We start from the raw sequence: 72,089 nt of genomic DNA on the forward strand, positions 1-72,089 counted from the left end.
ATTTGGTGTATGTTAAGAAAGTTTTGTTTCAACAGTCTCTGACTAACAATGTGTCAAGGGAGGTAATCCTCCTTCATCTATTGAATGTATTGTTAACTTGTTATAAAAGTCCTGTATACGCATGAAATATTTCCTACTTGACGCTGGACACTCAACAAATCCATAATCGCTTTGGAAATCTGAGAACGATTTAACTCTGAAATGAATTTCGATAGGCTCTCAGATCTGTTCATTGTGTCTTTTTGTGTCGGGATGTATAAGTACCCGGCCACGTCCACTTGTATTTTTGTCCATCTGATGAGTTAAGCCTTTTTCAACTGATTTTTATAGTTCGTTCTTATGTTGTACTGTTATACCACGTGCTGTCCCAGGTTAAGGGAGGGTTGGGATACCGCTAACATGTTTAACCCCGCCACATTATTTATGTATGTGCCTGTCCAAAGTCAGGAGCCTGTAATTCAGTGGTTGTCGTTTGTTTATGTGTTACATATTTGTTTTTCGTTCATTTTTTTATATAAATAAGGCCGTTAGTTTTCTCGTTTGAATTGTTTTACATTGTCTTATCGGGGCCTTTTATAGCTGACTATGCGGTATGGGCTTTGCTCATTGTTGAAGGCCGTATGGTGACCTATAGTTGTTAATGTCTGTGTTATTTTTGGTCTTTTGTGGATAGTTGTCTCATTGGCAATCATACCACATCTTCTTTTTTATATTTTTCCGTAATATTCTCATCAAGTTTTAGAATTGTCCTTAAATTCTTAATAAGCTTATTGATGAAATTTCTACTGTAAGTGTACTGTTATTGCGAAAGTTCTGCCTATATAAAAAGAAGATGTGGTATGATTGCCAATTATACAACTCTCCACAAGAGACCAAATGACACAGAAATTAACAACTATGATCACCGTATGGCCTTCAACAATGAGTAAAGCCCATACCGCATAGTCAGCTATAAAATGTCCCGTAATGACAATGTAAAACAATTCAATACAAAAAATGAACGAAAAACAAATATGTAACACCATTTTGTTTTCTTGTGGAGAGTTGTCTCATTGGCAATCATACCACATCTTCTTTTTCATATTAGAAGGTGGAATGCATGGATTCTATATCAGCATGGTCTAATATTGTTGTACAACTAGTATATGTGTTTGTCGTAATTATATTTTTAATTAAATTACTTTGATAGCTTTTTGATACCTCTGTTGATAATACTGTTGCATTCAGTTTCATCAAAAGTACAGTGGCTGATATTAGAATTTTAGAATGTCTGCTTATTACATCAGCATCCTCTAATATTGTTTTACTGCTACATGAAGTATAGGTGTCAGTCAGTTATATGTTTGTTACTTCTTTTTTATAGCCGTTTCTTTTTATAATGATGCTAAATGAATATAAAGAAAGATGTAGTATGATTGCCAATGAGACAACTCTCCATAAGAGACCAAAATAACACAGAAATTAATTATAGGTCACCGCACGGCCTTCGACAATAAGCAAAGACCATACCACATAGTCAGCTATAAAAGGCCCCGAAATGACAATGTAAAACAATTCAAACGAGAAAACTAACGGCCTAATGTATGTACAAAAATTAAACGAAAAACAAATATGTAACACATTTAAACGACAACCACTGAATTTCAGGCTCCAGACTTCGGACAAACACAAACATAAAGAATGTGGCGGGGTTAAACATGAAGTTTCCACTGAAGTAAATTGGCTAATATTAGAACGCACGAATTCTCTAGCATCACTGTCTACAATTGTTTTAATACATACTCTATTATAGTGTTTGTGTATGTCATATGTATATATGAAGAAGTAGTTAATGAGATAGTTATTTTTTAATCCTGAATTGTCTTAATTCCTGATACACACACACACATACACACCCACTGAAAACCCTGTCATGCCAATCATGTGTCTACATTGTATCTCGAATCGACGTTTACAATTGCAATAATTTTGCCTTATGAATATGAATATGGTGTTTTGGCAGATCTTTTGTAAAGTCTCTGGGATTTTTTCTTGTGTTTCTACACTGGGGATTTAAAGCTTTAACATTATAAAGGTCACAGACACCTCAATTGTTCAATGGATATAGGAAGATGTGGCATGAGTGCCAATGAGACAACTCTCCATCTAAGCCACAATTTATAAAGGTAAACCGTTGTAGGTCAAGGTACGGTCTTCAATACAGAGCCAAGCTATAAAGGGCCCCAAAAAAGACCATTTAATAAGCTCTTGTAAAAGTATTAACAGAAATACCTCACTCAAGAAAATTCATAAAAGTATGTCCATAAATACTGACAATAATCAACCATCTGAACGAAGAGAAAACAACTGTCTTATTCCGGTTTGGTACATGTACATGTTTTTTCCGAAGAAAAGGTGTGTTAAACCTGGTTTTAAAGCTAGCCTAAACTACCTAGGTACATGTATAGTGATTTTTAGTCTGTGTCGTGTTTGGTACTTTAAAAACAGATTTATTCTTTAGATAAAAAGAACCATCATTTATCAAATGATCAACAGGTTTCAATGATAAGACTGTTTAATTAGACAGATCTAGCATGTTTCATGTAAAAATTATTTACTTAATATGTATAAAAGTCATAATAGCAAACAGTCCATTTTATAGTCTATAAAAACATGAACAACACATTACATTTCAAAACACATACTACATATTTTGATATGTTTAACGTCAAACTTGTTGTTATTCTAATTAATCTCTGTCCATATCACATTTTACAGTAACTGTCCACTTGTTTAAGCAGATTTATATCAGAGTTCACAACTTTCAGGAACATGATATCAAAACGAATCCGACTACTTGCACTATTTTTAAAAACAGTAACGTGTTTCATGTTTTAAATTCTAAAATCAAACAACGTATAAAAAAATACTTCCGACAACTTTTTTTAATACAGTAAGTAAACGTGTTTCATGTTTAAATCCTAAAAGCAAACAACTAAAATAAATGTATTAAATGAAACACTAAAAACACAAAGTATTAAATCCATATCTAACAATACCATATTTTGACTAAATAAGATTATATGCTAATATTTTTTCAATCTATTGGCGTCATAATTGAAAGACAGCGTTCGTTAATATCATCATGACAACACCGCTTTCGTATGAGATTCAAAATGTTTGGCCTTCTGAGAATATACAGTAAACATTGAATATGTTTGAACCGCTTGCACTATATACTTGAACGTTTGATTATTATCCTATGTCTGAAAAACCTCGTCGTAATCTGGAGGAAGGTCATCGTTACCATAGAAACAGTCGTCGTAATCTGGCGGCATTAAATCATCCACATGGAGGCTACTTTTGTCATCGAAATCGACTTTTGATTGGATCCGAGGTATCCCGAACATACTGAATGATGTAACACCAAGCACTGACATTGAACCTTCAGATGACCGTGTTGTCTTGTACACGTTGAAAACAATGTCATTTTCAATAGGATGGGTTGTTAAATCGCTTACTCGGGAAAGTCCGGGACACTCTTCGTCAATAATCGTGTTCGCCATATGCAAATTAGCTTTCCGTCTCCAATCTTTCCATTCCTGTATTTTAGCAATGTCATAGGTATCATCACCCGGCCATTTGTGAATATTTGTAATAGATTTGTAAAAATTATAACTGTCTTCTCGTTTTACGTCAGAAGTATTACGAGACGAAGTCGAGTGAGAAGAAAAACATGTTTTGATTCCGACATCAGAAGGTCTCGGGTTACATCCACTACTTTTGTTTATTCTTAGTAACACATGTTCCGGATATCTTGTATTGTCGTCTAACTGTATAACGAATTGTCTTGTACTAGGAATATTGTCAAAACTCTGTGAAGATACTACTGCAGCTGCCATTTTGAAAACAAATAAATCTAGTTATTCCACTTCCTGCCTGATTCTGAATCAACACATTGTCTGCTTTAACTTGAGAACCTGTAAAAATAAGGAAAATAACAGATTAATATAGACGAACGTCAATAAGTTTAAAAAGAATTAATGGAAAATACATTCCGAAAATCGAGTGGTTTTGGTATTCTTTTTTCTATATTCATCTTAAATGTGGTTCGGTAGGGAACCGAACTCTCGAGCTCTCGCAATAGAGCCACGCACACTACTTATTTCAATGACAGAACTAATTTTTTTCTTCGAATGACAGCTATTTAGATGGATTGCTATATTTTTAAGTTCTACATGTATTTAATCATAATAATTATGCAATGTAGCTCATACATCATTGGCATTCAAATATTCAGTTTTGAGCGTTCCTGATTAATGTTAATTTAGAAAAGCGCTTTGAACGCATGAAATTTATAACGTGATCCTTTTTTAAACATTTTTATGACTTCTTAGTCGAAAAAAGAATATACAAATACATGTATACAAAATCATCATAGGTATCAACAGTCCCTTGTTGACCTACATCCGTCCACCATTTTTACTCCTTACGTTATGTTACAGTGTTTAAGAACTCTAATTTGGTCAAGATTAAAGTTCATTAAATTTCAATCTTGTTCTGTACTGAGTTTATTGTGATAACAAATGAGTATATTACAATGGATCATAAGACAGAACTCTTGATTGTCCTTTGGAATGAATTTCAAGCTAAGAGTATTTTTTTTAAATTTCAAAAGTTTATAGCTAATAGTAAATTAATTCTTAAATTTTAGTGTTAACTACAACACACCCGTGATATCGCGGGTCCGTGACTGAATTAAAGTATATAACTATATGTGTATGCCTTATTTTAGTATTGGTATTGTCATCTGATAAAGTCATGTCGATTATAAGATGCACAGTTTTCTCTGCTTTTTAAGTCTTTCTGTTTGAACCCGTCGAACTGGAACCTATCAATTATTGATAATATTAATTACTTGGAAAACAAAGAATGGAGTATTTTTTGAATGTAGGACAGAAAGTCACAGGACAAAAAGTCACAGACAAAAAGTCACGGACAAAAAGTCACAGGACAAAAAGTCACAGGACAAAAAGTCACAATTCATTTTTTCTGAATTTTTTCTTTGAATAAAAAAACACTTATTTCTACAAAAACATTTATGTATTTTTCTTGAACTATTGTATATAAACCAACATTGTAAACAAAATTTATCCAAAAAATATCAAAGATGATCAAATAATTGTTAAAAAAAACAAAATGTCAACGTGGCTTTGCACTTAAATGGCTTCATGGGGCCAAAAAATATACCCTTTGCATGATTAAAATTAAATAAATCTTCATTTTTCAAGTATAATGACACATTTCCTACACTTAAATATGAATAAATGTATTAAAAAGTAAATATTTCAAGATATTTCTCTTATATATTCAAATAATTGTCAACAAACTACTTGTGACTTTTTGTCCTGTGACTTTTTGTCCTATCAAATTTGTGACTTTATGTCCTGTGACTTTTTGTCCTGTGACTTTCTGTCCGTTTACCGACTTATTAACGGTCAATGTTGTCTTTTTTTGTAGGCGATCCTAGTTGTCAGCCCCAGTTGTCCTGCACCCGATTATTTGTATTGAAAGACTTCACGTGTTATCAGAGACTCTATAGAAGGTTTACAGCCTTTTAGAAAAATAATATAAATACCATAAGAAGTCTTTATTAACTAGTTTTGGACTTTAGGTATCATAGATTCAAATGTGTATTTTAAACGGTCAACAAATTTATTATTGGCTAGAGGCGTCTTTCGATTAAAATCTAATTGGAATAATTTATGTGATTTTTTAGGTCTTTTTTTTTTTGCACACCATTATTCTCTTCTTATTATTTTAATTTTTTGATCGGTTTTACCCTTTTCTTTATTTTGTTTTGTCTGTATTTCTGTAGTTTTTGTCTACAAGTCTTAAAATATCATGTTTACCCTCATGTAAGGGAAACAATTACATGTAAAATTGGACCTACATGTACATTATCAATAAAGATGACGTTGCAAAAGAAAATGTTTTCATTAGAGAATTCAAACAGCGAAATATTGATTTAGGCCTGAGACTACTATAACACAGTGTGTTATAGTAGTCTCAATTTAGGCCAAACAAAAATATAATATAGTTCTGTTCCTGTCTCCCTAAATTGTTCCAGTATGATCACTGATGATAAGATCATCGCATTTTAGTAAAGTATTGTTTAAGTCAAGAACAATTCCCTTCGTAATTTGTGTGAAGTTTTTAAAATTAAATAAAGTAGGCTATTACTCCTATTTATCATATTTTCTGTCCGGGGGCAGGAAACAGGTATACATATTTTATTTTACCTTACTAGTCATCCTAAATGGTAAAACTGTAGGTTTTGTCTTAAAGCTTCCATTTAAAAAAATAATTAAGAGATGAAACTGAGTGGTAAAAAAAGTAGAAATATACAATGTAGTGCATGCATTAATGCCTCACAATCTCTGCACTGTTTTAGATGACAAAGCAAGAAGCCAAAAGCATATGCACCATCTTTTTATTGTTGCTCTTCGTCTCAAATTTACCTACAATGATTACGTATTTTTGCAAGAAAAAAAACTTACCTTTATGCAATTTTATCCAAATTTACCAAACAATGTTTATTGATGTCTTTGTGTGGCCAGTAGTTAATTGAGGGGTCGATATTGGTATTTAGTATTTACCGAACCATATGGCTTCCTCTCATCCAATCAAAATCGATAGATTTGTGTATATTCGATCATAAATTAGCTTCGTCAAAAGTTGACAAGTTTGACAAAATAGAAATTATTAGAGCATTACAATTACGTAATATTTTTGAAAGGGACTTAAAAATACGATTACGCAATCGCGAAAATCTTGGTTAATAGGTATTAGTAGGTAATCGGGTCATAAATCAACAGACGACAGTGACGTGATTATTGACAAACAATACAAATCTGTTATCTTGTATTATCAATGATATATCAGTGTCAATGATCCGGATCTGACGGATAAGGAAGATAAATTGTAGAAAAAAATATTGTGATGAAAATTTGTTTTGATAAGATGGTAATAATTACTTTGACAACATACTAAACCGGGAAATAGATAGCGTGTTCAATTTATGGTTTCATTAGTCCATAGATAAATTAAGCCATGCATTTTTGATTTATATAAGCTTCGGAGATCAAAAGAATTAAATTTCGATGAATTTTAATTTTCAATGAAATACAATCTACATATTTCTGCAGATCTATTAAGCATAATTTATAGCTTCTCATATCAGCAGTAAAAGAATTTGATTTGAATATAAATGCGAAAAAAGAGGGGAAGGGGAATTTATTTTTATTTTTATCTTTTATTTTTTATTATTTTTTTTTAATCTATTTACTTATTAATTTATTTTTTTAATTTTTTTTTTTTTTTAAATTTTGATATTTTTTTTTTTTTTTTATAATTTGTTTTTTAAACTTGTCAGTCACACACACTGATACAAGGTTAAGGCCAAGGTCTTGCCAAGGTAAAGGCCAAACCACAAAATTCACTAGGGCGTATGATTTAAAAAGAAAATACATTATACTAGTATTTATTTTAATTAACTGATTTCATTCGGTTTGGAAAATGAGATTTTTAAAGCAGAGCTCTATAAGTTAATACAATACACAGGTTGAAATATGTCTACGATAATATTACTTCAGACAAAATCGATCAATCGGTCTCTTGATTAAGAAAATCGGAAAAATAAGTAGAATTAGCAATAAACATGTCATGGTTTGCATATGTGATCATATTTGTCAGTAAATGAATTGTTAAACATAAAAGTGGCATGGTCAGTGTCACTCTGTATTTCGGACGAATTGACATGGTCACATACAAACATTTCTGAAATTGAATACCTAGACATAAGAAGTTGTGTATTAGTGCCAATGAGACAACTCTCCATCCAAGTCACAATTTGTAAAAAGTAGATCATTATAGGTCAAAATATTCTGTTCAACACGGAGCCTATGTTTACACTGTAACATATAAAGGGCCCCAAAAATGACTAGTGAAAAACCATGATTTAACGGTAAAACCAACAGTATATTAAAAACGAGAAACGAGAAACACTATCATGAACAACATCAACAAAAGACAACCACTGAAAATCAGGACAGGTGCAAACAAATATAACGGGTTTAAACGTTTTAATAATGCATTATTAAAGAAATCCTTAAATATATACTCAGAAAAATTCGTTAATAATCATAACTTCAAGAGCGGATTTTTTAGAAAGGGGCATTACACCAAAAAAAATATTATTCAAAAATACGATTCTAAACAAGGATTTGTATAGTAAACTATACTATACACATCCTTGTTTTAACCAACACGTAATTTTTTTAGGAAATGAGTAACAATTTTATATTAAACTTTATACAGCACTATACGGGTGTGTCTCATCAATATTAATATTAAATAAATTAAATGAAGAAAAAAATGTATGTGGCAAAATAATATTTGCTGCTACTTTAAACGGGAAATTCCATTTAATTTCAATACAGTTTTTCAAAGATTTCTCACAGTACTGAACTTCTGAACCTATTCATTCGGAACAAAGGAACTTAACTGTATAAAATGATATAATTGTAGATCAATTTCCATTGAATTTTCGGTGCCTTTTAAATAGTTCCTTTCTTGCATAATTAATGTTAGGAAATTACAGGAGAAAGTCATTACACCTTCAATAAACCGAAAGTCTTAGTCATCATTCTCCGATAATTGATGTTTATAACGTTTTCCTGTAAGTTTTAAATGACCTTTAATTTTATTTTAACCTTGTCTTCCATCTTTTATGGACTATTAAAGCAATAATAAAGTGAAGTCAAATAGAGAAATAATAAATTGGTTTAAGGATAAAGTGTATCCGATAAATTATTTAAGGATGTTGGCTACTCTGTTAAAAAATAACAAGCTTTTTAAAAGACTGTTATGAATTGATAGTATATAAATAAAGAAACTAAAAAAGAAGAAGAAAAAAATGAAGGGTCCGTGTGCTCGTTTTCGAGATATAAGCCATTGAAAATTTGGCGGGAAATAAATTTCTCTAGATTTTTCATATATTTAACATTGGCACCTTATCTGTTTCAAAAGCTATGAAAAAATAACAAGAATTTTATAAAATTTTGAAATATGGCTTTTCAAGCTTTATGTTATAAAATTATGAAAAGAAAAGTAGGTATTAGTGGGCAAATTTTTTAATGACAATACATGGATAAAACCAGAGGATTCCGAAAATCTGGCAAAAAATCAAAAAATGGAGGAGCAAACATCCTTAACTCAATAGAGACGGCACAGAACACACGAGGGAGTTAACTCTTTTAAAATCAGCTGAACGTTTTAATCACATACTATTAGTAAAGAAAAATCAAGCTTCTCAATTATCACAATACGTGTTTTTCAAACTACGGTATATTTACGAATTCATTCCTGTAAATTATGTGCTTTCACTTTTTATTAACTTTTCAACAGGTCAGAGGTCATATTTTGTCAAAATTTTAAAATTAAACTTTACTTGGTAGCTGAATTCACGCTACAATCTAGACATAAGGTAACGACCATTCTAATTTTTATTGGGGGCATGGGCCTTTCTCGTGACGGTATTTTTTCTCTCACGCAATAGTCGGGTCAAAATAAGATAGCATATTCATAAAAATTAAGACACAACAATGAAATACGGCATATTACCTACAAGACATCAAATGTCTAAATATTCATATAACTAATAACTATAATTACTATGAAAAAGTCAATAAATCACTTCGAACATTGAATTATTACATATGTATACAGTGAAACCTGACTAAACCGAACCCTTTCGGGACTTGATATTTTGCTCGGTTTCATCAGGTTCACAATGCATAAAATGTGATATGATTGGTCTTCAGAACAAGTTTGGATTAGACAGGTTTCTGGTTTATTCAGGGTTCGGTTTTATCAGGTTTCACTGTATAATTGAAAAATAGTTTGATCTATAAACAGTTATCTTTTGCATGTTCAATATCTGTTTTCCCCTCTAAGCGAATGTTAGAGGAAATATGGGATTTGACTGATTAGTTGTTATTTTTGTGCAAACATTATATAAAATAAACAGTCGACCGTAGGCCTTAAAACATGACTACTAGTATATATGTCTGTCAAAGATAAAAACTTTAAAAAGTTCAGAAAATTCACTATTCCTGTGAATAGTATAGTGTTCTGTAAACGTATGTACAAGAGAGACACAATATGAGGGGGAGAATAGGGGTAAGGGAGACAGGGAGAAAGGGGGTGGGAGAAAGGAGAAAGGAGAGGAAGGCTGGGAGAAAGGAGAAAAAGTTGGAGAAAGGAGAAAAAATAAAATATCTCTCCTTTTAAAAAAATTTCTAATATTTCAAGAAAAAATATCTCAAAAGGAGATGTTTTATTCTAATGGGAGAAAGGAGAACGGGGGTAGGAGAAAGGAGAAGAGGGGTGGGAGAAGGGAGAAGGGTACCCCCTGTCCCCCCTCAAATATACCAAAGGGATATTCAAACTCTGTAGCCAATGACAAACTGACAATGCAATGTCTTAAAGAATGACAAAGAAAATTCACTCAACAGTCAACTAAACACAACTAAAAAAACTTTAACTTAAAAAAAAACCTTGAGACATGCACCTAGCTGTCCTAAGTCAGGAACCTGATGTTAAGTGGTTGTCGTTTGTTGATGTGGTTCATAAATATTTCTCGCTTCTCGTTTTTTTTTATATATAATTTAGATCGTTGGTTTTTCCTGTACATATTTGGATGGTTTTCACTAGTCATTTTTTGGGCCCTTTATAGCTTGCTGTTCGATGTGAGCCAAGGCTCCGTGTTGAAGACCGTAATTTGACCTATACATTTTTGTAATGGTTTACTTTTACAAATTATGACCCGGATGGAGAGTTGTCTCATTGGCACTTAAACCACATCTTCTTATATCTATGAACAAATCCAACATTCATGGTTGAGCTAAGGTGCTTCGGATTGATGTTTTATCCAATCTAAATGCCTAGTATACAAGTTACAACTTCTATTTTCGGTCGTTGCTGTATAAAAAGTTTTCTTAGATGAAACAATTTGATAATTAGACGAACGCTCTTTGGAAAAGTTGAAAACCACTTGTTGTTTATTTACCTACTTTTTTTTTTTTATTATTTTTGTTGCTTATAGGTTATAAAATTGAATTGTTTCTATTTCTATTTCTATTTACATTGAATATCATTTTATGTTGATTTGCTCTGCTTTTACGATATTCAAATGCAACTTTCGGCAATCCTCGGTAGAATCCGCTACTCTCGTACGGAATCGGCCGAGTTGAGACGAATGGCATGGCCATATGCACGAAACCTACATTTGTTTTATACACGCTTGATAAAAAAGCTTATGTAAAGAAAAATAATGGTCACCGCACAGCCTTCAGCCATGAATAAACCCATCCCGCATAGTCAGATATAAAGCCCTGAAATTACAAATGAAACAATATGGAAAATTAAAAAATTTATGTACCGTATAATTTACGAAAAACAAATTTAAAATACAACAACAAAAGACAACAACTACCTATAGTATATTATAGACAAAAATGGCATGAGAAATTCAGAATGAGGACCACGAGGTCGAGTTTTATTACGGCATACTGGTAAACTGCAGCTTGTTTCTAATTTTAATCCTCTGTATTTTATTATTTATATGTAAACTATGTTTATTTTGCTGCAATAATGCTGCTGCTTATATATATTATTCATCCATTCAATGTAATACTTCTTTGATTTTTGTTTTAAAATACTCCAGAATACTCTAAACCTTTTTAAAACCAAAATGACTGGTCAATACATGTACTTGTGCATCTATATCCCCCATCAGTATTTTTCAAGGCTTTTCAACATTCCCATGTACATGTACATGTGCATAGTTTACAAATTGAAATCATAAACATGTACAGTGAAACCTGACTAAACCGAACCCTTTCGGGACTTGAGATTTCGTTCGGTTTTGGCAGGTATTCGGTTTCATCAGGTTCACAATGCATAACATGTGATATGATTGGTCTTCAGAACAAGTTTGGATTAGACAGGTTTCCGGTTTATTCAGGGTTCGGTTTAATTAGGTTTCACTGTATCTTCAAAACAGGGACTTTCTATAGTCTATAGTATAGAAAGTCCCTGTTCAAAATCAAAGCCATGACTTAGCAGGTTTAAATATAGATAAATAATTCAAACCTCAAAATTTCAAAAGTTAAAGAGCTAGGGGTCAACACGTTTATTAAAGGTTTCATTAGATTATGTATAGATAACATCAAACTTGGTATTGTTCCCTTCTTCGATAACTGTTGATAACGGATTATCTAATCTTGAATTTATTCAAATGACCCCTGGTCATGTTTATACTATAAGTAATATTTATCATTTAAAATAAACAAACTGCTAGCACTGTCAACATAATATAAGAAGAGATAAATATGATTGCCTGCATGAAAGTCGGTGAAATGGCGGTCAAGTGTTTTTAGAATAATCTCCACAGCAAAACTTTAATATATGCAAATTTATGAATAAAGCTATTGCGAGAATAACACGAAAGGACATAATGATAAACAAGTCAGTGAAAAAAAACAGTCAATTTGTTCCAGGGTTTTGTAATTTTGGCTCAACTTGTCAAAATAGACAAACTTCTAGCTAGCACTATCAACATACTACAAAAGAAAACAAAACACGTATCATTTGCTGCTTGAAAAATCGGTCAAGTGTTTTAGAATCAAGTCAATTTGGTCCGGGATTTTGCAGTTTTAGCTATAAAATCTTTCAACATAGACAAACTCCTAGCACTATCAACATAATACAAAAGGAAAAAAATATATATAACGTATGATTTGCTACTTGAAGAAAAAAAATTCGGTCGAGTGATTTTAGAATAATATTCATCAGAATACTTTAAACCAAAATAAATGTTTGAAGCAAAATTATCAATAAAGCGACTGCGAGAATAAATACCGAAAAGGACCTACATTAAATGATAAACAGAACAATATCGTCAATTTGTCCCCAGGGAGTTGCAATCTTGGTTTAAAAAAAGAGGGACGAAAGATACCAAAGGGACAGTCAAACTCATAAATCTAAAACAAACTGACAACGCCATGGCTAAAAATGAAAGAGACAAACAGAAAAACAATAGAACACATGACATAACATAGAAAACTAAAGAATAAACAGTGCTGACAAAAAAAAATATGAGCAGGAAATTTGGAAACAATTATTATATCGTTTTCATTTGTTGAAAATTTTCGGATATTCAGTGCATGTAAATGTAGTTTTTTTCACAGAAACCCCATAGTAACAAACACGCTTCAGCAGTCCAATTGGGAAAACAAAGGGGAGAAATGGTGCATTATACATTAAAAAAAGATATTAAACTACCCATTAAAACTGTAAAAGACATCAAGATGTAAAAAAGGTCTTTAATGACCAACAAGTGTCCGTATCTCATATCAAACACTCTTCTAAATGTTCGACAACTAAATGACGTAGATGTATAAGCAACTATAGATCATCGCACAGCTTTCAATAATCTGCAACACATATAAGGCACATGTACACTGATTTATTAAAACGAGAAAGCCAACGGCTGATCACGTGATTATTTGTTTGTTCCCGAAAGCATAATATCATGTGCACCCTCGGAATAAAGAGGTATTTTTTTTCAATTAAGATGCAACTTGGCTGTGCTAGCTTTTTACTATGTTTTAAGGAACGACTATTTAACGTAAAAAAGGGGGGGGGGGGGGGTTATTGATTTTCTTCTAAAAAAAATCTGAATCTAGTTTTTCCCCATACCTTATACTGTTTAATTTGAAAAAAAAAATAATTGATACAATGATAGCGTTGAAAAAACTACACAAAACTGATCGCGTAAAGTTTTGATTTCATACACCAACGTCGTATACAGTTGTCGGCATTGTCAAATAAGCACTACATGCAGCTATCCTTGTGTATAATACGGACTCATTCTTTTATATATTGTAAGATCGGTACCATTCCCGAACACGGCAAATGACTCTGCCATAGATATTTGCACTCTTGTTTACACGAACAATTAAGTTAAAAGGCTTTGTCGAATTTGTACTGTAGTTTACACGAGCAGGAAAGTAGTTTTGTCAAATATGTACTGTAGTTTCCACGAACAAATAAGAAGGCTTTGTCGAATCTGTACCATAGTTTTCCACGAACACGACACATTACTCTTCCATAGATTTTTGTACTGTAGTTTTCCACGGACAAATAAGTAGGCTTTGTCAAACCTGTACTGTAGTTCTATCTAAATTTATCTTGTTCCTTTATAAATGTCACGAAACCATGTCATTCCAAATCACATGTAAGTCTCTTGTTTTTGTTTTTATTTGAAAATGTGCCATTTATAGAAGGAATTGTGTATGTATAAAAATATATGTGGCTGTGGTCGGAATCGTGGACGTGTACATATGTACGTCTGCAATCGTTGCGTCATAAGGTAATACAGATAAATGAAGAAAGTTCAAAAAGTACAGTTCAAGATCATTCAAGATCATCACATGTATTAGTAGTTATTAAAGGTACCAGGATTATAATTTAATACACCAGACGCGCGTTTCGTCTACATAAGACTCATCAGTGACGCTCAGATCAAAATAGATGTAAAACCAAACAAGTACAAATTTGAAAAGCATCGAGGATCCAAAATTCCCCAAAAAATATGCCAAAACGGCTAAGGTTATCTATTCCTGTGATAAGAAAATCCTTAGTTTTTCGAAAAATTCAAAGTTTTGTTTACAGGAAATTTATAGAATAAACGATATTTATGCCAACACCGAAGTGTGGCCTACTGGGCTGGTGATACCCTTTGGGACCGAACAGTAGTGTAAATAGTTATCAAAGGTACCAGGATTATAATTTAATACGCCAGAGGCGCGTTTCGTCTACATAAGACTCATCAGTGCAGATTTGACTTGAACATAAAGACTCTATTTAAATTTCAGCAATATGAAAATGTGGTTTGACTTAATCGAGGACGAGGATCTAATTCCCTTTTTTGCACTTCATGTACATATACAGTGAAACCTGACTAAACCGAACCCTTTCGGGACTTGAGATTTTGTTCGGTTTTGGCAGGTATTCGGTTTGATCAGGTTCACAATGCATAAAATGTGATATCGATTGGTCTTCAGAACAAGTTTGGATTAGACAGGTTTCCGGTTTATTCAGGGTTCGGTTTTATCAGGTTTCACTGTAGTTACTTATAAAAACATTCCAAGAGCACACAGATTATGTAAAAAATGTGAAGTCCTAGATGATGAATTTCATTTCTTTTTGTATTGTGACATTAACATATCTTTGCGTTCTAATCTTTTTGCTTATCTAAAAGACTATGTACCATTTTTCAACATCTTGATGCATTCAATAAACTTAAACACATTCTAAACCCCATTCCTGAACTTGTTTGTCATATTTGAGTCTTCATTAAACAGTCTTTAGAACTGAGGGGGTCAGACCCGTGTCAGGCAAGGTTATGATGGTGTTTTTGATATATAAACATTTATAATTGAACTCTTAATGTTCTATTATTCTATATATTGTATTATATTGAATTTCATTGTATTGCATTGTATTACATTGTATTACATTGTAGTGTATAAAATTATTGTTTGATTGTATTGCTTGACCCTTATGATCCCTTATGGGTGTAATTTTGCAATAAAGATTATTATAAAACGTTATTGATCATACATTATCTAAATCTACTGAAAACCTAGGGGTTCCTTTATTTTTGTATTCTTCAATTTTTCAGACAATGTTCCTCTATTCATTGTGTATTTACCCATTATAGTCTTCTGACTATTTTTTTGCATCCAATTATTCTCTATTCTTTATTGTTTCTGCCAACTTTTCTGTACCCCCCCACCACCTTTATTCTGCACTTTTACTGAGCCAATTGGCCGTTTCAGAATCTAAAGCATCATGGGTAATTCCATCCAATTATTCTCTATTCTTTATTGTTTCTGCCAACTTTTCCGTACCTCCCCCCTTTATTCTGCACTTTTACTGAGCCAATTTACCGTTTCAGAATCTAAAGCATCATGGGTAATTTCATAGTTCGTACCCAAAATGAAAATAACGTCACGTCATTGGTTAAATTTCCATTGTTTATGACATTTTTAACCAATCAGGACGTTTTGGTGTACATTTTTGAAAATATTACCCAGGATGCATTAGATTCTGAAAAGGCGAATTGTTTATTATGTAAACCTCACCCAGACTCACAGTTATGTTGAAATTGTATGGTGCCATGAAGAAAAACATGAATTGCATTTCCTATACAGAGTTTGATTATTGTATAGTTTTACTTTCATATATTTTATTCATTTAGAATAAATAGAACACTATCCTAAAAAGGTGTACCTGTTCTATTGTCAACATTCTATAACAAGATATGGATTCTATAATATAAAAGAACTATGAAAGAATTTACTTTCGTGTACTTTCATTTTTAAAATGTTTACGTACAGTATAAAGACAAAGTATTGCCATTTAAGAATTGAATGCTTCTTTTTGTAAATTTATTGGGGTGTAAAAGCGTTGACCGAAGTACATTTTGTATGAAGCGCGGCAGCAATGCAACTGCTTACGGAATAACACGTGATGTGCAGTTAGCCAATCAGAATAAAATATTATAATGAAACATACATCTAATGTAATCATGAACAAATATTACATCTTGTATTAAGAATTAGATATTTAATGAATAATATATGTTCTTTATTTAATTTAAGTTATTTTGAATAATTGCTTATTTTTGTACAACCTTCTGTGGTAACTAATTCGCGTATTCGTAGAACGAGAACACATTAAAATGGTAGCCTCTTGAAGGTGAGCGACTCGGATGAGAGGTGGAAATTTGGACTGCCACTGACAAATAAGGGTACTTTTGATAAGGACCGATTTTTTTTCTTGTAATTGGCTACCTGTGGTTCCCGTAAAATATATTTCAATGATCTTTACGCACAAGAGAGTATGCTAATCATCTTATATGAGGTATCGAATTGCACGATCTCATTTCAAACGAAATGGTTGCATATTTTCACATCCCGCATAGCAAAACGCTGGCCAATTTAGTTGTATCCTTTATACGGCGAAACCGGTAACAATTTTGCCATCCCAATTTGCTTTCAGGGAAGTTTTATTATTCATTCATAGAGCATTTCCATTGTAGATTGTGTTGTTTTCCTTTTTTTGAACAACTTATCCGCAGCTGGTAAGTTTTAATGAATTTAATTATATTTGGCAACATTCTTGTTTACTGTATATTTAATTGAATTTGGCAACTTTCTTATTTATTGTATATATAGTTAGTCGTATTTTGCAACATCCTTGTTAACTGTATAGTAAGTTGTATCTGGCAAATTCTTGTCTACTATATACTAGTAGTTAGTTGTATTTGGTAATTATTGTTCACTGTATAGTTACTTGTATTTAGCAATTTTCTTGTTTACTGTATAGCTAGTTGTATTGTATTCCGTGTATTGATAGTTGCTGTCTTGAATACTGTCCAGTTCGTCACTGTCTTTATACAGTACAAAGGTAGTCGCAGGCCCGTAGCCAGGAATTTCTTTCAAAGAGGGGGGGGGGGTGTATTTGGACTCATGAACTCGACTTTAACAGTCACAATTTGAACAGAACGTTGACTTTAACAGTGCTTATTTGGTTGCAAAGGGGGGGGGTCGTCCGAACTCCTCGACCCCCCTGGTTACGGGTATGCAGTCTTAGATAGTTAGTTGCTTTGTGATATTGTTAGTTGATATATTTCCTACAGTATAGTAAGTTACTGTATACTGTTGAATTTCTGAATCTCAAACACATTTAAATACTTTTATTTATTTTCGCAATGATTCGCAATATCTCGTTTTGTTTTCAAGCTGAGATTTTTTAACAAACTGTCATTTCAACAGCAGAACACGTACAATTTTCTAGTGATATTCCGGAGCCTGTATTTTAGTGGTTGTCGTTTGTTTATGTGTTACTTATTTGTTTTTCGTTCATTTTTTATTAAGATAAGGCCGTTAGTGTTCTCGTTTGAATTGTTTTACATTGTCATATCGTGGCCTTTTATAGCTGACTATGCGGTATGGGTTTTGCTCATTCTTGAAGGCCGTACGGGTGACCTAAAGTTGTAAATGTCTGTGTCATTTTGATCTTTTGTGGACAGTTGTCTCATTGGCAATCATACCACATCTTCTTTTTTATATATATATTTTACTCTAGGGAAACAAAATATTAAGATAAAAGTATGTTCATCTGTAAGCAGAAAATAAAATATTTGTTCATGGTATTATAAACGCTTCAAACTTGATTAAATCTCTATTTCAGACGGTGGGTTAACATGTTTGAGTTGTAAGCACATGGTACAGCCCGGCGATTGTTTCAAACTGACGACATGTGGCGACCACGAGGTAAACATTCAGATAAACTGTGACTTTTAGACTAAGAACAGCAAACAAACGCTCTTATTTTGCTATTTGTGTTTATGCTGTCATGAATGGATAGCGCATATCCGTTTTTTTCTTCTATGTTAAACGGTGTTTTGGTTTAGAATGAGAAATAAAATATCGGTGATAATGAAGAAAACTGTTTCATATACTGTAAACCAACTTATTTTCGCGGATACTTTATTTCGCGTTTTACCCTTTCTTGACCACTTCGCGGCTATTTAATTTCGCGATTTTCTGATTACTTGATGAAGTTTAATAAGGAAAGATCCATTTTTTAACAAATTCGCGAAAATAAATCGCTCGCGAAAATAAGTTGGTTTACAGTAAATGGATTGCTGAGCAGTTACTAAAAATCAGAGTAATTACAAAGCATTTAGAAAAGGTTAAAAATGCGCTTTGTGAACATTCATAAGTATCTATCTGAAAATAAGAAGTGATTACCAATGAAACAACTGTCAATCAAACAACGTGGTACCTAACACCTTCACTAAAATTAATTTGGCTCGTTTAATTTTCTTAAAATTTTGACAAAGTATTTACTTTGACCCTTTGACAAAAATGTAAACAAAAATCCAAAAAATTGAACCAACCGTTTAATCAGAAAAATTACACTGGTTATATAGCAGTTTGACAATTACTTATTTTGATCATTGGAAAGCTGAATATTCCCTTAAGAACACAGACGACGTGCACAAAGTTGACGGCAACTGTAAAATGCGCTTTTTAAATAGTTTTATACAACCGTCATTTTAATATTATTGAAAAACGTCATTAAAACGTTCTGCTGATTTATCTCCCTGTAGTGTTAGGTACCACCTTAAGGTCTTAATTTGTTCAATACAATTTTATTTTATCTTACTTTATGAAAAACAAAAAATAACTGACATGCACCTACGACAAACGGCATTACAGGCTCCTGTCTCAAGCCAGATACATGCAAAATGTTAGCGAGCGTTGTTGATGACAATTGTAATTGAATTTTATGACAATGTGAAGGAAAAATGTGTGCTGTACTTATTGCTTTTGGGGAAGGTTAACTTTCTGGTAGTAAGACCCGTCACGGCCAGGCTGGGAAACTGAATAGGCAAATGCTCACATTAAATCTGTACCGATACAGTGTGTTAAATGTCTTCCTATTTACACCATAACCAATTGTGATGCTTCTACTAAAGGGGTGATAAATAGAACATGCATACATACCCCCCCCCCCCCCCCCAAAAAAAAAAAGAAAAAGAAAAAAAAGAGCAGTAGATACGAGCATCGCATGTTTAAAGATAGTCGGACGTATTTATCGAAGGAAAATTCTTTCAATATAATATACGTATCACAAAAACAAGAAAGCGCGTATACGTAACGTTTAATCACATAACAAATGCAGCCTCGGGATTCGATTTAAGGATTTCACCATACTTATATTATTTCAAAAATGATTCATTTCAGCAATGTTACTTGAGACGTTATGTGACGTCCTCCGGTACAACATGGTATGATGTTGGATGTTTAGATAATACGGTACGTATAGACTGGTACTAACCTTCTTTTTTTTTGGTTTTCTGGTACAATATTATAAGTTACAGGAACACACCCGTGATATCTCGGGTCCCTGACTGAATTAAAGTATATAACTATGCGTAAGCCTTATTTTGGTATTGGTATTGTCATCTGATAAAGTCATGCCGATTATAAGATACACAGTTTTTCTGCTTTCAAATCTTTCTGTTTGAACCCGTCGACCTGGAACTTATCAATTATTGGTAATATTAATTATTTGGAAAACAAAAGGTCCTGGAATGGAGTATTTAATCAACAGCATTGACCTATATAAGTTGTAAATAAAGTTGAATTCTGTGATTCGCTGTTTAACGTCATGCCCGCTAACAAATACAATGATTGAATTTAATAGTGTCAGTCCTGTGATTATGACCCGTGTATATAGCAAAATTCATAAATACACCGTTTGGTGGTGCGCGCAGATAAGGTAATAGGTAACAGGTGAATATACTATTGGTATCGGTATCGGATTCGACCCGGAACTTGTTAATTATTGGCAATATTAATGATGTGGAAAACAAAAGGGTCTGGAATGGTGTAATTTTTTAATCTACACCATTGTCCTATATTAGCTATATATAAAGTTGAATTCTTTGATTTGTCGTTTTTATACCCGATGACGGCTGACACATTGGACCTCGTTATTATAGATATGGTTCGTTACTGACCCCCTACGGACTCGTAGGGGGTCACAACGTGACGGCGTTAAACAAATCACAATGTGAAAATGTACCCGCGGTGCGATAATGTACAATGTTGGATGTTTACAATACGTAAAGACTTATAGTCGTCTTTTTTTTTTTATCGTGGATGTTTTGAAGTGTTGTGTGGTATAAAAGCATGATATGCTGTTGGATGTTTAGATAACACAGTGCGTATAGACTGGTACCCATCTTTTTTTCTAAAATGATTTTTAGTGTTGTACAGGTACAATATTATATGATGCATAAATATCTTAAATTGCATTCTGAATTGGTTCATTGGTATCGGCTAACTTTTCTTGTTTTAAATACAGAAGTTTGACTGGTTTAAATAATGTACATATGAGCTAAGAAATATCTATTGATAAATTGTCAAAATTTGGTTAAAATTCAGAAATGTGCAGCTATATCCGGGCTACCAAAGACTGTTCGTCCAACAACAGTAGAAAATAGTAGAACACTTCCTCCATCGATCATAGGCAAACGTCAAAACGAGGTTAATATGACACAATTGCCCATTATGGCCAGACACACATTGCCGCCATCTATAATAGGAAAGCGTCAAGATGCTGACGGGGAAACAACGTTGTGTGAGCACTGCTGTAATAGTAGTACTATATGTAACACCGGGGGATATTGTGGATCTTTGTGTAAGTGAATTAAGAAACTGTATACATGTACCAGTCATACTCCAGAAATTAGAAAAAAACAGACCAAACACGAGTCATAATTAAGCATTTCGCGGTCATTTTCATATCCGAGACTGCAATTGGCATGATGACAGCGTTTTGATAAATTGTATGGCCTTATTATCATTTAGTTCGTGATTTGAAATGTTTCCAGTCATGAACTACACACTCTTTTTTATACGTTTTGCTTTATATCTATTGTACCGTTATATCAGGTTACTTGAAGTAGGCCGATTCCAATGTTGTTGTTTTTCTGACAGCGTGTCTTGTTTGCACTCATTTATTGTTGTTATTTTCTTTGACAACTTGTCAATGACATTAGTCACAGCTATTCATGTTTACATTATCATAAACAACTTTTTGTTGTTTACATTAACAGATTTAAACATAGCTGTGTTTATAAAATTGTCAAAGAGACAACAACCCGACCAAAGAGCAGAAAACTGCCGAATGCCAACAATGGGTCTTCAATAGAGCGAGAAAATTCCGCTCCCAAAGGCGTGCGTCAGATGGCCCGTAAACAAAAAAAATATGTACTAGTTTAGTGATAATGGGACGTCATACTTAACTCCGAAATATATAATAGAAACTAACATTAAAAATCATACTAGACTGAACCTATATGATTACATCTACACTTCTTGTTTACACTACTAGTAACAGCTTTTCGGTTTTACAGCTTTCCATTTTACTTGAACAGCTTTTCGTGTTTTTATTATCAGTCTTTTATGATAACATTTCATATCTATATTAACAGCTTTCCATGTAAACATTAATAGCTTTTAAAAATCCCGATCATAAAAGGATGCATGCATTAAAAGTTTTTCATATTTAGGGTAACACTTTTACATGCCTGCATTACTAACTTTTCATGACGTTAATAGCTTTTTGTGTGTTCCTTAACAACTTTTCATGTTTTCATTAACAGCTTTTCATGTTTACATTAACAGCTTTGAGCAATCCTGGTCCGATATGTTACAGTTGTAAAGAAGCACAGACCGCTGACAGTTGTGACCAGATTGTTCAATGTGGCGAAGACGAGGTCTGTGCTTTAGATAGAATTTTAAATGTAACACGTCTTCTGATTGGCTGAAAGCGTTTTGTCTATCAGCTCAGAGACACAATTATGTCATGTGAACACGAAGTCATCAACGTTTTTATCATTATTTACTCCTTTTCAGAAATAAATCATAGGACTTAAAGGAATATTTTTAATAGTTATTCTGTCTATTTGAAATAACGTAAAAAATGTGGCGCACACGTTTAAATAACCCATTACGCGCGTTATTCAGCGTGTACCACATTTTTTATGTTATTTCTTGATAATTTAATTTTGGATGTAACGCATCTTTTGATTGGCTGATGTTGTTTTGTTTATCAGCTCATAGATATAATTTAGTCATGTGAGCGTGACGTCACATCATCAACATTTTTTAAATGAATGAATGAATGATTTTATTCTCATAAACTAGTTCATAGCTACAGAGAAAATAACAGTTCATATTTAATACGTATTTTGTTTCGCATGTGTGAAAATAAATAACATTATAATATTATTAAAGTTCTTCTAACCAGGAGAACAGACTTTCAATGATATGTATCTTATAAATCTACACAATTTTCTAGTTCTTCAACATTTTCAGATGAGAATACATTTCTAAATTTAATAATCTTAGCATTTTGTTTACAATAATGTGGTAAATATTTTTCTCTTTCAATGTTAAAAAAATTGCATGACAAAATGTAGTGAAATTCATCAGCAATATCTCGTGAGCTGCAGAGATGACAAGACCTTTCCGATCTCGAGATAGTTTGCCACCTTCCCGTCCCCACTGGCATCTAAATTTACACAAAGTACATAAAAAATTAAAAGGCAAAATCGATAAATACTTTTCAAATTTAAATTCAGTCTTGAAAATTCTATAACATTAACTTTTTGAGGATTGCTGTAAATCTGCACACCACTCTTGTCGAAATTGGTCTTTAAGCATTTGCTCAATACTTAATTTCATCCATTTTTTGTTTAAAAAATCTTGGCAATGCCATACATTTGACATGCCACATTCATCAAATATTTTCTCAATACATAACATCTATTTATTTCCAATACCACAATTGTTATAGTTAATGTATAATAATTTATAAAGTATACGTGATAATTTATCTTCATTCGTATTATCAAGAAGGTAACACAAAAAGTTGACCATTCGTAGTTTAGCATATAGAGAAATGAGGTATCTCCCAAGTTCTCCATAAATCATAAAATTTGGAGTCGAGCTTTTAAGTTTTAGAATGTGTCTACAGAATTTCAAATGCACTCTCTCAAGTATATAAAATTTTTCGTATTCCCCAGCCCCGTATAGAAGAATAGTACAACAGCTTTACTAAAATTTATGATAAAAGGGATGATTTTTCATTTCCTATCGTTAATTATCCGTTTTTAGATGGTGACGTTCCCTTGTCACCATCTTACGGTGTTTATATATCTCAACTTGTACGATTCGCTCGTGTATGTAACAATGTTTTAGATTTTAACGAGAGAAATTTATGTATTACTGAAAAATTATTACATCAGGGTTTTCGATATCACAAACTAGTCAAAACATTTACTAAATTTTATCATCGGTATAAAGACATCATTCGTAAATATAGCTCAACATGCAGACTTCTAATACGTTCAGGTATTTCACATCCAATTTTTTATGGTAATATTCTTTATAAAGCACAAAGGTGTCAGTATTCACCTCAGAAACTTACAAAACCTTTGAATAGACTTATTAAGAAGGGATATAATTACGATACTGTTGTCAAGTCATTAAAGATTGCATATTTTGGCTTTAATATTGAGTCATTGATAAGGTTTTTGCATCGGAACTAAACACATTTATTCTAAAAACAGTTGTTGGCATGACACGGGTTATGTTCTTCTCATATATGTTATGATGGTATGATACTAAACCCCTAACGGGAAGGATTGTGCCTGATGTTCATATGATGAAATCATAATCTTTCAGTCAGTTTAATTGAAGTCTGGAGCTGGCATGTCAGTTAACTGCTAGTAGTCTGTTGTTATTTATGTATTATTGTCATTTTGTTTATTTTCTTTGGTTACATCTTCTGACATCAGACTCGGATTTCTCTTGAACTGAATTTTAATGTGCGTATTGTTATGCGTTTACTTTACTACATTGGTTAGAGGTATAGGGGGAGGGTTGAGATCTCACAAAAATGTTTAACCCCGCCGCATTTTTGCGCCTGTCCCAAGTCAGGAGCCTCTGGCCTTTGTTAGTCTTGTATTATTTTAATTTTAGTTTCTTGTGTACAATTTGGAAATTAGTATGGCGTTCATTATCACTGGACTAGTATATATTTGTTTAAGGGCCAGCTGAAGGACGCCTCCGGGTGCGGGAATTTCTCGCTACATTGAAGACCTGTTGGTGACCCTCTGCTGTTGTTTTTTATTTGGTCGGGTTGTTGTCTCTTTGACACATTCCCCATTTCCATTCTCAATTTTATTATCAAACATATCTAGTTGGCATTCGATCGATAAGTGATTCAATCTGCTCTTCTTGATAACACTATACATAGCTTTAGTTGCTTGGTCTCGTAAATATTTCCTAGTTTCGAAAAAAGATGCATTTCTAAGAAAATAACGCGTTTTCATGGTTTACTCCGGTTTAAAATGGAAGTTAGTATTACATTATAAGAAATAACTGTAATATTTCATCTGTCTATTCGAAATAACATTAAAAAAAATGTGGCGCACACGTTTAAATAACCCACTACGTGGGTTATTCAGTGGGCAACTCATTTTTGATGCTATTTCTTCATAGATAGAACAAATATTACAGTTATTCCTTAAATAGCTACATTTGTTTGTAATTTGCCAATGTTTGTAGAGTAAGACTTTGGTTGGTTTGCTTGCTTTGTTTATATAAACGTTTTCAAAAAGCATTGTTATCAAGATTGACATCTGCGAACAATATAGATAGGCATAGTTAAACCTGTATATATCATATCTAAATTTGATTTGGGTAGAGGTAGCCTTTAAGGAGGTAGACCTAGGTTAAGGAAGATAACTCTTTAAATCAGTCAACCGTTTGTAAAAGTCAAGTTCACCAATGTATTTTAAGCATTTACCTGAAACAGATTGAAAATAATCTATGTAACCTAGAAGCTTAGAATATGTTTTTGAAAATGGTTGACACAAACGTACTGATGATTTTAAGAGTTATTTCCCTTAACCTAGGTCTACCACCTTAAGTGTAGTGAGCATTTATCTCTTATCAGCTTAATTGGCGAAGCTTTTCATGAGCGTAATTTTCTTGTTAAAACTGTTGTCATAGTTTGTCTAGTTGGACTGGATGCGGGGATGTTTACCTACAGCACAAACTTGGTGGATATACCAGCAGTGGTGTCAAAAGAGTTTGCACCGTGAAAACTATTGAATATATGTCACCTGCGAATTTTCAATATTAAATACTAGTAAACACCGTCTACAAAGCACATATGTGTACTAATAGTAAATTATTTTGACTTCTAATTCGATGTCATGTTTGTTCGTTTGTTTCAGAAATGTTTTATTGGACAGGTATTTAATCGACTATCTCAGGAAAAAAGATGGACACATGGGTGTAAGAGTAATAAAACGGTTTGTACAATCTATAATAATGACAAGGATTCTGTTTTTCAATATTTTACCGCTGTAATATTAGTATAAACATTGATGTGAAATTAACAATATTAATCTTCCATGGTATAAACAAACGGTAAGTTGCGGATATTCTATACAAAGGGATACTGGTCACAGTGTTTTAGCAAAAATAACAGGTATGTGAGTTGACGATTTCTCGAATTTTTATGATTTTTTTTGCATGAACCGATGGTATACGTCCGAGAAGACAAAAGTTAAGAGTGACGTCATGACTAAATTTTATACCGAAATCGTATTCTTTTATTTTTAATGTCCACCATAAACAGCTAAAATGAATTCGGTTACATCAGTAATCATTATATCCAATGACGGAAATTTTAATGGCAATAAAATATTATTTTGAAAGAAATCTTTTTTTTCAATCGGATTACAATACAGATCACTTGCCCATGCTTTGCCTGTATGATCTGATGTAGCATTCCGTTTTTACTTTCTGTTCTGGTAATTAAATTTAAGGTGGTACCTAACACTACAGGGAGATAACTCTGTAAAATCAACTGAACGTTTTAATTACGTTGCAGACAACCTAGATGTTAACAAAATAGATGAACTTTCAGTTAGACTGGGAGACATTGATCCCAAAAATACAAACATTGTAACAATTAATGATATAGTTGAAAATTGTAATAGTATTATTAAGAATGCTGCTGAATGTGCTGATATGTTGATTAAAACTACTAGCAATGTCAAGAAACATGGTTGTAAAAAATATAATCATTGTAAAAAATATTTTAACAGTGAATGTTATACAAAACGCAAAGCTTATCGTAAAGCAAAAAAATACCATTATAGAGTACGTTCTGTTGTTAATCACAATGATTTGGTACGTAAAAGCAAGGAATATAAGAATATACTGAAAAAACAATTTTGTGAATTTCAAAAGGCGTTTATAGGTAAACTCAGAGGTCTGCGTACCTCAGATCCTAAATCATATTGGTCACTACTAAATAAAGGTTGTGAAAAAGGTAAAGCTACTCAGCAAAAAGTAGCTATGAATGTATTTTTTGATCATTTTAAAAATTTAAACAATGTTGTAAATGATATTGATATTGTTTTACCAGATAATGTTACAGAATATAATACTGTTATTAATGAGCCTATAAGTGAAAAAGATGTGTTAGATGCTATAAAAACATTAAAGAACGATAAAGCTTGTAGTAATGATATGATATTAAATGAATTTTTGAAACATGGAGCTGTCAAATTATTGCCTGTTTATGTCAAGATTTTTAATATTATTTTTGAAAGTGGTATTGTACCAGATTCTTGGTCTCAAGGTTTTATATGTCCAATATACAAAAGCAAAGGTGACCCCGCAAGTGCGGACAATTATAGAGGTATCACTATACTTAGTTGTTATGGAAAACTATTTACATGTATTCTTAATAACAGATTATTCAATTACCTTGAATGTTTGGGTTTATTATGTGAAGAGCAAGCTGGTTTTCGGAAAGGCTATGGTACTGTTGACCATATTTTTAACTTAAAATGTCTTATTGATATGTATTTATTTAGAAGGAAAAAACTGTACTGTGCTTTTGTAGATTATCGAAAAGCTTTTGATTCTGTAAACAGGGTATTATTATGGCAAAAACTGTTACGTAATGGTATTGACGGTAAAATGCTTATTATTGTACAAAACTTGTATAAAAATGCTAAGTCTTGTGTTAGATCTGGTAGCAACTTTTCAGAATTTTTTGCCTCCAATGTAGGAGTTAGACAAGGTGAGAATCTCTCACCTTTATTGTTCTCAATTTTTCTAAATGATTTGACAGATTTTTTGTCACATGCTTATAATGGTCTCTCTGATATATGTAATATGTCTCATTTATTATTTGATAATGATGATATTGAAGTTTTCTTTAAATTGTATTTGTTATTATATGCTGATGATACTGTTATATTTGCTGAGTCTGCTACTGAATTACAATCTGCATTAAATGCCATGTACTTGTATTGTGAAACATGGAAGCTTAGTGTTAATGTAGCCAAAACCAATATTGTGATATTTTCAAAAAACAGACAGGGTGAAAACACTCAATTTTTCTATAACAATGAACCAATAGCTGTGTTAGATGATTTTCTATATTTGGGTACAGTTTTTTCTAGAAAAGGTACTTTTCACAATAATAAGGCTAGACTTGTACAACAAGCTAGAAAAGCTATGTTCTATGTTTTATGTAAAGCGAGAAAGCTTAGTTTGCCAATAGATATTTTGTTACAATTATTTGATGCAATGGTGGCACCTATTTTGTTATATGGTGCAGAAGTATGGGGTTATGAAAATAATGACATTATTGAGTCTTTGCATTTAGAATTTTGCAAGTATATATTAAAGGTTAAAAAATGTACGCCAAATTATATTGTATATGGCGAACTTGGTAGAACACCCATGTCTATATGTATTAAAGCTAGAATGGTTGGTTTTTGGCAGCGAATTTTAAATGGCAAGAAAGAGAAAATATCTCGAACATTGTATGATATGTTGCATAAACTGAATGAAGGTGATGTGTACCATTCTAAATGGTTATTATATATAAAGGATATTTTAATTGAATGTGGTTATGGAAATTATTGGTATGACCAATCTGTATTAAGAAATATAAACCTGTCTAAAAATGTAAAGCAAGTTCTTCATGAAAAATTTGTAGAAGGTTGGAAATTACAAGTATATGACTCACCGAAGTGTATAAATTACCGTATTTATAAATCTGATTTTAAATTTGAGAATTATCTCACTGTACTTCCACCTGATTTAATGTATAATCTTACTAAGTTTAGATGCGGTAGCCACAAATTGCCAATTGAAGCTGGTAGATTTTTTAGTATCAATAGAGCTGAAAGAATTTGTGATCTTTGTAATAAGCAAGAACTGGGTGATGAATTTCATTATATATTTAATTGTAACTTTTTTACGCAAGAAAGACTAAAGTTTATACCTGATCATATATATAAAAACAAAAATACTGTAAGCTTGTCAAATTTAATGAGTAGTCAAGATAAATATGTACTTGTTGGATTGGCAAAATTTTGCAAAATTGTTATGTCTGTATTTAAATGATAATATATGGATATTACTCTTTCATCTGCATACACCTACTTCATATGTATATATGTTAGTTCATGCATTACTGTTGTTTGTTAAATTTATTGTTTGTTAAATTCATTGTACTATTATGCCTCATGTGAGGCCTTTAGTGAAAATAAAAGTTTCAAGTTTCAAGTTTCAAGTTGCGTAGATAATGAAAGCTTCTCAGTGATGAGAATAAGTGTTTGTGAAACTGCTATATAACTAGTGTATTTTTTCTGATAAAACGGTTGGTTCAAAATTTTTGAAATTTTTATATTTTTGTTAAAGGCTCAAAGTGAATACTTTGACAAAATTTTAAGAAAATTAAACGAGCCAAATTAATTTTAGCGAAAGTGTTGGGTACCACCTTAAATGGAATATTACAGTTATTTACCTCGTAAAAAAATGAAATATCACACACATGATTTTTCGGTATTCAAATGCAGTTTCTTTTGATCTAGTTGTCTGCAAAGTTTCATAAAAACAGTGAGACTACACTTTTCATACTTTTTACCTGAAAAAGGAATTGCACAATCCACGATATGAAAGATTCTAATGTTTGTTTACACAGCAAAGCTCATAAGATGTTTTAAGCTATGTTAGGTAAGACAAAGCAAACATTATAAAGTAATGCTAATTTTGGTTTTTACATCGAGGCTATTTTTAATTGTAGTGTGCATATACACAAGGGAAGAGAGACACAGACGATGGAAACAGTCAAATATGTGAGGAGTGTTGTGAGGATCACTTGTGTAATAATGTGTGTACAAACTTCGTGGACTGGAACGCCCCCTTTGTACCGACCACTTCATCTTTGAAGACTGATGCGATAACTGCGATGTCTACCCTTGATATTATAAAAACAACGTTGCCGACGACAAAAACAACCACATTGCCGACGACAAAAACAACTGCATTGCCGACGACTAAAACAATAATACCGACAACAAAAACAACAACCATGCCGACGACAGAAATACTAACAACTAAAACGCCGATGACAAAAACAACAACACTGCTGACGACGAAAAAAGAAACAACACTGCCGACGACGAAAAAAAGAACAACCATGCCGACGACAACGACAACCACGTTGCCAACAACCACGCTAGGTAGGACTTACAGTGAAACCTGTTTAAACCGAATCTCTTCGGGATTAATTTGTTCAATTTGTGCGGATGTTCGGTTTTGTCAGGTTCAAAACGCATACAATTTGATATGACGATGCTTAAAACATGGTTGGTTTATACAAGTTTTCGGTTTATACATAATTGGTTTAGTCAAGTTACACTGTATAGACACAGTTTGATACAATTAGTAAACGCTAATTCAGATGGGGGCGCAACAAACGCTAATTCGAATGGGGGCGCAACATACGAGTACCCCTCTATAACAATTAATAAAACTGTAATTTATATGTTACGTTACAACCAATTAATTTGTAAAAATATAGTCAGGTAACTCTCATTTTCGGTAGCATTCCACAAAATCAAATCCTGGGATCGCACATGTCTCCTTCAACACCAGGAATGATACTAGGTGCTCAGGAACGATATGTATTTCCTGCTTTTTCACTCATCCAGGCAATTTTATTATTTAAACTATAAAAAAAAACACCAAAACAAACAAAAAAACTGCGATCACAAAAATCTTATTAATAAATCGTGCCGAAAATGTGAAAAGTATTGCACAGACGGTGTTGTTATAGTTAAATGGGCCGGACAGTTGCCTATTATTGCTCACATCCACCTCATTTGAACGTTGATGGATATTTGTCTCATTGGCAATCGTACTATAATCCCTTAGTTTATTTACGCTAACCAACTTTCAAATGTTTAGGTTTAAGTGAAGAACATGAGAATGGTAAATCCAGAAAATGTTATTGTAAACCAACTTATTTTTGCGAATTCTTATTATCGCGTTTAGCCCTTTCTAGCCAGCTTCACAGCGTCTTAATTTCGCGGTTTTCAAATTCACTTGATGTAGTTAGATAAGGAAAGATCCAAGGTTAAATTTTCTCGATTTTTATTCGCGTTATTTTTTTCTACTCGCGAAAGTCGCGAAAATTAGTTGGTTAATCGTTGTTTGATTACATACACTGTAAAGTTGTAATTATCTACCGTGATTAAATTATAGACCCTGCTGTCATGGTTAATTGTGATTTTGAGGCTGATCTTTGTAATTGGCACCAAGATAAAATGGATGATGGTGACTGGAGAATTCACTCAGGTCCTACAGCTACGGATAAAACTGGACCGGATAGTGATCATACATTGGGCAGTGGTAAGATTAGCGACAACATTGCATCCTTTGAATATTTTAAATTGTCTATAGACTTTTGATGAGGTAAATATATTATAGACGGATCTGTTCAGATTATATTACTGAAGACGAAGTTTTCGATACTGACCGTCAATCTTTATAAATATAGAAAGTCTGAAACATTGAAAAATAGAAACAAAGCTTCAGATACTTGGAATACCCTTTGATTCACATGATCGTCATGACCAATGAAAAAAAGAAGAATGCTACACAGTATTAATAATGTATTACATCATTTGCATATATTACCATCTTATATTAGTACTGTTGTGCAAATCTTTCCTTTACACTTACATAATGTTTTCCTTATCTGAATAGCATTGTTCATTCCAACCCTGGTACCTTTGATAACTATTTACACTACTGGGTCGATGCCACTCCTGGTGGACGTTTCGTCCCCGTGGGTATCACCAGCCCAGTAGTTAGCACTTCGGTGTTGACGTGAATATCAATTATATGGGCATTTTTATAAATTTCCTCTTTACAAAACTACGAGTTTTTCGAAAAACTAAAGATTTTCTTATCCCAGGCATAGATTACTTTAACGTTTTGGGCACTACTTTTTTGAATTTCGGGTCCTCAATGCTCTTCAACTTTGTACTTGTTTGGCTTTATAACTATTTAGATCTGAGCTTCACCGATTAGTATTATGTAGACGAAACGCGCGTCTGTCGTATAACATTATAATATCCGGTTTATATTAAATTTCTGACTTGTCCTTCATGCATACTTCTATTTATACCTACCTGTCTGAAACGTCGAAAAAAATGATTATCAGGTTGTCAATTAGTGTAAGCTCTCAGAGTTTACCATTTAAGCACTACAATCTTTTCTTTTTCTATGGGAAAAAGACATTATTCATACTTAAATGTTTGTCCCTAAAATTTTATTAACTGTGAATTTGCATTCAGATATCGCAGATCAAATTATATTCGTTCATAGTGTGTTAATTTTCGTTTTTTGATTGCGTTAAGCCTGCCAATTGATATTTTATCGTGTGTTTTACTATGTTGTGATGTTATGCTATTGTTTCAGAAAAAGGTAGAAGGTTTGGTACCATTAAAACGTTTAATCCCGCTGCAAATGTTTGCACCTGTCCTAAGTCAGGAATCTTCTGTACAAATGTTGTCAGTTGTTTATGTAATTTATACGTGTTTCTCGTTTCTCGTTTTTTATATAGATTAGACCCTTGGTTTTCCCGTTTGAATGTTTTTCACTAGTAATTTTGAGGCCCTTTATAGCTTTTTGTTCGGTGTGAGCCAAGGCTCCGTGTTGAAGGCCGTAGATTGACCTATAATGGTTTACGTTTATAAATTGTTATTTTCATGGAGAGTTGTCTCATTGGCACTCACACAACATCTTCCTATATCTATTATATAGCCGAATATTAATATCATTTACTAAATGAATATATCATTTTATTTTTATTGATAATTTTTCCCTCTTTATTAGAACAAGGACACTATTTATACATAGAAGCATCGGATATGAATTATCAGAACTTTGTTCGATTGCTTTCCGATGATATTGCATGGCCACAGAGAACATGTTTAACGTTCTGGTATCATATGTATGGACATTTCATAGCATCTTTAAGTGTTTATTTAAAGGTAAGTAAAACCAGTCAGAATATAGAACATAAGCGTATATGAAACTTTAATCTCTCTATAGAACACTTAAAATTGCAAAGGATAGCAAATGCCTACATGCACAGTTGATCGAACTATATCACGCATACAATGGCAAAAAAAAACCTCTATGTACATGCACCGTCGATTGCACTATAGAACACGTTGTAAAAAATAGCATATGCGCAAGGAACCACAATCATACTGTAGAACACATAAAAAGCAAAATAGGGAGCGTACATACGTAAAGAACTGTCGATCCTACTACAGAGCATAAAAATCAAAAACAGAAGCGTATTCGTACAGAAACCGTCAATCGCATTTAAAAAGAAGCATTTGATTTGATTACAGTAGCCATTAATCGCGTCACGAAGCATATACAAGTCAAAAAGGCAGCGTATACGGATAGCATTACAAGGTACTGACAAAAAAGGGGAAACAAATGCAAATACATACAGAATCTGTCGATTGCTCTACAGAACACAGGTAGCATATGCGTACCATAACCCCACTATGGAGCACATCAACAATTAAATTGTAGCATATATGAGTACAGGGATTGAAGTCATAAAACTTTGCTCAGTGTTTGGAGCACAAAAGTCATGCTCCAAACATGAAATACAGCTTTTTGATTGGTTGATTTTCGAGTACGAGTACAAAAATCTGACTCGAAAGTTTTATGACCGCAAGGCCTGGAATCGATACGTCGTAATGATTTTTAAAAACATCTCCACTGGCCACCTTTTTAGATAGTGGTAAAATAAAACAATAAAGAAAAACAGACAAAATTTATAAAAACACAAAACAAACATAAATGGAGATTGAATTTGGTTGATCTATTATCGGAATGAACTCGTATTCTTTGACCTCAATACATTTGGTTGAATAAAACCATTGGCTGACTAGGTTTTTATTTTTTTTGTTTATATTATTTCAAAGTTTACAAATTGATATTAAAGGATAGTGATGGTAATTTACAAAAATTATGGAGTCAGTCTGAAAACCATGGCAACAACTGGTTACCAGCTAAAATAAATTTACCAGATACTTCAGGACAAATAGTAATAGAGGGGTACAGGGGAGCAGATATACATGGCGATATAGCAATAGACGATATTGTACTGGTTCGTAATTGTGGTCCTTAATGTAAGTATCAGTTGAATTAAAGGAAGTTCTCCACTCTAGATTTTGACCTTTTGTCAGAAAATTGGCATTCTCTAGTTTTATCCATGGAGAGGCATCACATAAAGGCAACAGTAGTATACTGCTGTTCGAAATTACAGCAATATCATAAATCGATTTATAGAAAAACAAATCCGGGTTACGAACTAAAACTGAGGGAAACACATCAAACTTACGAGGAGAACAACGACACAACAGAATCACTAAAATGCAACACACACAAAAACGAACTATAGCATAGCAATTTCCTGATTTGTTAAGGACATTAAAAACAAAATGGTGGATTAAACCTGGTTTTAGAGCTAGCAAAACCGCTCATTTGTATGACAGTCGCATCAGAAACCATAATATTAACAGCGATGTGTGAACAAAACAAACTTACCAATAGGTAAACATATCAGTGCCACATGTTGACCACGATCTGCTTACCCTTCCAGAGCACATGAGATCATCCCCAGTGTTTAATGGGGTTCATGTTGCTGTTGCTTTTTAACGATTGTTTATTACTATTTTCAGGTTTGATAACAGGTATGATAGGTTGTGGATATCGATTAGACGTACTATACATTGCTATATTGGGAAAATAGTGTTCATCTAAAGTTGCCTCTGTTTTAATAACTGTTTTTGGTTTTGTTTATTCAGGGATGTACATGGAACATCACACCATTTTTGTCCTCCTTTTCTCTAAAATAAATACTATTATAGCTAATAACGGTTTATTTATTCATTCGGCACACATCGGCAGACCCACATATCGTTAAATGTCGGGTAGCGGAATCTGCCGTGGTTTGCTGATGGATTTTTGATGTTTATGATTAGAAGAACGTCCTATGTATGCAATTTTCTTCCCTCAATACTCGGAAATATTCGACAATCTTCGTCAAATTAAACATGCACTCAAGATTTCATATCTCCTGGGGTAAAATTATAAATTATTCTGTTTAGTGCCGAAGTGTTTTAGGAATTTTAAAGTATTTTATCATAAGAACCAATTCCGTTGGAACAGTTTCTTCGGACAATAATTCTATTTAAGTGTATAGATTATCCTGTTTAGTCGCACTATGTCATGCATTTTTACGCGTATATTATCATAAGAACCAATTCCTTTGGAACAGTTTCTTCGGACAATAATTCTATTTAAGTGTATAGATTATCCTGTTTAGTCCCGTACTATGTCATGCATTTTTACGCGTATATTATCATAAGAACCAATCCCTTTGGAACAGTTTCTTCCGGACAATAATTCTATTTAAATGTTTAGATTATCCTGTTTAGTGCCGTACTGTGTCATGAATTTTTAACATAAGAAAAAATTACTTTGGAACAGTTTAGATATGGTGTAATTTGAGCTAGAGTTATTTCCCTTGCAATTGGTCGTCATGTTTTGCGGTGTAATTGGGTGCCTTCATAATTGATACCCGATAAGAGATTCATGCTAGATCTGATGAACCCTGGCAAAAAAAGTGAAATATCATGGCGTTAAAAAGGTATGAACCCTTGCTATCATAGTTTCAGTTGATTTTTTTTTAAACCAACCAGTCAATGTTTTTAATAAAAATGATAATGATAAAAAAAAAACATTTCTAAGAGAGAGAAGACGAACAGTCCAACACAAACAAAAATAGTCCACACAACAAAAACGTCATTGCAAGTGATTGAACCCATAAAAAATGGGGGAAACAACAGATGTTGGATTACCTAAAAATCATTGGATTCTGATTTGGCTTTATCAATTTGTCTATGTCTGGGCGATAGTATTTCCCTTTCGGAGCATCTTGTGATCACCCCAAGTTTTTGTTAGGGTTCCTATTGCTTAGTCTTTAGTTATGCTTTGTGTACTATTATTTGCCTGTTTGTCTTTATCTTTTAGCCATGGCGTTGTCAGTTTATTTTCGATCTAGAAGTTTGACTGTCCCTCTGGTATCTTTCGCCCCTCTTTTTATAATAGTTATGAGTTCTAACAAGAATCAGATCTTGGAGTCATCGCTTCAATCGAAAATTATCTTTAAATGTCGACCAGTCAATAAATGACAGAAAACATCATATCTAAGAGAGAAAGAAAAAAAACCAGCCACACACTGTTCCCTGTCCCCCCCCCCCAAAAAAAACCCAGTCCACACCAAAAAAAAGATCGTGCTACTGAACCTATACAACAGGAAATACACACATACTCACAATGGGCACAGATGCTGTAGTTCCCTAGAAATTAATAGATTTTGATTAGGCTTTATCGGTTTGTTTTCTTATGCGCGAGAATATTAGAAATGACGTTATTTTCTATTTAGTTTATACTTAATTTGCCAGTTTTATGTTCACTTGTTAAACAAAGAGACAAATGGATCGTTTAAGTTTATCAGAAAATATTGATTAAGACAATATCATTATATTGTACTGAATTTTGTTTAATTGCTTCGATGTAAAAATATGTTGGTTTATGATGTTTACATAAATAGTTATGTCCAATATCATATTTAGTTTAAGTAAAGAGCAATCACATTTTTGTCATTCTACCCAGAATGCAGCGAAAACATATACTGAAAGGAATCATTTTAATAGTTTAAAGTGGTCCATTAGCAATTTTATCTCATGAACTAGCTTCAATCGCACAAACATGAATTTTTTGTTTAGAATTATAATTGTTTTTGGAACTATCCTCATAACGCCTCGTTGTTGTCAAACAAAAGAGAAAATATTCAGCAGAACTTCTGGTTTTCGAATAATGGCGTCTTTGACAGAACCTGAAATAAGTGTAGCCATTATGGAAGATTGTGTTGTTTACTGTATGCAGACAACATTATGTGTTGCTGCTAATTACAAACCTGACAGTAACATCTGTGAACTATCGAGGATCCATCCTAATGACCCGAGTTTCGAATTACGTATGAGACCAAATTGGAGTTATATATTCTGAGATTTCATTTTGAGGAAGGTTTACAGAATCCAGAATGTGTGACTTTCTAACTGAAAATACTTCTTTTTGCCTCTTTTCTGTTTTCTATACAACAAATGAATATGTGTCCTTGGAAATGTGCGAACAGTGTATTTTCATATTTTCAATTAAGTGAAAGTTTGGTTTGATTTTTTGGGAATAAATAAAGAAAAAAGAGAATGATTGATGAATTTATTTTCCCGTTAATTATTTCGGATTTATTTTTTACACTTCCATTTCCAATGTATATGCACAAATAACAATCACCACAATGGGCCTACATGAAACTAGGTTGAACCTTCAACCAATGATTTCACAGAATGAAACATCAATCAGTACTTCTCCAATGGACTTAGTGCTCGTCTCAAATTTTAGGAAACTGTTTTCCTATTGGTAAGTTTTTTTTTTTATTGAATTGATTTTTGGCTTAGCATCGATTTGACGATCCTTGTCAATTTTCAACCGATGTTAATAGTTTGAACAAACTGATATAAGTATAAAATTTAGGTTTCAAACTATTTTTTCTCTAAAAAAGAAATAAGATGTGGTATCAGTGTCAATGAGACACCTCTCCCTTCAAGTCACCGAGTGTAAAAAGTAAACATTGTAAACAACTTCTGCCTTCATTACGAAGCTTTGGCTCACAGCGAAAATCAAGCTATAATGAGCCTTAAAATGACTAGACGCGTAAAACAATAAAAAAAATGGAAAAAACCACGATTTAATCTATCTGCAAAAACGTGAAACGCGCGCGAAACACACGAGCCACACCAAGAAACGACAATTACTCCTAATTTTCAAAACTGCACCTCGGAAAGGAACATGAAGAGTGGTTATTTCCTGTTTGTTTTGTTTGATATATAAAGATATGTAGCTCATTTAACAGCAGCTAAATTTGGAATCAATGTCACATAAAAATGAAACGAGGTCAACTCATACATCGTTATAAATAGATATAGGAAAACATGTATATGCCAATATATAGAATATATTTATAATCAAATTCATGATTGCATTTTTTTTAAAAGAAAGTAACTTGTCACATTTTGTAACAGGTATTATAGGTGATGGATATTGCTGAAAAGCAATACTAGAATATTGGAAACAATAAAATATTGTGTCTCTGTTTTGATAGATGACGAGATTGATTTTGTTTATTCAGCGATATCTATATTAAGGAATATCAGATTTTATTTTTCTGTTTTCTCATTTTCACAATAGTAATTGCAATATCGAATACATAACGTTTTTTTTTTAATTTTCATGCCAGGGGAGTGTTAAAGGTATGCAATTTTCGTATGGCAACGTTCATCTAATAAAACACAAGGGTTCATATATATAATCGAATTGACCATATGTATTCAAAGTGATGAATTAATGAAGGCTTTAATAAATTAAAATTGTTCTAGAACGACATTTTTACTTGTCGTCTAATTTTGGAGAATTTTGAATAGAGTTAGGCACGTTGATGCTAAAAATGATAGTTAGTTCCCGCTCTACTAGGCGCCTGTATTGTTACTCATTGATGGCAAGTAGTTCCTTTTCCACTAAGCGCATGTAGTGTAACGGATTGGTGGTCAAAAGTTCCTGATCCACTTTGCACCACTAATGTTACTCACATTGACTGTAAGTAGTTCCAAATCGACTAGGTATGATGGTAAATAGTTCACGATCCAGTAGGCGTCCGTAGTGTTACTCTTTGATGGTAAGTTGTTTCCGGTCCACTGTGTCCCAGTAGTATTTCCCTTATTGAATGAAAGTAGTTCCCGATCCACATGGCGTCCGTGGTGTTTCTCTTTGATGGTAAGAAGTTCCCGGTCAATTATGAACCCGTAGTATTTCTCCTATTGATTGTAAGCACTTCCCGATTCACTTAGCGCCCGTAGTGTTACTAATTGATGGTCAGTAGTTTCCAATCAACTAGGCGATTGTAATGTTACTCACCGACAATAAGTAGTTCACGATCTACTAAGTTCCGCTCTGCTAGGTGTCGATAGTTGTCCATTCTGGTATCTTTCGCTTTTTCTCAAGAGCTCTATATTCCATTCTTCTTTAAAGTTCCCAAAATGAATTCTAATAATAAAATGTAAGAATTCGTCCAAATAGTTTCAGAATAGAAAACTTTTGAAAAATAAAAAACATATAATTGATAAATTGCTAACATATTAAATCCTTTTTGATCTTTCGACCTTTCTTTTAAAGACTGAGAATGTTCGAAATGCGTTGATTTATATATAGTTGATCCTTAATTGATTTTGTCGGTATGCTAGCTCCTCTATATGTTAATCAAATGTATTTACTTATCTCAAATATAACAAAATGATAAAACAAAGCAACATTGAATATAACAGTAGACAATAAAAAGATCTTCCAAGTTTATCAGAACATGTAGGTTAACACTATATTATCATATTGAGTTGATATTTAATTTAATAGACCACTTTCGAGTTCATCCGTCACCGGCAAAAACTCGTCAATTATGCGCGCCTTTATGACGTCATTTACCAGATAGAGGGGATCGCCTGTATCCCTGCAATATTTACGTTCATCAAGCGTGTTAGTGATCGTCGTTGTGCATGATAAACTAGAAATAATGGTTGTTCTGTAGGTACTTAATGACAATTCCCTAATGACAGCAGTGCTGATTGTCAATTTTGAGAATTTAATTTGGCTGAATAATTCGTACAATATAGAATTATAGTTTTCCAACCACTCGCTCAACATTGAAACGGAAGTGACGACACCCCTAAACGCACAAATGACGTTCACTAAAACCAGAGTTTTTGACGGAAATGCATCGAACTCGAAAGTTGTCTATTGCTTTATTGTTAAAACATGTTGTTTTATGAAGTTAAAATATATGTGTCAAATATCGTTTGGATATACTATCACAATAGATACCAGGATTACAATTATGACGCATATGGAGGTATAGAAAAAAATATTTGGGTTTTTCTTCTTTTCAGAAAGCAGCAAAGTCGAAAACTGAAGGAAAGCAATTCAAGGATTTTTTATTCCATTGACTAAAAATGTACAATCTGATCTTGTTGATCGGTACTTTATTGATATATAAGATGATCCTCGTAACATCTTGCTGTTACACGCAACAGAAGGTAAAATCACAAAAATACTGAACTTAGAGGAAAATCAATTCGGAAAGTCCATAATCACATGGCAAAATCAAAAAACAAAACGCATCAAAAACGAATGGACAAGAACTGTCATATTCCTGACTTGGTACAGGCATTTATGGTGAATTAAACCTTGTTTTATATCGATAACCCTCTCACTTTGATGACAGTCTCATCAGATACCGTTACATTTACAATGATGCGTTAACTAACCAGACACAATAAATAAAATAGTCAAAATATGGTTACAGCAGTCATCATCGTGTTACAATTTTAAAAGGAACAATTTGACAGAACACAAAAACATCTATCTACAAACACATTCATTGATTTGCGTGTCTGACGTCAGAAAATTTTATACGTCACATATATTTTTCGTTCAATGTACATACAAACAATTTCGGAATTTCACATAGGCAATGTTAGCTTACAGGGTTAAAAATCAGAAGTATGTAAGAATAAATTTCAGAAATAGACCGAGATTTAAAATAGTCCAAAAGTTATATAGAATTTAAAAGAATCCACAAATAGGTAATTCCACTTCGCGATTGAATGATTTTGACGATTGTGGTTCAACGTATTTTGTAATTCATAATAAAAATATATCATAATGACATGAAATAGAACAATATGATACTGACGAGATCTTTTAAAGTACAGAGTAACGTTATAAAAGAAAACATTCATAACTATTTCTGACATAAATATTCAGGCGCAATGGACAACACATGATCCTTTCGTGTCAACTCGGCCGATTCCGTGTCCTCATCTAAGATAGAAAGAGCGGATTCTACCGAGGATTGCCGAATGCTCATGATCCTTTCGTGTCCATTATGGAGGATTTTTTAGTTTACTGTCATTAAAGCGAGAGGTTCGGTATGCCACAAAACCAGGTTCAACCCACCATTTTTCCATAAAATGACCTGTACCAAGTCAGAAAAATGGCTATTGTTACATTATAGTTCGTTTTTGTGTGTGTTACATTTCGGTGTTGTGTCGTAGTTCTCTTATATTTGATACGTTTCCCTCAGTTTTAGTTTGTAGCTCGGATTTGTTTTTCTCTATCGATTTATGATTTTTTAACAGCAGTATACTACTGTTGCCTTTATTTACTGTGTGTAGACAACATTATGTGTTTTCTTCTTATTACAACACTGACAATAATCGCTGTCAACTATCGACGTTTAATCCCAATGACCCGGGAGTGAATATAGTTCAGAGAAATAAATGGACTATATTTTTCTACTTAAATCCATATCCGTACTATTATTTTGTCTTTGTCTTTTTCATTTTTAGCCATGGCGTTGTAACTTAATTTTCGATCTATGAGTTTGACTGTCCCTCTGGTATCTTTCGCCCATCTTCTGTAATAAAGTGTCTTCTCTGAATAGAATAGATTCAATAGACCCGTGTGAATAAACTTACTAGTATCATAGATCATGTAGATACCAGGATTGAAATTTCGTATGTATCCATAGTGTATTTTGATATCCTCATTTTTCACATTTTGTTTTGATTACCTGGGGAAAAATTTGAAAAAGGGAACCATTAATAAATATTCATCCCGTAGTATGAATTTGATTAATGTTTATAATTCCGTTCTAAAGAATATGGCCATCATAATGCACATTAATGTTCTCGGAATAAACAAGATTTGACATAAAACCAAATGAATGTATTCACAGTAAAAAGAAACATCAATTTGTACACCTCAAACGGATTTTTGCGTAACGACGCGATAATCTGATCGTGTGTATTGCCAATATAAGTATTGGCATGATGAAGCACCAGTTTTTTTATTATACCTTTAACATATGAGAATTTGAGTAAAAAACGGAGAACATGAATTTGACAGCAAATGCATTACCTCTAGAATAATACAAAATATCGTAATCAGCACACAGGTTATTGCGTATTGGACATTAGTAAAACAGGCAATTGTAAAAGAGGATTTTTGAATTAGGTACTGGACATGAGCTATACTAAATTGATCCTGTAATTCCTACACCATTCTGTACCTCAAACAGTCGTATAAAACAACGTCTTCATTATCTTCTTGTTTAATTCAAAATAAGGGATTAGATAGGAAATTGAAAAATCATGCGATACTTGATTCAACAAACCCATTTCAACATAAAACTGAGTCTTCTTACTACATTTCTTTTCTTAAATCCTGATTTGTGTTTTTTATGCCTGATGTATCAATGTATTGAAATCAAATACATCTTGAATGTCAAAACATTGATAAAATCATTCAACCCAGTGTGATTGGTTTTAAAACAAATTAGTTTAATTTCTGGATTAACAAATATAAATAGAATCAGGGTTTTCAATTATTTCAAACTGGTAACAAAACAAACAAAACAGAATTATTTCATTATATATTGTTATACTTCCAAACTAAAACCTCTAATTTCCGAATCAAAGCATACTAGTACTACTGAATTATACAGTGCTTTTAATTTCGAATATGTTATGGTTTTTTTTTTAGATGATTAATTATACCCCACCATTCAAAAGTAGCTACAGTGAAACCTGACTAAACCAAACCCTTTCGGGACTTGAGATTTTGTTCGGTTTTGGCAGGTATTCGGTTTCATCAGGTTCACAATGCATAAAATGTGATATGATTGGTCTTCAGAACAAGTTTGGATTAGACAGGTTTCCGGTTTATTCAGGGTTCGGTTTAATCAGGTGTCACTGTATATTAAAAACCCATGTCTCATTGAAAAAAATTAAATCAAAGGTGACATAACAACAAACCCGAATTCCGAAAACGGAAAGTCCCTAATCAAATAAAAAAAAAACAAGCTGGAACACATCAAACGAATGGATAACAACTGTTACTTTCCTGACGTTTACCACTTTCAAAAGAATAATTTTCAAACCAAACACAGAATTAGAGTCACGACTACATTTCTTGTTTTTTTTTGTTGGTAAAGAAAACAGCTTGTTACTGTCTATGATGAATATTGATGGACAACCCGGGTCTTTATTTAAAGTTGTTTATTTTTTTTTTTATAGAAGATAGGTTTGATTGTGTTTATCTGTAACATCACACACTTTTAAAGGTGTAGACCTTATTTCAGGGAGATAACTCTTTAAATCTGCGATGCGTTTGTAAAAGTCAGGTTTTATCAATATATTATAAGCATTTACCTGAAACAGATTGAAAATAATCTATGTAACCTAGAAGCTTAGAACATATTTAGGAAAATGGTTGACACAAACGTGCAGTTATTTCCCTAAACTTAGGTGTACCTCCTTAAATAACCAGTTATTCAGTATACACCACATGTGTCATGTCATACTTAGATTAATGAAAATCTTCAAGTGGTGCAAAGTTGAATTTGGTTGAGTTTTAATAGATTGAGCACATTGACCTCCAACATGGCGACAAAAGGAAAAAACTCTAGCTGAAATCGCGTCCAAGGATTTTTTTTATTTAAAAACTGACCAGTTAAAGATTGACAGAAAACACCACAACAAAGAGAGGAAACGAGGAACCGATAGACAATTGTCCACATGATGAAAAAAAGTATGTGCAACAGAACTCAATAATCAGAAAATAAACAAATGCTGACAATTTCAATGGTTATAGAATGCGCCAGTAGTAGTTCTCTTTCGTGGCATTTAATGAATTTTGCTTTTGTTTTTTCAATTTGTCCTTTTCAGCGGGTGAATGTTAATTTTCTTTTGCGTTAACACTTAACTGGCACGTGTATGTGTACAACTAGTAATTAAAAACCAAACAAAAAGCTAATAACAATGCTCTATTGTTCATCTAGATAAAAAAAAACGTAGACGATCCAGAAATTCGAAATTGATCAAAAAGGTCCATTGAAACTTATTGATTAAGATGGTGATCTTATTTTTAATTTGAATTTTATTTGATAGCTTCCATATGAAGATATGTTATTTCATGATGTTTACGTATATTTGTATCGAAAATTATATCGAATTCAAGGAAGAAAAATTTCATCCTCAGAAAGCTGTTAAACGAATACAGAAGGAAATCATTTCAAATTTGTTCAAATTGGTTCATTATTATAAACGTTTTCATTTTATTTTGTTGAATAAACTATAAACTCACAAAGATGAATTTTATGTTAGGAACTGTACTGCTTTTTGGAACTTCACTCGTGACATCTCGGTGTGAAACTAAAGAGAAACTATTTAGCAGAAATTCTGGTTTTAGAATTAAAGAGTCTTTGACATTTCGGGAAGCAGTTGTATTCAACATGGAAGATTGTGTTGTTTACTGTATGCAGACAACTTTATGTGTGTCTGCCAATTACAAACTTGACAGTAACGTCTGTGAACTATCGAGGATCCATCCTAATGACCCGAGTTTCGAATTACGTACGAGACCAAATTGGAGTTATTTCTACTAAGATGTCATATTCAGGAAGGTTTACATGTGTATCTTTATGAGAATACCTCTTTTTGTCTCTAATTTTTCTATTATAGATAAGTTAACCAGTGCGACTAAGTGTCCTGAAACATATACACTCAGTGTATTTAGCTATTATCTCTTTTTATTCACGGTATGTTACATTTTAAAGGAATAAATATCTGATTTATGCCTATTCTTCTCGTCATCTGATTGGGATTTATGTTCACTCTTCCTTTTCCAATGTGTAAAAGAACACTTCATAACGTGCATATATGAAACAAGATTGAACCTTAACCGAGTATTTTCATAGTAAAACAAACCACCAATCAGGACATCTCCAATGGATTTAGTGTAAAGCCACTATGAACCGTCTATGAACATCATGATCTTGTGCAATGCCAATAGAGTATATACAGTATGCAGGGCCATAGAGTATCTACAGTATGCAGGACAATAGATTTTGGTTCTGCAAAAATATATGTGTCACTATTTATTGTTAACTGTTCACAAATTCCTCCATGGACAGTACGCGTCTGTACTTTTGCAAAGAGGTGTAAAATTTCAAAAGAGAGACCAAAGATACCAAAGGAACAACCAAACTCAAAGGTCGAAAACAAACCGACACAGCCATAGCGAAAAACGAAAGCCGCTAATAAGACAAACAGCAGTCTATATAATACAAAATCGAAAACTAAAAACTTAGCAACACATGTTTAGTTATGTATAACATTTTGTAAATATTAGACACGAATCGATAACGGCTCCGAATTTGGATATTTTGTAAAACATTGGCGATTTCTGTGAAAAGAGATTGTTTCAAAGACAAATTTAGGAATTACAAAACACTTCATGTATACGTCATATCACAAATATTTCGGACGTTGATTTGTGACTGAATGATATTGGTGTCTTTCTTTAGTAGTATGGAAGATTAAAGTTAAAAGCAATAAAGATCTAACTAGGATACTATAGAGTAATAAATTTTAATATAAGTCTTTAAAAAATTGATAAGTTCGTATATATTATATGTTAACTATACAAGGACTATAAAAGTAGGACGAAAGATACCAGAGGGACAGTCAAACTCATAAATCGAAAATAAACTGACAACGCCTTGGCTAAAAATGAAAAAGACAAACAGACAAACAATAGTACACATGACACAACATATAAAACTAAAGAATAAACAACACCAGCCCCATCGAAAACTAGGGGTGATCTTAGGTGCTCTGGAAGGGTAAGCAGATCCTTCTCCACAGCATTATAAACTACCTGTACAAAGTCAGGAATATGACAAATGCTATTCATTCGTTTGATGTGTCTCAGCTTTTAATTTTGCCATTTGATTAGGGACTTTCCGTTTTGAATTTGGTATTTATGTAATTTTACTTTTATTCAGTAAAATTAGAAGTGCAATGTCAATGTAAATAATTGTGGAGAAGAATAATAACACGAGCAACACGACGGATGGCACATGTGGAGCAGGATCTGCTTACCCTTCCGGAGTACCTGAGACCACCCCCAGTTTTTGTTGGGGTTCGTTTTGCTTAGTCTTTTTTTTCTATGTCGTATCTTGTGTACTTTTACTTGTCTATTTATCTTATCTTTTTTAGCCATTGCGTTGTCAGTTTATCTTCGATCTTTGAGTTTGACTGTCCGTTTGTTATCTCTAGTCCCTGCTTTAGTTAAATATAATGTAATGTATTTTAAGAAAAACTCAATAATTAATATAATTAAATCCCTCCCTCAATTATGGAGTGGGTTTGTAGGCCATATATTTTGAAACCCACCTATAGCCTTCCATCCGTATACATGAAAAAGAAACGCGAATGTCTTAGTAAACAAAAAAAGATTGAGTGAAGAAGGTGAATTATTGTTTTTACAAAGCCAATAGCTTTTGAATTATTGGTTAAAATGGTCTCAATTTTATCAACCTTTGTTAACATTTTGTTTTTCATTTAATTACGTTGTGTAGTTTTGTTGTATGATTTGTTTGTTTGTTTGTATGAGATCAAAAGAAAAAAAAATACCAACGGGAGATAACTCTGTGAAATCAGCCAAACGTTTTAATAACGTTGTGTTATAAAGGAAATATTAAGATTCTCAATGATCAAAATTAGTGTTTGTCAAACTGCTATATAACCAGTGTAATTTTTCTGATAAAACGGTTGGTTCAAATTTAAAAAAAAAAATTATATTTTTGTTAAAGGGTCAAAGTAAATACTTTGTCAAAATTTTATGAAAATTAAACGACCCAAATTAATTTTAGTGAAAGTGTTGGGTACCACCTTGAATTCAGAAGTCTAACATATACTGACAATGCAATTGCTTTTAAAAAATCAGACAAATAGTAGAACAAAAACACAAGATAAAAAAGTAAAGTTTTTGCAACATAGCCCTCTCCCCAAAAACAATTGCGGGCGATCTAATGTTAGAAACCTTTACTTACTTAAAGCTCCGGAATTTCCTTTGTGGATTATTTGCTTCTGTACTTTTTGGCAAAGTAAAAAGACACAAAAGTCTGTTGACATTGACCATCTCAACTTGATTGACAAAACACACTGTGAAAAAATACATCTAACTTTCTGTAAATAGTGTCTTTTCTTGAAATTAAAAAGACCTCATCATATAAATGTATAAATGTATGAGAATGTAACTACGTAGACTTTTAGTTAAAAATTGTATTGTTATCCTACCTAGGTCTGCATTGTCTATAAGACGTGTCACGGTACTTGTCTATCCCAAATTCATGTATTTGGTTTTGATGTTATATTTGTTATTCTCATGGGATTTTGTCTGTTGCTTGGTACGTTTCTGTGTGTGTTAAATTGTAGTGTTGTGTCGTTGTTCTCCTCTTATATTTAATGCGTTTCCCTCAGTTTTAGTTTGTTACCCCGATTTAGTTTTTTTGTCCATGGATTTATGAGTTTGAACATCGGTATACTACTGTTGCCTTTATTTGTCACACCACCATACAACAGACTGTAAAATTCAGTTGATAATGGATAAATTCAATAAAACGGTAGAAAGCAAAAATAAATCAACTGACATAAAGACTAACTAAAGACACAAATCACCGCAGTGTACTCGCAGTTACTGAAAGCTAGTTCAAAGCCAATTATAATTAATAAATAAATATGTTTAACTAGATAAAAGTGTACACTAAATTGGGTTTCTTAACTTAATAAAAACAAAACAAAAAGATAAAAGAAATATCAAAGCACCATTGATTATCATAGTAGACTATCCAAATACCTTTATTGATCTTTTATTATGTTCTTTTGTGTTTTAGAAAATAATAATTATGACTATATAAATATATTCAAATCAAATTTAATCCAATTGATTTTATGAGGGGCATATTTAATTCTAGGATGAAAATAATCACAGAATTATTATGTTCGCCTACCCAGAATGCATAAGAAAACGAATATTGAGGGCAAAACTTTCAAATTGTAAATTGGTAAATCCACAAATAAAATAATCACAGAATGATTATATTCGCCTATCCAGAATGCAGCAGAAAACGAATACTGACGGCAAATATTTGTAATTGTAAATGAGTAAATTGATAAACAGTTTTATTTCGTTGATTTTGAAAGTTATAAAATTACAGAAATGATGTTCGGAACAATAATAATTATTATTTGGATTGTGCTCATGCCGCCTCGTTGTGAAACAAATGAGAAAATATTCAACAAAATGTCTGGTTTAAAAATTCGTGAAGTTCATACAACACATGAAATAGTGGTTTCCATAATGGAAGATTGTTTTGTTTATTGTATTCAGACAACGTCGTGTGTTTCTGTTAATTACCAACCTGGCACAAATCGCTGTCAACTATCAATGTACCATCCTAGTGATCCAGGGGTTATAATAGTTCAAAGATCAAAATAGACTATTTTCTACTAAGACTTAATATCGTGTTTTTTTTGTTCATTGTATGCAGACAACGTCATGTGTTTCTGTTTATTACCAACCTGACAAAATCGCTGTCAACTATCAATGTATCATCCAAATGATCCTGGAGTTATAATAGTCCAGAGATCAAAATGGACTATTTTCTACTAAGACTTAATTTCGTGTTATTTTGGTTTATTGTATGTAGACACCGTCATGCCTTTCTGTTAAATACCAACCTGGCAATCATCGCTGTCAACTATCAACGTACCATCCTAATGATTCTGGAGTCATAATAGTTAAAGAGATCACAATGGACTATTTACTACTAAGACTTTATATCGCAGATTGTGCTGTTTATTGCATGCATACGACATCATGTGTTTCTATAAATTACCAATCGACAAAAATCAGCCCTCAACTATCAATGTACCATCCTAATGATCCAGTAGTTTATATCCAAGAATGTTTAAAAAATTTTGAATGTGTGTCTGTCTTAATAAAGTCTCGTTACATCATGCTCTATTACAAAAGAGAGGAAAAAAACATTCAATTTCTGACATAAAATTTTAAACGCAAGTAACAACACATGATATTTTTGTGTCGATTATGGAGGATTGTTTAGTTTACTGTATACAGACAACATCATGTGTTTCTTCTAATGACCTGGGAGTTAAAATAGTTGAGAGAACCAAATGGACTATTTACTATTGAGACATAAATATCGCGGAATGTTTAAAGAAGTTTGTATGGGTGTGGTTTATAAAGTCTCTTTTCTGTCTGTTAGACCTTCTATAGATTTTTTATTTTTTATTTTTTATTTCTGGCTCGCCTGCAATCTGTAGGTAAATTTTTCCTTTTTGATAAACGACAGATATGCTCTTTTTCTCGAATTTCCTTTAGCTGTCCAAATGATCTATCAATTATCAAATAAACGCGTAAATGTTATGTACCCTTTTTCAATCATAGATTCTATTACGTCATAACACTTCCGGTATTAGATGAGATAGTACTGCGCAACTGCAACCTCAATGTGTTGCTAACTTTGCTATTGAGCGGACGTGGTTTGTCTCGATGCGCAACCTCTAACTAAGAATTCATTAAAGATATATTAAGTCAATGTGATTGACTTGTACATATGAATTACACTTTAACTTCAACTTAACCAAGGTAAGTATCGTTAAATTTGGTAATTCATGTTATAGATATTCACCTTCATAATAATTTTCTCTCTCAAACACAACCAATTTGCTCACAACTGTATAGTATCGGATATATCACCGAAAGCCGCAATACATTAATCATGTCTACGTATGCATCTTTTTTTAAATCATTTATTTAGTATAATCATTCATTGACCCTCTCTCCCAAACAACAGTAAATTGTTCACTACTGTTTATTATGGGTTACATCACCGAACACAATGTATTGTTTTTAAAGTCACATGGTAAATGACGTAATTTGAATTATTTCCCTTGGTTGTTGTGTCATGCATGAGATTTATTTGCTTGATTTTCTTTTTTGAGTTACAATATGGCAAAATTTGTTACACATAAGTCAGATAAAAGATTTTAATTAGATCGTTGTGAAAATTTATAAATGCTTTAAGAAATTAGAATTGTTCAAAAACTTTTGTGTTGTTTAAAAATTAATTTCGACGAAGTGCTGATGGATTTTAGCACGTTGGCTTTAAATTTAGGGGAAGAGAAAGAACTCTTTCTTTCATAGCGCAAATCGAAAAATGTACACAAAAAAGCGAAAATAATAAAAACCAACTTAACAGATATAAAAAAAAACGACGAACAGACAAATGACTGTCAATAAAACAGTCCACAAAAACAGTCCGAACAGTAATTTCTAGTTCTTGCTTTGGTTCTATTGGTTTCTCTATGGCAAACACGTATGTCCATTTGGTACCCTACTACTCCTAGAGGGTCACCACGTGGTATCCCACTCCTCCTAGAGGGTCAGCACGTGGTATTCTACTCCTCCTAGAGGGTCACCACGTGGTATCCTACTCCTCCTAGAGGGTCACCACGTGGTGTCCTCCTCCTTCTTTTTTAATCTATTATTTCATTCTTACGGAAAATTTCGAAATTTCTCCTGTCTGATCAACATCCCTCATAAAACAGGGGATAAACAGATACTAATAATGGTAATTATGTCCCGCTTCACTAGGCACCCGTAGTATGATTCATTGATGGCCAGTCGTCTTGATTGTATCTGTTTCTCTTCGACAAAACAATTGCCTTGTTTGGTATCCTTCGCCTCTTTATTTAAGAAGTTTACATTTGATTCTTATTGAAAATGTACAATACGATAACATTGATAGAATGTGAAGACTCTTGCAAAATAGAAAATTAATTGGTGAAATATTAAATAATACCATCATATATACCAGGATTGAAATTTTGTATTTGTGCCAGACACGCGCTTTGTCTACAAAAGACTCATCAGTGACCCTCAAATAAATGTTAAAAAGGCAACAAAAAAAAAGAAAGAAAGACAAAAAACCAAGTCAGGCGCCTCTGGCCTTTGTTAGTCTTGAATGATTTTTAATTTAAGTTTTTTGTGTATAATTTAGAGTTTAGTATGGCGTCCATTATCACTGAACTAGTATGATATTTGTTTAGGGGCCAGCTGAAGGAAGCCTCCTGGTGCGGGAGTTTCTCGCTGCATTGAAGACCTATTGTTGACCTTCTGCTGTTGTATTTTTTATGGTCGGGTTGGTGTCCCTTTGACACATTCCCCATTTCCATTCTCAATTTTGAAATAAAGTACGAAGTTGAAGAGCTTTAAGGACCAAAAATTCCTAAATATTTTCTAAATACAGCTTACGTAATATATTCCTATGTAGGAAAGCCTAAGTATTTCGAAAATTCAAATATAAAAAAAGAAAATGTGTTTTGATTGCCAATGAAACAACTTCCACAAAAGACCAAATGACACAGAAATTATCAACTATAGGCCACCATATGGCCTTTAACAATGAACAAAGTCCGTACCGAAATGTCAACTAAAAAAGGCCCCAAAATTACGATGTAAAACAATCTCCTGTGGCAGGGTTAAACATGTTAGTAGGGACCCAGTAATATATAATAAGAAGTGCTGCCTACTGGGATCGTGATATATAATAAATGACTGTTTGCTTATATATATATATAGAGAGAGAGAGAGAGAGAGAGAGAGAGAGAGAGAGAGAGAGAGAGAGAGAGAGAGAGAGAGAGAGAGAGAGAGAGAGAGAGAGAGAGAGAGAGAGAGAGAGAGAGAGAGAGAGAGAGAGAGAGAGAGAGAGAGAGAGAGAGAGAGAGAGAGAGAGAGAGAGATACAATAGTTGATTTTTCGATTTTTTTTACCTTCTTTTAAAGAGAATGTGAGTTTCTTTCGATTTAATTTATCCTTTACTGATTTTGTTGGCCTGTATGATCCTTTATATATTTAATTATCTAAAAGCAAACAAATCGAAAAAACTATGGAATATAAAAGTAGACTATTCAAATATTAAATTTTCCATAAAATATTGATTAAGACTATATTATAATATTGCATTGAAATTCAATTGCTTCAATTGCTTCAATGTGTTGTTTTATATATTTACATATATGTAATAAGGATGATATGAATAAAAATTCACCATGTATACCAGGATTAAAATTTTGTAAGCCAGGTACATGTTGAATTATAGAGAGAATAATCACATGAGTTTTTAACCAACAAAAAAAGGCAGCGAAACGAATACCGAAAGAAAACATTTTTCCTCTGTTTTAAGATTATTTATCTTATTGAGTTAGAGACATGAACTTGGTATTCGGAATTATAATTACTTTTGGGACTATTCTCATGATTCATAGTTTTGAAACAAAAGAGAAAATATTCACGAAAAGTTTTCATTCTGATACTAAAATCCGGGCAGGTTTCACATTTTATGAGCCATATGTATCCAGGATAGAGGATTGTTTAGTGTACTGTATGGCGACACCATGTGTTACTGTTAATTACCAACCTGGCAATAAACGGTGTGAATTATCAACGTACCATCCTGATGACCTGGGAAACATATTAAATCAGAAACCCCCTTGGACAATGTACTGCTGAAATTGGGTTTCGATGAACTTGCAGAATCTTAAAAATGTGTCATTATACTTATCGGTCAACTTCATGACATGTGTTTTTGTTATTTACAAACATTACAATAAACGGTGTGAATTATCAACATACCATCCTAATGACCCGGGATACATATTAAATCAGAAACCACCTGGACAATGTACTGTTAAAATCCGAATCGATGAACTTGCAGAATCTTAAAAATGTGTTATATTACTGTATCAGACAACATTATGTGTTTCTGTTAACTTTTCAATAACCGCTGTTCATTATCAACTAATCAGTCTTATAACCCGGGATTTTTATCAAGGATATATTCTTCTGACGTTTCAGTCTCGTTGACATTTCGTTTTGGAAATATTTCTAAAATATGTGATTCAACATGTTCAAGTTAAAAATATCATTAAAAATTTTAAAAAAAGTTTTAATTGAACTAAATTGTGTATAAACAATGAATAGTTTTTGAGTAATCAATTTTTCAAATTAAATTACCAATAAAGTCAGTCTTTTGGCCAATATTTCGAATAAAGGGGGTAGAAATTACAAGAAATTATTTTATCACAAACATGTACATCCCACATCCCTTTTCTCTTTTAAAATTTCTTATATATGTATTTTTAATCATTTATATGAAAGAAGTTGAAAAAATATGCATTCTGTTCTTAAATCTTTGCAAATTTACAAAATTGACAGCATGGTAAATTTGACACAAAAAAGCATAAAAATATGATAAAGCCTTTTTATATTAACATTTACCTAAAGTTTTTTTCAATTTGAATTTATTCAGATTTGTCCAGTTTATCTTTATTGAAAGTATTAGAAAAAACGTTTAACTGTGGAACTGTAATTTTTTTCACATAATAGCCCATAAAATAGGTAAAAATTGATAAAAAATTTGAAACATCATTAAAATTTTGTACTTTCAAAGAGCCGGTGCAAGAAAAGAAGTGCACGACCATATAATTTCTTCTTCACAAATTATTTTTTAACAGTAAAATGAACCCAAAAATCGCGAATATAAATCGTCGCGAGTAAGTAAAACTTGGATCTTTCATTTTTAAACTTTATTAAGTAAATCAGAAAATCGCGAAATTAAATAGCCGTGAAATGGTCACAAAAGGGTTACACGCGAAATGAAGTATCTGCGAAAATAAATTGGTTTACAGTAATCAGATATTGTAATGGCAACAATCAGAATATGTAAACAGAGATGGGAATGATAGAAGAGGGACGAAAGATACCAAAGGGACAGTCAAACTCATAAATCTAAAACAATCTGGCAATGCCATGGCTAAAAATGAAAAAGACAAACAGAAAAACAGAAAAACAATAGTACACATGACACAACATAGAAAACTAAAGAATAAACAATACGAACCCCACCAAAAACTAGGGGTGATCTCAGGTGCTCCGGAAGGATAAGCAGATCCTGCTCCACATGTGGCACCCGTCGTGTTGCTTATGTGATTACAAATCCGGTAATAGTCTAATTCGGTAGGATATGCACTGTTAATTAAGAATGATCGATTGGTGTTTTATGCCACTTGCAGCACTTTTTGCTACTTTAGATTAAGAAATTATTTAGATGTTTTTATTATTGTGAAAAATGCGACATGATTATCATCAATGTTATTTCAACAGATCGGGCGGAGCTTATGTTTAATTTTCATAAGGACGGTCTATTTGAAGATGTGTGTGATAAGGATGATTGCCGTTAATACTAATTGAATTCTAATCACTAATCAGTGTCACCAAAAGCATATACAAAATAACTGATTGTGGGCGAATAACTGGACACTTTATTCATGAGCTTATCCCTTACATCCCAGCTCCTTTGTTCTAACAGGGGTGATCTGAGCCGGATGACCCCTACCGGATGACGCCAGTTTGAGCTTCTTTGGTATGCATGCTTTCCTTTGTTCTGTAACATTTTGGCGGGAATGTCAAATCCACTATATAAACTTTTGATTAATTATACGGTAAAGACTATCTATCAAAATTCAAGTAGAAAAATTCCAGTGTATATGCTGGGATTCGAACTCAAGACCTTTAGCATATCAAGCCACGACACATACAACTACACGAACTAGATACGAACTAACAGTAATTTAACATACTTAAAGGGAGCAAGTTCTTTTATAAGTGGGGCGAGTTGGCAGACCTTTATTCAGTTGGGTTTAAACCTTTTTCGTTTAAAAGTGAGTTGTCAGACTGATTGTTTTCAATTTGATTTTACACTTTTCAAAAAGTGGGACGAGTCGGTAAACAAGAGTGGGGCGATTTTTTTATAAAGTGGCGATCAGTGTGGGCCGATTGGAAAGTGGGCGAGTTGACATTGTTTGATATTTACTCGTGTTAGACATAGGGAGGCGGGGCTTATTTCAAAACACGGTTGGTAGAGGAGTTACGACTTGGGCACTATTTGACTATTTCCATGTATTCGAAGTTCTGTTAAATGTTGTTATACCAAGGTTCTTGATATTTAATTATTATTGTTGACATTAGGTTTCTTTGGGCAGACTAATGGAAGTAGGTTCTTAAAATTGAACACTTGAACCCTTTGATATAAAAATAAGAAGATGTGGCATGATTGCAAATGAGACAACTCTTGCCTTAATTCAACAAATAAAGATAATCGATAAGATAAATTCGTTACATACTGTGCTCTCACCCAATATGGAATTAACTGACCCTGTATATATCTTATTATGTCAATTTCACACCATGCAACTAATTATAACTCGAAAGTAATTTATCCAAAGTTTAGTAATATTAAGAACTGATATCGAACGTTTTAGCTTTACAAACATTTAATTATTAGTACGCACAGAAGCATTTGATCTTGTTATCCATTGTAAATACAAATTGATCTCCCTATTAAGAGAGAAACTACAAATGGGATTTTTAATTAAAGGGTGAAATACGGGATTTAATAAATAGACGAATGGAGAAAGAATGTATAGCAGGAGATGATTATTTTGCTTGAAATTTATTTATAGATTATAACATTCCATTTTCCATAATGGCCTCGGTATCATCTAGAGACTTTAAACCAGTCTTAAGCTTTAGCTGAGGACCGATATATGTCAGGGGATGATACCAGGGCTAATATGGAAAAGACATTTTATAATATATTTGTCACATAATTAAGTTTTGCAGAAAAGAGAAAGAACATTCAATCAATGTTAATCTGATTAACAACAAAAGGAAAAATAAATCGCATTTTCCCAAAAAAAAAATCATTTAGCTTACACATTTATTGTATCATTATCCCTTATTTTTACTATGGTAATACACCAAAGCAATGCTTTGACTTAACTGAGTCTAAATCGAAAATATAGTTAGTTGCACATTGTTACTAGTAGCTATTGTAGCTAATCCTAATTAAATTTCAATACAAACACCGTCATTATTCATCACTGTCGTTAAAAACACAATGATGTCACGTAATTTGGAATCAGGATAAAATAACCAATAACGGTTTATTCTCCGGGCAGCTATAGGGGTAAATTCAGTAAATAAATATACGTCATCAGGGACCGCCCATTTAGGGGAGAGCTTTCTGTATAACACTGAAGTCATATGCTCTTCTGATTGGTAGATAATGTTTGTAATAAATATTTTTTGGCAGATGGATCAAAACTAGAGTTGAAAAAAAATAAAAAATAAATGCTGAATGTACTAATTTTTTTTACTACAGGGTTGAAAAGTAATGGGGGTCAGTTTAGGAATTCTGTGCGAATCTACATTGTTTGTAAACAAGGCCATGTGAGTGCCCAAAAATGCCGCATGACCCTATGTTTTTATTAGTGCAAAAGATAGGGCTACATTTGTACTTTCATGAATGTTATATGAAAGTTTCCAATTTCTAAAGGTAAATCAGGTATAAATTTAATTTCATACATAGATTAGCATTAAAGTCAATGGGAGATTTTTTACTGAATTTACCCCTATAGGAAAATATGCACTCTTTCACTGTACTTGTCCAAGGCCACACAATAATCCACAAACTCATTTCCTGTAAATATTAATGTAATGGAAGGATTTTGGAACCATTTGAAGTTGTTTATTACACAAATTTCTATCTTAGCCGCGGCTATTCAGGGTGTCTAATCCATTTGTTTTGAACAATAAAATATGTTTAAACTGAGTGTACTGTGAGAGGAAGCATGGGGTATATGTTAAAAATCAGTTTTTGTGTGCAGATTGAACGAAACAATAGAAATGACACTTTAGAGTTATGATATCAATGAAAGGCACAAATATCCTCCCCATTTACATCACATTTTGCACATATTTCTCCTCATAATATATATATAAAATCATATGAAAAATGGATTACCTCCCTTTGACATAGTGATTTTTTTTTAGCTGTGTTCCCCATGTTAAGTTGTAGAACAAGTGGTAAATAAGCACTTTTCTAGTATTTTAACACTCAAATAATCTGACCGCATGAAGATATTCATTTATTTTCACATAACGCATTGCGATTCTTTATTTAAAAACTATACTAGACAACTTTTCATGATTACATGTCCTTCATCTAGGAAACTAGTGTTGAAATGTTTGTAATTGGATTTTTTTGTTAAATAATTGCTTTTAAATATTCTAAATTGTTACTTTAATCTTCCAAATACAAAGTTTGGTTATATTTAGACTTATTTATTCATATTTGGCACTTTTTTCTACTTCAGTTTTGGCTGTCTAGTTTTGGCGAAGAATCCATCCTGATGTTGGGGTAACAGGAATTTCTGCAGAGTGATTGTCAATGACATTTTGTGAACTTTACAAGTAATTAAAACACAGATTTAGTATAATGAAACATAATTGTTGTTTTATTTGGTATCAAACTGCTTAAAAAAGCCTTTAAAAAGTCCTTTTGTGCTCTTTTCAGGGTATTTAATCAAAAACTTCCATATAAGGAAAAATTTAACTAAGAGTACACCAAGTCTTTAGTTTCTAGGTGTACTTGCAATACTGGTCAAAGCAAACACAGAAAACAATTCATATTTATTAAACATAGTATTTTACACCATTCTTTTAAAAACAGTCAATGTGCAACTTTATATACAAAATATACATTGGCCGCAGTATGGGCTGTAGTATAAATTTTGCTCTATCTTTACAAACTCGGCATTTATGAATGTTGTATTGAAACTGGAACTTGAAAATTGGATACCTTACATGTTTATTACAAAAAAAGTAAGAAAAGAAGTAAAAAAGTCCCTTATAGGGGTAAATTCAGTAAATAAATATACGTCATCAGGGACCGCCCATTTAGGGGAGAGCTTTCTGTATAACACTGAAGTCATATGCTCTTCTGATTGGTAGATAATGTTTGTAATAAATATTTTTTGGCAGATGGATCAAAACTAGAGTTGAAAAAAAATAAAAAATAAATGCTGAATGTACTAAATTTTTTTACTACAGGGTTGAAAAGTAATGGGGGTCAGTTTAGGAATTCTGTGCGAATCTACATTGTTTGTAAACAAGGCCATGTGAGTGCCCAAAAATGCCGCATGACCCTATGTTTTTATTAGTGCAAAAGATAGGGCTACATTTGTACTTTCATGAATGTTATATGAAAGTTTCCAATTTCTAAAGGTAAATCAGGTATAAATTTAATTTCATACATAGATTAGCATTAAAGTCAATGGGAGATTTTTTACTGAATTTACCCCAATAGGTGTCAGACCACCAATTAAAAATCCCTATCTGTTCAACCAAATTTTGCAATTTTCACAGTTTTTTAAATATTTTACCTTAAGTTTAACTTCAAGGAAACCAGGTATATCCTGAATTGTACATGTATCACCTTCCTACATGCCAATTTTCAACCAATGTTTAAAGTCTTGTAACAAATTTCTGATTTTGAAAAGACAGGTACTACCAAAATAACTCCCGGTTTTCTAAAAATCTTAAATTAGTGTACTATGTAGCGCATTAATCCTGAATTTTTAATGAAAACTCATAGACAAGTGAATTTTGGCTCAAAATGGTATAAATGTATTTCCCTTTCACCAAAAGTTTCATTTCTGCAAATTTGTTGGTTAGTTTAAGTAAACAATGACATCAAAAGCACTATTTTGTGTCAAAGTAGGACTACTTTTACATACGTTCTAAATTGGAGGGAGTAATTGGTGGTCTGACACCAATATGAGTAGGACCATTTTGAGATTAAAACATATGCAAAACCAGACGTTTTTGTGAAAAACATGTGATAAATACGAATTAAACTTATATTTGAAAGAATGATACAGCTCAACGAACGTATTTTCGTTGAAAAGATGATTACATTCTACATGCATCAACTACCCATTGATTTTACACATGACGGTATTTTCCCAGCACGTAGTTATGTATTGTATCAAAAACATCAAAAGAAGGCAATAGTTCGTTACTAATTAGTGTAAACTCTTAATATTCTGTAGTTGATTACGTAAAAGTTAATTAAGTAAATAAAAGATAGAGATGAATGAGTTTGAACATTAAATTGGTTCTTAATGGAAACATGTTGTATGAGAATGTTTGACATGTATGGCACCGTTGTGCTAATAATTTTTTACGCGGAAGTATTACGCAACAAAAACTATTTATGAATCTGAAAGAAACGTCTGGAACAGAAAAGGTTGATTAAACTTTCAAATATTCGCTCACCAAATACTAAGGGTTATGTTAAAGTATTCGAATGACGTGTTATTATATTGCATGAACAACGTTAAGCATAAAGCGTTAAGACGATGTTTGTTTCAATCAGTTTTTTAATAAATTTTAAGATTTATATAAAGCAAAATTAAACTTAGCATTTAGTATAAACTTTAACATGTTTAAATGGATTTATGAAATATAGTTTGAAACAGATCTTACTGGACCAGGTATTTTTATCAGAGTTAAGTTCTCTTGGAATAGTTGTATATACATCAATTAAAATACAAGTGAACGGATATTTAGTGTTTATGAGAGAGGAAGCATTAGGAACAAAACAATAAAAATGAAACACATGTTGGAAACGTTATTTATATTCGGAATTATTATAATAATGACACGTTGTAAAACTAGAGAGAGAAAATTCATCGTAATTTCTGAACGTAGAATTATGTATAATAGGGTCATAGAAGGATCAGAAAAAGAGGTATTTAATTTCTATGCTTGTCTTATTTACTGTATTAAGACACCCTTCTGTCTTTCTGTTAATTACAGATCTACCAAAAAACAATGTCAACTATCGGCGTTCCGTCCCAAAGACCCGGGAGTGACATTACGTATGAAGATTGACTGGGTTGTTTATCACTGAGATTTCAACTTTGAATAGGTATATACATTTTCATAGTGTAACTTTTTATATGCTTTATTTGTTAAAATATCAGATTCATTTATTATAACGTCGAAAGCAGTTTCGGTGGTAGAGTAATGAGAAAAGATGAATGATGGATCCTTAGTATCTGAAACTAATCTCCTCGAAGAAGGCTCGTATCGCCATATATATTATTTACCTTTCTATGTGATAATAATGTTCTCCTACTACTCAAGAATTGTAGTTAATATCTTTTTATAACGAAAGACGTGAGATAAGGGCATCAGCTCTAGATCTGCAGGAAAATGTTAACAAATGCATATTTTTGGGGTGTTATTTCATCATTACAGAGGAATGGACATGGGTGACACTGTCTACTTGTTTCGCCATAAAGGAAGCGGAATACTACAGTTAATCAGTAAATATTTATGATAAATTGATTTCGTCCGTGTGTGTTTGTTTTGCTACTTTACAAGTGCTCCAGTTTGTTGTTTACTTTATACATCGCATACAATGATTAAAATTACTCACATTATTGAAAATTGTTATTTTTGTAATTAATCAAAGACCCAGAAGAAATCCTATTCTTGAGAATGGATTCCAAGATGAAATCTTTCTAAAATATTAACTAATTAGCTTATTTATAAGGTAAGTTATTATTTTGAAGAACAATCCTGACACCTTCATACCTCTGCTGGAGGACTATCAGTCCCCGAGGGTATCTTCAGCTCAGTAGTCAGTACTTCGGTACTGACATGATTTAACAAACTTTAGTAAAATTGTCCGTTTATTAATTTTAAAATTATAAGGAAACTAAGCTTTCAACTCCCTTAGGCAAAGTTTAAGGTATTTTTGTCATATAGCTCTTCAACGGTTTCGGTACTTATACATCTTCGTGTTTCAAATATTTGGTTTTGAACGTTCCTATTGAAGGTAAATCAAGAACAGTGCTTCGGACGCATGAAATTATAAAACGTTTTGTTTTCAAAAATTTTCAAACATGTAAACCCCTCCTCCATTCTGTTTAGTCAGGAGTCAGTATAACAAAACATGTTAACACCTCCATATTCTATATGCTCATGTCCCAGTCAGGAGTCAGTATAACAAAACATGTTAACTCTTCCACATTCTATATGTTCCTGTCCCAGTCAGAAGTCAGTATAACAAAACATGTTAACTCTTCCACATTCTATATGTTCCTGTCCCAGTCAGGAGTCAGTACAATCAAACATGTTAACACCTCCACATTCTATATGTCCTTGTCCCAGTCAGGAGTAAGTACAATCAAACATGTTAACTCATCCACATTCTATAGGTTCTTGTCCCAGTCAGGAGTAAGTACAATTGAACATGTTAACCACTCAACATTCTATATGTTCTTGTCCCAGTCAGGAGTCAGTACAATCGAACATGTTAACCCCTCCTCATTCTATATGTTTCTGTCCGAATCAGGAGTCAGTACCTTCAAACATGTTTACCTACCATATTCTATATGATTATTTCCCAGTTAGGAGTCAGTACAATTAAACATGTCAACCCCTCCACATTCTATATGTTCCTGTCTAAGTCAGGGGTCAGTCTCTTCAAACATGTTAACCCCTCCACGTTCTATATGTTCCTATCCCAGTCAGGAGTCAGTACCTTCAAACATGTTAACCCCTTCGTATTCCATATGTTCCTGTCCCAGTCAGGAGTCAGTACCTGCAAACATGTTAACCCCTTCACATTCTATATGTTCTTGTCCCAGTCAGGAGTCAGTATAACAAAACATGTTAACACCTCAACATTCTATATGTACTTGTCCCAGTCAGGAGTCAGTACCTTCAAACATATTAACACCTCAACATTCTGTATGTTCTTGTCCCAGGCAGGGGTCAGTACCTTCAAACATGTTAACTCATCCACATTCAATATGTTCCTGTCCCAGTCAGGATCCTGTGCCTTCAAACACGCCACGACTTACTTTTTGAGATAATTTGGTCGAAATTTGCATATTTGAAGGGAAACTGTTTTGTGTTCCCTTGAACCATAGCATAACCAGGCTGTAACACGTTTAAGGTTTAACAAAATTGTTATTTTCTGATTTTTTTTTCCTTACAACTACTTTGGACATTTTTTAAAACGTGAATATTTAGAGCTGTTTCAAGCAAATTCATGTCGTTATTGTCTCAATATATTCCATAACGGAGACAATTAACAATTCATAGGAAGTACAGTAGTCGATATTAGAGCCTTGAATTACATGATTCTGTATCAATAGCTAAGTTGTGTGAGCTTGTTTTCAGGGTATTTTTGTTACACCCTCCTAAATTCCAGTGGGGACATATTATTTAACCCATATGCGTATGTCCATACGTCAATCCGTCGGGTCCTATATAACTGTGTCTTTTAAACTGACAGTTCTTTAACATACACATATATATTATACTGGGTTGTATTCGAAAAATGCTGTTAAACATTTTAATGTACAGTATTAGGCGTTTTCTTTTTTTAACATGCTATATTGTTATTTTGTTTTAAATCTCTCTTTATTCGTACAATTTTCCATAATATTTAGAGTTTTAAAGTATGTACTTTGACCTATAATGGTTTACTTTTATAAATTGTTATTTGGATGGAGAGTTGTCTTATTGGCACTCACGTCACATCTTCCTATATCTATCATCTATGTAGATATTATATATTGATCAAGACAATCTAAATTCCTTGTTGGTCTCTTTGAGTAGTTGGGTTTCTGTCTCATTGACGTATTAAGGTGGTACCTAACACTACAGGGAGATAACTCTGTAAAATCAGCTAAACGTTTTAATTACGTTGTCTTGTTAAGGGAATATTAAGCTTCTCAATGATCAAAATAAGTGTTTGCCAAACTGCTATATAACCAGTGTAATTTTTCTGATAAAACGGTTGGTTCAAAATTTTTGAAATTTTTATATTTTTGAAAGAGGGTCAAAGTAAATACTTTGTCAAAATTTTAAGAAAATTAAACGAGCCAAATTAATATTAGTTAAAGTGTTGGGTACCACCTTAATATTTGCATATCTTTTCTTCATTTCCTATATGTAATAAAACACATAGAAAATGACTGTGGTTTGATTTTTTTTACATATTTCAAGTTAACACTGTGAACCTCATGATTAATGAATAAATATTTTCTCTTGATATGGCCTATTATCTTTGCAGGTACTTCTTTCAAATTAGCGTTACCGGTTTTATGATGTCAGTAGATATTTCACAAATAGGACTACAGTTAGATTGACCTAGCGAAATTTAATTGTGCGAGTACATACTTATAAAAAAACTTCGCAAAATTACAACATTCTGATTGACAACTTCGTAAAAAAAAACCGAACAGTTTTGAAAACGTTATTATCTGCTCATGCTACTGAATCATATTCCCTTAAAAGGTCTTACAAAGAACAACAACTCTATTGCGCTTATTTATAGAGTATTTTTTTAAACAGTATCGCAGTTTGATCATTAAACTGATTTCGTAAATATGATTTATATACATATAACATATAAGATTGGAATGTTTATCAATAATTCAATTTAAATAAAATTCGTATTCATATGCATGCGACGTTTAGTTTAATCATTATCTAGAAGAATGCCAAGTTATCTAAAGAATATAATGTAAACCGTAAAAAGTGAAACCAGGACATCAGAAGGTATTTTTTCGTAAACAAATGTTGCATACACACATAGTATGGCTATACAGGTGACGTGGAATCGAACAGACCTAGACATATCGTTAGAATACGATTGCACGTGACTGTTCATGTTAAGTGTGTTCAAATGGATATACGGGTTCAAATACACGTATAATTTTTACGAAGAGAAAATCCACCCTTTCATTGGGATATAAAATGCATGTTTGGAGGTGCTGAGTTTATATAGATTAAACAATGCCTGTCATGATTGATTGCTGGTTGCTTAATGTCCATTGGCAAATATTTCATGCATGTTCTTGACATGATGAGCCCTGTATAAATTAATGTTGGATTTATATAGTTATCATAAGTACCAGGATTTTAATTTAGTACGCCAGACACGCGTTTCGTCTACATACGACTCATCAGTGACGCTCATATCAAAATATTTATAAAACCAAACAAGTACAAAGTTGAAGAGCATTGAGGATCCAAAATTCCAAAAAGTCAGATCAGTTTGTAACTTTGGAGAATCTTCTTTGAATTGAAAAAGGTGACGTTTACATTTTTCAACCTATTAAAAACATAAAATACTTGAAAAACATGAAAATGCATTCAAATTACTTAATACATATACATTTTATTTAAGGAATGACTGTAATATTTTTTCTGTCTATGAAGAGATAACAGAAAATATCTTAAGTCTTACACATCCGTTATTCATGTACGAAAATGATAAGTTTTACTTGTCACGCATTCGACATACTCAATAGGTTTGCTTGTTATGAAAATCAACCGTATTTGCTTTGTTTTTGTCGTACCTTGAATCCATCCTTATATGATACATATAGAGCAGGAGATATGTACACAAGCGGCATTTGGGTGAGTAAGGATAAGATTTTTTTTAATTCCGACCACACATTATAGAATGATTACTTAGCTGGAGAGTTTATATGTCGACATACGGGGTGAATCGGAATCAGATTTTTTTTTTAGTCTGACCACACCTTATAGAATGATTACCTAGCTGGAGATGTTTATATGTCGACATATCGGGTGAATAGGGATAAGATGGGTTTTTTTCTGACCACACATTATAGAATGATTACTTAGCTGGAGAGTTTATATGTCGACATACGGGGTGAATCGGAATCAGATTTTTTTTTTAGTCTGACCACACCTTATAGAATGATTACCTAGCTGGAGATGTTTATATGTCGACATATCGGGTGAATAGGGATAAGATGGGTTTTTTTCTGACCACACCTTATAGAATGATTACCTAGCTGGAGATGTTTATATGTCGACATACGGGGTGAATCGGAATCAGATTTTTTTTATTATTCTGACCACACCTTATAGATTGATCACTTAGCTGGAGATGTTTATTTGTCGACATATCGGGTGAATAGGGATAAGATTTTTTTTTATTCTGACCACACATTATAGATTGATCACTTAGCTAAATGTTTATATGTCGACATATAGGGTGAAACGGGATAAGATTTTTTTTATTCTAACTACACATTATAGAATGATTACTAAGCTTGAGAGTTTATCTGTCGACATACGGGGTAAATCGGGATAAGATTTTTTCTATTCCGACCACACATGATAGAAATTTTACTTAGCTTTATAGTTTATATGTCGACATATTGAATGAGTCAGGATAAAATTTGTTTTAATCGACCACACATTACAGAATGATTACTTATCTATAGTTTATATGTCGACATATTGGATGAGTCAGGATAAAATTTGTTTTATTCTGAACACACATTATAGAATGAATATATACTTAGCTGGAGAGTTTATATGTCGTCATATGGGATGAGTAAGGATAAAATTTGTTTTATTCTGAACACACATTATAGAATGAATATATACTTAGCTGGAGAGTTTATATGTCGTCATATGGGATGAGTAAGGATAAAATTTGTTTTATTCTGAACACACATTATAGAATGAATATATACTTAGCTGGAGAGTTTATATGTCGTCATATGGGATGAGTAAGGATAAAATTTGTTTTATTCTGAACACACATTATAGAATGAATATATACTTAGCTGGAGAGTTTATATGTCGTCATATGGGATGAGTAAGGATAAAATTTGTTTTATTCTGAACACACATTATAGAATGAATATATACTTAGCTGGAGAGTTTATATGTCGTCATATGGGATGAGTAAGGATAAAATTTGTTTTATTCTGACCACACATTATAAATTTATAACTTAGCTGGACATATTCATGTGTCGACATACGGGGTACTTCGGGATAATATTTGTTATATTCAGACCACACATTATAGAATGATTACCTAGCTGGAGATGTTTATATGTCGACATATCGGGTGAATTAGGATAAGATTGTTTTTTTTTATTCTGACCACACATTATAGAATGGTTACTTAGATGGAGAGTTTATATGTCGACATATGGGATGATTCAGGATAAGACATATTTTATTCTGACTACACATTATAGAATGGTTACCTAGCTAGATATGTTTATTTGTCGACAAGTGGGTTAGGTCAGGTTAAAATTTGTTTTATTCCGACCACACATTACAGAATAATTACTTAGCTGGAGAGTTTATATGTCGACATATAGGATGAGTAATGATAAAATGTGTTTTATTCTGACCACACATTATAGATTTATAACTTAGCTGGACATATTCATATGTCAATATACGGGATGAATCGGGATAAGATTTGTTTTATACAGACCACACATTATAGAATGATTACCTTGCTGGAGATGTTTATATGTTGACATATGGGGTGAATTAGGATAAGATTTGTTTTATTCTGACCACACATTATAGAATGGTTACTTAGTTGGGGATGAGTATAAGTCGACATATCGGGTGAATTGGGATAAGATTTTTTATTCCGACCACACATTATAGAATGATAACTTAGCTGGAAATTTTTATATGTTGACATATGGGGTGAATTAGGATAAGATTTGTATTATTCTGACCACAAATTATAGAATGATTACCTAGCTGGAGATGTTTATATGTCGACATATAGGATGAATCAGGATATTATTATTTTTATTCCGACCACACATTATAGAATGATAACTTAGCTGGAGATGTTTATATGTCGATATATGGGATAGTATAAGGAAAGGAGACAATATATATCTAGTCTAAATATGGGAGAACTAATGGATATGTTAGGTTTGTCAAGGAGATAACTATTCAACATACATGTAGTCTTAATGTCATGGATTTCAGCAATCATAATAGATAACAGTCCATTTGACGATAAACGATTGATTCGTTTATTACAAACTTTTAACATATGACACAAACTGCTTCCCTTTGACACTCGTCGACTGGTTCTATACTGGATAACATAAGTACTCGAAAGTAATGTATTGGCGTTTTAAAATATTTTTAGTAAAATAGCCACTGATATCAAACGAGTTAAACTAAACAAAAAAATAAATGTAGTTTTCAGATTTTTTTTGCTCTCCATTATCAATACAAAATCATGTCCTTCTTAAGGAAGAAAAGTAAAAACTGTTTATCTATTATTACAGGGTCAATGTATGACAGAAGATGAATCAAATCGGAAAATTCTCTTATCACATGGCAACATTAAATGATACAAACACATAAAAAAACGAATGGACAACAACTGCCATATTCCTGACTTGGTACAGGCATTTTCAAATGTAGAAAATGGTGGATTAAACCTGGTTTTATAGCGCTAAACCTCTCACTTTGTACGACAGTCTCATCTTGCTCATCAAATTCCGTTATATTTAACATACACAATAAATAAAATAGTCAAAATATGGGCACAGCAGTCATCATCTTGCTACAATTTTAAAAGGAAATTATTTCGTGTGTCTGACGTCAGAAAATTTATACGTCACATATATTTGTCGTTCAATGTTTATACAAACAATTTTAAAACTTCACATGGGCAATGTTTGCATATAGGGTTTAAGTATGTAAGAATTAATTTCAGAAATAGACCGAGATTTAAAATAGTCCAAAAGTTCTATAGAATTTACAAGAATCTACAAATGGTTCATTTTACTACATGATAAAATAATTTTGACGTTTGTGGTTCCACGTATTTTCTAATTTATAATAGAAATATAACATAATTACATATTATAGAACAATAACATACTGATAAGATCTTTTAAAGTACTGAGTCACGTTATAAGAACCATTGAAACACAAAAAGTCGCATATATAAAACACACCAGCAAAAATGAAAGAAAACACAAACACATTGACGGGATGTATAAGTACCGAACCACGTTAAATGGATATCACAGAAAACAATCCAATAGTAAAAGTAATATTAGTAATAGAACAAAGACAAATGAAAAAACTATATACTAGTAACACATTGTTAAGATGATAAATAACGTCAGTACGCAGAATCTATACATCAAGACCATCATGTATTATTTGTGAAGTTGATACGGAATATTTATCAACAAGGTCTTGGTACCTTCCGGTGAACTTTTTAAGAAAATGTATACAGCTTATTACCTTAGGTAGCACTCCACAGTTAGGTGTGTAGTTTCGCATTTTGGCCCCTGTGGATTTTTCAAATATGAGAGCTAGTGTGCAATAAAATTCATTTTTGGATAGCTGAGTATTAAAATAGCCTTTGTATTGGGTTTATATGAACATCAAGAGTATGTTATGTATGTAATATAGGCTGTTTTCTGTATGACAGTCCGTATTTGCATGTCCCTACCATACATTGGTCCGGCAATTATTGTAATGTTTTTTTCCAACTTTTTATCGCACGAACTTTGTGATTGGATTTTACGAAAAAATGAGGCAAAAGACACCCATTTTTTATTTGATCCTTAGGAAGATTTATGAAAACAGTTTCTAAAAAGGTATTACTCAAAGGCATTGAAATTCTAGTTTGATCCAAATTTTGGGGGGATATGTGACATGTCCACCCCCCCCCCCCCTTTTGCAATATTCTATGGTAAATAAATGCAGAATGTTGCCATGGATACACATAAACGGAATTTATTTTCACTCTTTTAACTTTTGAAAATCAAATCTATGGAATATACTGATTACATACATATGCACATGTATAACACAAACAGTTAGGTTAATGTATTAGAAATCCAGGAATAGGAGATGATAAAACATTTTGTGGCTCATTTTTAATTTTATTTTCTAACTGTGGAGTGCTACCTTATATTGTATTAGGATAAACTTCATCACTGAACATATTTTCGTTAAAAGGATGACTTTATTATACATGCATTAACTACCCAATGATTTTACACTTCGCGGATTTTTCCCATCACGTAATTATGTATTTTATTAAAAACATCCAAAGGATTGTAAACTCTTAATACTCCTCAGTTTGAACATTGAAGTGATTACTTAAATGTTAATTAAGAAAATAAAAGATAGAGATGAATATGAATTGATTCTTACTGGAAATATGTTGTAATAGGATGTTTTTTACATGGATGGAACCAACGTCGTGCTAATGAACTCCAATTAACTTTTATACACACATGATTTTTGTACGCGGAAGTAAATTATAAAATATTCCGCAGTTTGAACATTGAGTTCATTACGTAAATACATGTAGTGATTAAGTAAATAAAAAGATAGAGATTAATATCAATTGATTCCTGGCTAAGGGAGCTACCATTTGATTTTTATGGGGGGGGGGGGGGGGGGGCTAGGATGAAATTTGAAAAAAATAGGCAGGACAGGAGTTTTGAGTAAAAAAAAAGGCAGGATAAGACACTTGCAAAAAAAAGGCAGGACGACAATTTAGGTAAAAAAAAGTCAGGATAAACTAAAAAGAAAAAGGCAGGACCGAACAAAGTGAAAAATAAAAAGGCGGGACAGAGATTACAGCTAAAAAAAAATGCAGGACAAAATTTTTCATCCTAGCCCCCCCATAAAAATCAAATGGTAGCTCCCTAATGGAAATGTGTTGTAATAAGATGTTTTACATGTATGGCGCTGTCGTGCTAACGAACGTTGATACAAACATGATTTTTGTACGCAGAAGGATTAACGCAACCTATTTGTGAATCTGAAAGAAATGTCGGGAACGAACAGGGTTAATTAAACTTTCAAATATACGCGAAACAAATACAAAGGGTAAGGTTAAAGTATTCAATTGACATGTTATTGAATTGCATGAACAACGTTTAACATAAATAGGTAAGACGACGTTTGTTTTACTCAGTTTCCTATACATATATTTTTTAATTTATATAAAGCAAAATTTAACTTAGCAGGTTTTTTTTAATATATTTTTGATTGATATAAAGCAAAATTTAACTTAGTATTTAGTATAAACTTTAAATGGATTTATGAAATATGGTTTGAAACAGATATTCCTGGACTAGTTACCATTTATCAGATTTCTCGTGGAATTATTGTATATACATCATTTGAAATACAAGTTAACGGATAATAAGTGTTTATCAAAGATGCAGTATTAGGAACAAAATAATAAAAATGAAACACATGTTGGGAACGTTATTTATATTCGGAATTATTATAATGATGACACGTTGTGAAATTAAAGAGAAAAAATTCAGCGAAATTTCTGAACATAGAATAAAGTTTAATAAGATCATACAAGATTCAGAAATAAAGGTATTCAATATCTATGCTTGTCTTATTTACTGTATTAAGACATCTTCATGTGCGTCTGTAAATTACAAACCTACTAACAATCGATGTCAACTATCGACGTTCCGTCCGAACGACCCGGGAGTGACATTACGTATGAAGATTGACTGGGTTATTTATCACTGAGATTTCAACATTGAATAGGTATACATCATTCTAATAGTGTACATTTTTATGTGCTTTATTTGTTAAAATTTATAGTAAACCTTCGAAAGCCGTTTCGGTGGTAGAGTAGTGAGAAAATATGAATGATGGATCCAAAGTATCTGAAATGACTCTCCTCGAAGGAGGCTCGTATAGCCATATATATTATTTACCTTTCTATGTTATAATGATGTGCTCCTACAACTCAAGAATTGTGGTTAATATCTTTTAATAACGAAAGGCGTGAGGTAAGAGCATCAACTTTAGATCTGCAGGAAAAGTCTTAACAAATTCATATTTTTGTGGGGTGTCATTTCACAATAACGGAGGCTTGGACATGAGTACCACTATATGCCCAAGATACTTGTTTCAACATAAAGGAAGTGGAATAATACAGTTAAACGGTAGATATTTACGAAAATTTGATCTCGTTCGTGTGTGTGTTTATTTTGTTACATTACAGGTGCTCTAGTTTGTTGTTTACTTTATACATTGCATAAAATGATTAAGATTATACTCACATTTATGAAAATTGTTAGTTTTGCAATAAATCAAGAAGACTAAGAAGAATGCCTATTCTTAAAAATTGGATTCCAAGATGAAATCTTTTTAAGATATTGACTAATTAGCTTATCTATAACGTAAGTTATTATTTTGAACAACAATCCTTGCACCTGCAACCATGTAAACCCCTCCACATTCTATATGTTCCTATCCCAGTCAGGAGTAAGTGCCTTCAACATGTTAACCCCTTTACATTCTTTATGTTCTCTTCCCAGTCAGAAGTCAGTACCTTCAAACATGTTAACCCCTCCACATTCTATATGTTGTTGTCCCAGTCAGGAGTCAGTACCTTCAAACATGTTAACTCCTTCACATTCTATATGTTCTTGTCCCAGTCAGGAGTCAGTATTATGAAACATATTAACCCCTCCACATTCTATATGTTTTTGTCCCAGTCAGGAGTCCGTACAATCAAGCATGTTAACACCTCTACATTGCATATGTTCCTCTCCCAGTCAGGAGTCAGTACCTTCAAACATGTGAACCCCTCCACATTCTATATGTCCCTGTCCCAGTCAGGAGCCTGTACCTTCAAACACGCCATGACTTACTTTTTAAGATAATTTGGTCGAAATTTGCATATTTGCAGTGGAAAAGATTTTGTGTTCCCTTGAACTATAGCATAACCAGCCTGTAACACGTTTAAGGTTTAACAAAATTGTTATTTTCTGAATTTTTGTTTCTTACAACTACTTTGAACATTCTTAAAACGTAAATATTTAAGAGAGCATTTCAAGCAAATTCATGTCGTAATTGTCTGAATATAGTCCATAACGGAGACATTTAACAATTCATAGGTAGTACAGTAGTCGATATTAGAGCCTTGCATTGCATGATTATGTATCAATAATTAAGTTGCGTGAGCTTGGTTTTAGAGTTTTTTTGTTACCCCCTCCTAAATTCCATTGGGGACATATTATTTAACCCATATCCGTATGTCAATACG

At 32.6% G+C, this 72,089-nt stretch overlaps 1 protein-coding gene and 2 long non-coding RNA genes across 3 annotated transcripts; 2 read left to right on the forward strand and 1 right to left on the reverse strand.

The window, feature by feature from the left end:
- Window positions 1-3,058: 3,058 nt before the first annotated feature.
- LOC139494782 (uncharacterized) lies at window positions 3,059-6,712 on the reverse strand. Its single transcript, XR_011657147.1, has 2 exons — window positions 6,540-6,712; window positions 3,059-3,959 (listed from the first exon to the last, which is right to left on the reverse strand). It is a non-coding gene; the product is annotated as an uncharacterized lncRNA (long non-coding RNA).
- A 10,506-nt stretch (window positions 6,713-17,218) lies between these two features.
- On the forward strand, window positions 17,219-35,049 carry LOC139494679 (uncharacterized). Its single transcript, XM_071282849.1, has 11 exons — window positions 17,219-17,254; window positions 18,367-18,449; window positions 19,929-20,000; window positions 21,135-21,390; window positions 22,380-22,471; window positions 26,003-26,080; window positions 29,887-30,325; window positions 31,350-31,496; window positions 32,988-33,145; window positions 34,123-34,309; window positions 34,862-35,049. Exons 2-10 carry the CDS (start codon window positions 18,399-18,401, stop codon window positions 34,306-34,308), a joined length of 1,479 nt encoding a protein of 492 aa, XP_071138950.1. The 5' UTR covers window positions 17,219-17,254; window positions 18,367-18,398; the 3' UTR covers window position 34,309; window positions 34,862-35,049.
- Window positions 35,050-56,310: 21,261 nt separating this feature from the next.
- On the forward strand, window positions 56,311-58,208 carry LOC139495329 (uncharacterized). Its single transcript, XR_011657318.1, has 2 exons — window positions 56,311-56,682; window positions 57,503-58,208. It is a non-coding gene; the product is annotated as an uncharacterized lncRNA (long non-coding RNA).
- Window positions 58,209-72,089: the final 13,881 nt, after the last annotated feature.

This window comes from Mytilus edulis, chromosome 11 (assembly GCF_963676685.1).
Source record: "Mytilus edulis chromosome 11, xbMytEdul2.2, whole genome shotgun sequence".
Taxonomy (NCBI): Eukaryota; Metazoa; Mollusca; class Bivalvia; order Mytilida; family Mytilidae; genus Mytilus; species Mytilus edulis.

Bases quoted from the DNA above. Each gene is read 5' to 3' on its own strand.
- LOC139494679 (XM_071282849.1), top strand. From the start codon at position 18,399: ATGGTACAGCCCGGCGATTGTTTCAAACTGACGACATGTGGCGACCAC. The intron at 18,450-19,928 runs GTAAACATTCAG...GATTCATTTCAG, and splicing joins CGACATGTGGCGACCACGAG to CAATGTTACTTGAGACGTTA. The intron at 21,391-22,379 runs GTAAGTGAATTA...TTACATTAACAG, and splicing joins GGGATATTGTGGATCTTTGT to CTTTGAGCAATCCTGGTCCG.